The following is a 72089-nucleotide window of genomic DNA, read 5'->3' as shown; positions in this document are numbered from 1 at the left end:
TAAAATCTAAATACCTTGAGTATGGAATGGATTCAATGGTGTTTAGATAGTAAACTTAACCTCAAAAATAATGCAGGTATATGAAGACTGTGTAGGAAAAAAATATATACGTATGATAGGGAATATGTCAATATAGAAAATTTAGCACTTGGGGAAAAAATCATCTAAAAGAAGCACAGATTCTTTCATCCATCCTGTCAACAAAGAGGGAATCAAGAGAGCAAGAAGGAAAGCATTTCCCTCTGCATTTCATTTGTGTGAGTATAAAGAGATTTCAAGTTTGTTATATAAATGAATTTGTTAAAGATTAAAATGATGGCATTTAAAAATAAAAGTGCCAAATATTAGATCCTATTCATCTAATTCAGCAAGTTTAGAATCATAAAAAGAAAAACTTTTAATAGCTATTCATTTGGTAACATTTGCACAAAATAATGTATTGTCACAGATAGTCAGTGAACTGACACTGTGCCAAGTAGCCTTTGATTCAAATTTGTAAAAGAGTAAGATGAACAAAGGATACCAGACTCCACAGGGAGAAAAAAAAAAAGAGACAAGACACAGGATCATAGAACCCATAGAATTTTAAAGCTGGACGGAATGTAAAACCTATCTCATCCTTCTCCTATCTCCTGTGTCTTTTTAGAAAAGCAACTGGAACAAGGAATAATAAGACTTTACTCAAGGGCTGATTACCATGCTCTGAAGTAATAATTATATAAATAAAGAAAATGTAAGATGTTATATATAGCACACAAACCACATTAAATATAAAATTATTCCCTGTATTGTACTTATATAGAGTTGAAATAAATTAGACAGAACTCAAAAGGATAAAAGTACCACTTTTACAATTTTTAAGGTTTAAAGATATACTGAAAGTAGGATTTTCGCTATTTTCCACGATGTACTTTAAAAATAATTTTGAAAAATGCATGCTCATACAATTATGTCTTATGAAACAGGTCACTTTTTCAAAATATTTTCTACACTTTTAATTTGCAATTTAGAAAGATTTTGGTAGTCAGGGTGCACATTCCCAAGTCAAAAAGTGGTGTCACTCCATTTCTACATCGACTAGTATATGATTCATACTAGTATATATATGCATGTTAGTGGTTTGTACCATGCTCTAAAATTTATGACATCAAATGCTGACAGTTCTTTTCCTTTGTTTTTTCCTTTGCCTCTAATATTTATCATATTGTAAAATATCAATAAATCTTAATATCTCCACCATATATCTGCTTTTTAAAGAATTCAATGCCTTGCTATTTACAGACACTGTCAAAATATAGTATTATCTATAAAACATAGTCATTAAACTTAAAAATGTCAAGTATGCCTTTGGGTTGTTAAGGGGACACTACAATTTTCCATTTGATTTGAAAATAAATCAAGCAGCCACAGCATTCTCAAAGTAACACTATTAATTACTTCTGCTAATTACCTCTGAGCCGAATGAACACTTCGTGGGGAAAGAGTAAAGCAGTCTCCTATGTGGTTTGATTTGAGGAACATCACAGAATCTCACCCCATCAGCCTACCTCTAACTCTCCCCCTTCCTGGGGCTAGACTCTAACCTTCCCAGAACAGCAAAATCTGTGAGAGCTTTTGTGCTGAGCTCAACTCTCTGCTCTGGCCCTTCTGCAACATTGTCCTCTCCCAAAATTCATCTTCTAGCAGAAATAAGGGGAGAAAAGTATTTCTAAAAGAAGAGACACTCCTGTGCCAAACATAATTTACTTCCTAGTTTTGGCTAAGTTAGTTCTGTCTATATTGGTGGGTTTTATCATTCAGGAGACATCCTAGAACCAAACTAATAGTGATTTCATTACTATCTTAGCTGCTCAAGCTTCAAAGAAAAATTATATATTGAAAGAATAAGAATTTTTTTGTTCAACAATTTTTTTGAAAAAGGAATTTTGAAAATGTTCCTTCCAAGAGCTAACATAGACCCTTAAATAATTCTTTGTCATAATAACTATAAAGACATGCAGGTCATTTTCACTTAAAGGTAAATGGAAGACAGAAACAATGTTTGAACATAGTCATGTTGTCCATTGGTACACAGATAGACAAAGGGGAGGGCAGAGTTCAAACTATCTTAAGAATACAACAGACTTTTTAACATGAAAACTCATTTTCAATATTTTTTATCAATTTAGTTTCAAAATGTTTGTTTTCTAAGAAAATTAATCTCAATTTCATATATCAAACATATATTTTCTATTTTTGTTGCCTCCTATAGATTATTTAAAAACAAGAAAATACAGGGACGCTTGGGTGGCTCAGTCGGTTGAGTGTCCGACTTTGGCTCAGGTCATGATCACACGATTCGTGGGTTCGGCCCCATGTCGGGCTCTGTGCTGAGAGCTCAGAGCCTGGAGCCTGCTTCGGATTCTGTGTCTCCTTCCCTCTGCTCCTCCCCTGCTCGCACTCTTTCTCTCTCTCTCTCTCCCAAAAATAAATAAACATTAAAAAAAAATTTTTTTTTAAACAAGAAAATACAAGTATAAGAATTTGGTATTCGGGAAGAATTTCACATGAACCTTTGCTAAGGCTGATGCATACAATTTGCCAAAATGAGATGAACACCTGGGTATTTAGCAAATCTGCCTCAATCTTTTTATCTTTATTTTTATTTAAGAATGGAACCATTAAAATGAGACATTGTGTTTTGGTAAGAAAAGCAAGAGATTTGGTGGCTGATCAATATTGAATAAACTTCTCAATCTGCTAATGATCGCTTATAAGAATTGAGGCTATTTTTCTGATTTGTTGGAAAGGAGTCATTTTAGTTTCAGAGGGCACTTGTGTGGATAAAGCTGATTACTGAACATAAAATTTCTGCTACAATGCCTGACACATAGTAGACATTTAACAATTGGCAGTTACCTTTCCATTTCAATTTTTGCTAGAGCTTTATAAAGTAGTATTTTTAACTCTTCATTACAAACCATATGTCTTATAATGCTAATAGAGTTTATATTCTTGTATCAGTCGCTGAAATATCCTGCTTAAGCTATGTACTGAGGTCAAAGTTGAGGCTAGTATGGCTAGTATGAAGACCGCCATCCTGATTATACTGTACAAGAGTAGTCCATTGTTCTGATGACTACTAAATCAAAGCAGTGCTAAGTGTGCTAGGGAATCTGATAGCAGGCTTTGAGAGTTCTAATCCCTGCTATGCAATCCTGGTAAGATTATTCAACTCTCCATGTCTCAGTTTCCTTACCTAAAAAAAAAAAAAAAAAAAAAAAAAATGGTGATAAGGGGAAACTGTTGGAGGATATTCAATTAAGCTACACCTGCAGTTGCTGGGAGGTGGAAGCATTTGAGTAGAGAGAAGGTAGGGTGGACAAACGCAAGAAAGCGTATCACAGCAGTTAGAAGCAAAAGACATAGCAACATGGATGTATCTTTTTATTTTTTTTTTTTTACTGGTTATTTATTCTTGAGATAGAGAGAGAGGGAGCACATGTGGGGGAAGGGCAAAAAGAGAGGGAGACAAAATCCAAAGCAGGCTCCAGGCGTCAGCACAGAGCCCGATGTGGGGCTCAAACTCACAAACCTTGAGATCATGACCTGAGCCAAAGTCATATGCTTAACCGACTGAACCACCCAGGTGCCCCGGATGTATCTTTTTAAAAAGTACAATGCTGGATGAATGGCATTGAGAAACAGATTAATTATTCAAATTAAAATATTTGCATGCAAAATAGCAATCTACATTTTGCAAGTATATATGCACGTGAAATGTTTCACATTACAATGGTTGTATGGGATGTTGAGCATCACAGGACAGTGTAGCAGAAACTCACTAAGCGCTAACTCTCTAGCCCAAATCATAAAAAAATGTAAAGAAAAGCATGTGTGTGAGAGAGTGTGTTGTAATAAAGGAAGGCTCTTTCTGGTAAGAAAAACATTTGCAATCTAAAACAAGAGCTACAAGGAGAGGACTAAAAACTTCATCAGAACATATTTATGATTTACTATATTGTTAATTTAATTTCCTATTGCCACATTAGCAGTTTCAGGAAAAAAAAAATGAGAACAGGAAATAGCAGAAGAAACAAAGCAAATTTAGAATTAGCTAATTGACTAAAATGATTGGAAAAAATCTTTTTCAGCTTGGCTGATTTTAAATTAATTATTTGTATGCTTTCAAATCTGGCTAGCAAAAAAAAATCATAAAGGCTAATTACAACGCTCAAGGATTTGCAAAGATTTTAATCTCTATGTCATTTATAAAGCCTGCAATTAGCATATTTTCAAAGAATAGACTGCATAGAAGGTAATATTATCATGACTCTCTGTCTTTAATTCATTTGATTAAATATCTAGTTTTAAATTGAAGTCTCACATAATGAAAAATCCTAATATTTAAGTTTTAAGCTAAGGATTCATAGCTTTAAAATAGGTATACTAAAGTTGATTAATAAAATCAAGTCAATATTCATAACAAAATTGTTGTATTCTGTTATATTTAGATTTCTATTGAACTCCTTTTTCTACTAAGCACTTATTCAGAAGAAAGAACAATACACCTTGATTTTCCAAAAGAAACTCTTGAAAAATGTCTGTTTTGAAGAATGAGAAACCACCAACTTAATTACTTTTCTCCTCCTCAAGAATATAAAATGATCTAATTTATAACTAGCGTTGTTATGACAAGTACCTAATAAACTTATAATGATTTGACATAAGGGCTGAATTTTCATTGGAACTAGTGGAAAGTTTTATGAGTTGGGGCTTTTCTAATCCCCAAGCATATTGATGAAATCAACTCTAATAAAAAATCATCTTGATCTTTGCAGTTTTCTAATTATAACTTTAGGTGCTAAACACTAAAAGTATAAATAAATAATGAAATTATTGACTTTTTATCAAAAGGAGCAAATTCTTATTGATTTTATTTTTATGCCGTATTACCACTTTTTTATGATTTATTTACATATTCATGTATAATATCAACATAATGATAAATGGAAAGATTTACTATATGGCTGTACAATTAGTATAAATCAAACTGTTTTCTCATTAACCCCACCTACACATGCTGATCTAATAACAGGAACCCCAATCTGTGGATACTAATATGCTTTTTAATGTAAATTCCTCATTTTTAATGCTTGAAACATATCCTTCATTTTGAGTAGCACATTATATTACCCTAGAATGGAAAATTTGATCCCAAAAAGCAACCAAAACACAAACCCACACCCACACTTACAGATTATAGCAAGTAAATCTTTTGCAATGTCTCATTTTTAAAAAGGAATTCAAAGCCGATTTTTCTTACAATGTCCTTGTAATTGCACAGTATGTTCCCAGGAAATTAAAAGTGGAACAGCTAATCCAATATCCTGCCCCTTGCAGGGGTCTACAGCTGACACTTCCAGGGAAGTTGACAATCACAAAGACATTCCCCTCTGATTCCTATGTAGGAAACTTCGCCAGAAAGTTCTATTTGCTTCTTTTAGAACTTGAGGTGATTCATTTGACTATAGAAACATGACATTCAAATACCTAAAATCGATCACAAATTTTTTATCAACTGAAGAAAACCATCTCATGGCAAAAAGAGTAATCAAATTAGCTCCTCCAAACTTTAGAGTATCTTTTCCCATCCCTAAACCAACAGTTTCTTCAAATGACACACAGAACTCTTAAAAAGAAATGGGTAAATTTGCATTTCTAGTCAATAGTACATATGGTTTTAATTCATTTCTCCAAATATTTTCCTATCCTGGGTTTGAATTCATAATGATTCAACCACTGTTTAGGTAAACAATAAATACTATTTTCAAACTTGCAATTGAAATGTTTGTAATGATTTTTTTCGGCTCCTTTATTCATTGTCCCTTGCATTTTACATCTCCTAAAAGCTTTTTTTTTAATGCTTATTTATTTTTGAGAGAAAGAGAGCAAGTGGGGGAGGGGCAGAGAGAGAAGGAGACACAGAATCCAAAGCAAGCTCCGGGTTCTGAGCTGTCAGCACAAAGCCTGGGGCTTTGTGGGGCTCAAACTCAGGGGCTCAAACTCAGGAGCTGTGAGATCACGACCTGAATCAAAGTCAGATACTTAATTTAGTGAGCCAGGCACCCCTGTTTTGCATCTCCTAAATCAAGTGTCCTCAGGGTGTCCCCTGGTGTCCCAGGGTCTCCCACCAGTGCCATACTGTTCCCATCCCAGGCTCCCACACCAGAGCACAGCACTCAAATACCCAGCACACTCTCCAAATTTTGCTGCCTACTGTGCTATTTGTCTTCTCTTCTAGACCTACTGTCCCTCCATTTCTTTAGAGCATAAAGAGTGATTGGCTAAGTAATAAGTTGTCTTAAACTAAGTTTGCAATAGCTGCAATTAATTTTCTTTATCAAAATAAGTGTTGTCTAAATGCACTGTGACATTGTGGATTGTATCCTGGATCAGAAAAAGGCAAGCAGCGTGAAACCAGGTGAAATCTAAATACATTTTGGAGTACAGTTAGCAGTAATATACTAATGTTGCTTCTTTAGTTTTGATAAACATACCATGATAATTTAGTGTATTAAAGGAGAAAGAACAGAATGGTTGAGGAGTCTCTATGAACTCTATTATCTTTGCAACTTCTCTGTAAAACTAAAATTAGTCCAAAATAAATAGTTTCTTTAAAAAACAAATGTTGCTTTTTAAAATAAGGCTTCAGTTTGTGAACGAACATAAAGAATAAAGAAGATGGAAATTTCCGGTATAATGACGGTGCTGCAAACAGAAATGAAGAAAGTCACTCCCTGCTCACTTCACCTCACACAGGCAGCTGCCTCTTTTTGCCTTTGCATAAGGGTTGGCTGTGGAGGAAATTGCCTTCATTTGCATGACATCTGGTCAGGCCGCGGCTTAATCTCAGATTTACTTTTCAGAGAGATGAATCTTGTTGCATATAGAATGTAGCCTTTAGGAAAGCAAAAGAGGGCACAGGTAAACAGTTAAGGAGTTGTTGCAGAAATGTCAGGCAAAAACTCTCCTAGACTAGAGCAAGAACAGAAATGGTGAATCAGCAGATACTAAGAAACTATACTGGATGTGGTGAGAGAGAGGAAAGAGGCAAAAATGATTCCTAGGTTTTTTGGGTTTTGTTTTTTGTGTTGTTTTTTTTTTCCTCAGGTCACTGAACAGATGACAAAAAATAACTGACTGAAAAAGCATTACAGGAGAAGGAGCCATTTTCATAGAAGGAAACAAAGACAATGTGCACGTATTATAAATTTGTGGACATTGTAACTAGAGATGACAGGATACGCTCAGGAGAAGAGTCTGAGATGAGATGAACATTTGGAAATCATCAGCCTTAAGGTGATATGCATGAATTTATTGAAGATTACCCAAATAGTTATTGAGATAACCCAAATAGGATATATATTTAGAAGAGAAAAAAGTCAAATGCCATGTGATGGAAATACATAGCCCAGAGATTATTAACCAAGAGATTCACAACCTTATGCTAAGGAGTTTATACCAAAAAAAAGTAACTTGTAAGGAAAACACTGACTTTTAAAAACTGATTTTGCCTCATGTATTTATACCATGTTTCATTATTTATGCCTAAGAAACACCATAACTGATAAAAATATTCAAATAAACATATAAATACAGATATAAATGATACACAGGTAATACTTATTAACCGTCTCCACAGATACACATATATTTCTGTTTAGTCATAATGTTAAAAAATCAGCAGTGAGGTTTCTTTAATATTAAAAGATCAGTAAGTCTTATGACCAACAATATACATAGTTACATTTGATTAAAATCAAATTGGCAAAAGCTAGGATGATGACAAATTCTACAGGAATATTCTATAATTATTCTACTTAAATAATATTCTTATGAGGAAAGTTATCAGTGCAGTGTAATTATTTGGCTACATTTGGTATTATTCCTTCCTTGTTTAGGTTTCTCTGTAAAAGAGATCTCTTTCACTGAAGGATAAGACATTGGTAGTTGCACTTAACAGAGATTTCATGTTACCCTGGTTGCAAAATTGAACTAAAAGTCAAAAACATGATTTGCTGTTCCCTTTGGAATAGTATTTCATTTTAATGCGAATTTCACATTGGGAAAATGGAACTAATGATTACCTGGCATGTGGATATCTACACATAAAAAACACAAACTTATTCACAGATTATATATATATATATAATATGTATATTAGACCTCCACTTACAGAAAAAAAATATATTGGCTTTATCATATTTAATAAACACTGCTTATCTCTTCTAATTTCAATGTTGAAAAATAAGTTATATTGAATCTCACCAAAAGTAGGCTACAAAGTTTATCCTATACCAACAAATGTATTAGTCACAATGTAATCATTTAGAAGCTGAAGTGAAATAACAGAAAACTGATGTTTCCAAGAGTAGACTGGAAAAGTGAGACTTCTTAAGCTATGAAAAACCATTTCTCAAAAGAAGAAAAAAATAAGTCACAAAGTGGGAGAAAATACTTGCAAAAGACACATCTGGTAAAGGATTGTTATCCAAAATATATAAGGAACTCTTAAATGTTAATAAGTAGTGCCTGGGTGGCTCAGTCAGTTGAGTATCTGACTCTTGATTTCAGCTCAGATCATGATCTCATGGTTCATGAGATTGAGCCCCACATTGGACTCTGCACTGACAGAGAAGAGCCTCCCTGGGATTCTCTCTCCTCTCTCTTTCTGCCCCCCCCCCCCCGCTCATGCTCTCTCTCTTAAAAAAAAAAGTCAATAATAAGAAAACAAACTAATATATAAGTCAAAGGTCTTAACAGGTATTTCACCAAAGAAGATATAAACATGGCAAATGAGCATATGAAAAGATTCCTCACATCATATGTCACCAGGGAAATACAAATTCAAACAATGACATATTACTACACACCTCTTAGAATGGCCAAAACCCAGAATGCTGACAATATCAAATGCTGAGAAGGATGCGGAACAGAAGGAACTCTCATTCATTGCTGGTAGGAATGCAAAGTGGTACAGCTACTTTGGAAGACAGTTTGGTGGTTTCTTACAAAACTGAACATATGCTAACCATTTAATCCAAAAGTTGAACTCTTTGATATTTACCCAAAGGAGTTTAAAACTTATCTGCACACAGAAATCTGCACCAAATATTTATATTAGCTTTCTTCAAAATTGCCAATACTTGGACACAACCATGAAATCCTTCAGTAGGCAAATGGATAAACTGTGGTAAATGGATATTGTCAGTGCTGGAAAAGAACCAAGCTATTAAGTCATGAAAAGAAATATAGGAAACTTAAATACATATTAACTAAGTGGAAGAAGCCAATTTGAAAAGCCTACCTACTATATGATTCCAAATATGTACATTCTGGAAAAGGCAAAACTGTGGAAATAGTGAAAAAATTAGTGGCTGCCAGGGGTTGAGGAGGTTGATGGTGAGGAATGAATAGTCAGAGTGCAGATTTTCAGGGCACTGAAAGTAGTTTGCTACTATAATGATGGATACATGTCATTCATTATACATTTGTCCAAACCCATGGAATACACAGAGTGCACCACCAGGAGTGAACCCCAAGATAAACTGTGAACTTTGAATGATTATGATGTGTCAGTGTAGATTCATCAATTATCATTTGTAACTAATGTAGTACTATGGTGGAATATGTTAATAAAGGGGGAGGCTATGCATATGTGGGACAGGAAGAATATGGGAAAATCTCTTCCTTCTCAATTTTGCTTCTCTATAACAGCTCTTAAAAAAATGAAGTTTAAAAAAAGTTTGTGATAATAGGGACACATTTTGCCTCTTCTCTCTTTCTTTAACTTGCTCTGTCCCTGAGAATGAAGGTATTCTGGCTTGAATATCTTACTATTTTAGTTTTAAATTGCCTTATAATACCAAGAGGAATTCTGCTTTGATTAACTGAAGACAGATCTTGCAGGAAGAATATTGATCTTTTTAGGTTATTTTGTGAAAAAGAAGTAATGTGTCATATGGAAGATTGTAATGAAATTATTGTGTCATAGAGATAAAATATGGTTCTTCCATGGCTAATAATTATTACTCAAAGATAGGAGCCCTGTAACTATTGCAATTTAAGTACAGTGAATATGTTGTCTACATGGACTGACAAATTTGGATAGGACTTTAGGGGACTGGATTTAAAAGAATGCTAGGCATGACTTGAAAATAATGATATTCCTCTTTCTATTATACCATCTGATAGAACAAAAGCTATTTTAAAATCCACTAACACAGCTATGAGATAAACAGTGGTGTTGTACCCAGGACAACTGAACTGGAAATGGAAAGGAAGAGGCCATATTAGATTTCCCAAAAGTGTTTAGGTGAACTTGAAGGATTTAACTCCATAGCTCCAATTTTAACTCTATAGCTTACTAGTTTTATGACCTAAGTGAGTCAATTTCCATACCTAAAAATACATAAATAACATTTACCTAAAGTTATTGTTAATAACATTGAAATTATATGAGACAAAGAATTCTATAAATACTATATGTGTGTGTGCTTATTAGTTTTAAGTTGTATTGCCTAATCAAACATAATCAACCAGAAATGTCATCTTTACATTAATGAGTAAAATCCAGTAATTGGCAATGTGAACTATATCCCATGTGCAAAATGAAATACAACTTTCCCAACTTTAGAAAGTAAAGGTAGGGGCGCCTGGGTGGCTCAGTCGATTGAGCGTCTGACTTCGGCTCAGGTCATGATCTCACGGTTTGTGAGTTCAAGCCCCACATCAGACTCTGTGCTGACAGCTCAGAGCCTGGATGGAGCCTCCTTCAGATTCTGTGTTTCCATCTCTCTCTGCCCCCACCCCTCTACTCTCTGTCTCTGTCTCTGTCTCTGTCTCAAAAATAAATAAACATTAAAAAAAAAGAAAATGAAGGTATACACAATGATATACCCCTGTTGAAATTAGCACTAACATCATATGCAGGTTATATTTATAATATACATAACAGCTGCATTTTCAAATACAGTTTCCTCCTAAGGCTTAGGAGTGGCATCTGGATATGCCTATGCATCATTTAAGTCAAGAAGAACATCAAATGTGCTAACCACTTGTTCATGGCAGATGAATGATGCCAATAAATTGATATACATATCTGCATAATGATAGGCTGTGATACAAAGACAGTATGAGCTCTCCAAAAAGTTCTAGCAGACACAACTCTAGTGCCCTTTGGTTCTGTTTAGAGTATTGTCAAGGATGGGAGAAGAACCAAAACTTGGTTTGTCTTCTGAGGAAATTGTTTTTAAAATAACTCTTTCCAGAAATGTTTTACAATGACTCTTTTCAACAATGATTCTTTCAACCATTTCCTTCAAAAACAATAAGAGAATCTCTGGAAACATAAACTGCCCTTTCAATCTTCATCAAATCATAGAGGTGTTGTTAAACATTTTTAAATAACTGGTCTAAGAAGCTGTTAAGAGTCAGCCAAAAGGCCGGCAGCCTTCATAAGGAGGTGGGTGGACATTACCAAATGGTAAAGGGCAGTGTGTAAAAAGAAACTAAGTGCAATATAAAATAAGCCAAGCTCTGGAAAATGACAGCAGTATTACACAAACAGTTAGGAGAATAACACTCTAGCAATAAGCAGATCATATAAATTCTATAAAGCAGGAAATTTTAAAATAAATAAAAATCCTGAGTCCCAAAAATGTATGAAATGAGGAATATTGTATTTTTTTAAGGGTAAGTGAAAGCATCTTAAAAGGATTTGCTATCTGGAAAACAAAGTCCTATAAAAGTTTTCTGGTGGGTTTGTTTTGTTTTACTTTTCATTTTGAGAGAGATAGTGAGAGCAGGGGAGGGGCAGAGAGAGGAGGGAAGAGAGAAAGAATTCCAAGTAGACTCCACACTGTCAGTGAGGAGCCCAATGCAGGGCTCGAACTCACAAACCAAAGCATGAGATCATGACCTGAGCTGAAATCAAGAGTCAGAGGCTTAACCTACTGAGCCACCAAGACACCTCAACAAAGTCCTATTATATAATTAACTAAGAATTTGTTGAATATAGAAAATCAGTGATATCCTTAAGATGATTACATGAAGAAAAATTATCATGGCAAAAAAATTGAGATTGGCTTCAGCATCTGTAGCAACAGAGTATTTACAATTTCTTATAAAATGCCTATGATTTTTAAGTCATATTGCCCAATCAAATGAAAACTATGAAGATTGTCTTTAATTAGCAAAATCCAAGTAATTGTAATTTGTGACTATATCTCACTTGCAGAATAAAAATGCAATATTCTCAATTTTTTTAATGTTTATTTTTGACAGAGAGAGAGAGACAGAGCATGAGTGGGTTAGGGGCAGAGAGAGAGGGAGACACAGAATCTGAAACAGGCTCCAGGCTCTGAGCTGTCAGCACAGAACCTGACACGGGGCTCAAACTCACTGACAGTGAGATCATGACCTGAGCCGAAGTCAGACGCTCAACCGACTGAACCACCCAGGCGCCCCACAATATTCTCAATTTTCTTTTTTTTTTTAATTTTTTAATGTTTATTTATTTATTTATTTTTGAGAGAGACAGAGACAGAATGCGAGTGGGTTGGGACAGAGAGAAAGGGAGACAAATCTGAAACAGGCTCCAGGCTCTGAGCTGTCAGCACAGAGCCCGACGCAGGGCTCAAACTCACGAGCTGCGAGATCGTGACCTGAGCTGAAGTCGGACGTTCAACCGACTGAGCCACCCAGGCACCCCTCAATTTTCAAAAATAAAGGTGTACACAATGATACAGACCTGCTGAAATTAACACTGATTGTATTATATTAACACTAATGTATTATATACATGTTATATAATTTTATATTATTTATTAACTTAATTTATCAGATTGGAGATATAGAAATTAAAGATAAAAATTAAACATGGATAGTTAACCTTTACCTGAAATCAGTTGGTTTTATTATTAGTAATGTGCTTAGTAAATTCCATTAATAATTTTTCTCTTTTTTTTTTCTAAATCAAATATATTTACAAGTTCCAAATAAGAGTTTCAACAGTTTCATTACCTATGCTATGTCATTTTATCACTTTCTTCCATCAGAAATAGCAAATACTTTTTTAAAAATAAGAAAAACTCATTGTTGAAACGTGTGTGTAAATGCAACTGGTAAAAAGCTTCTTATGGGTAGTTTGACAGTAAGTATGAAAATATAAATTGCACATAAAATTTGACCTAGCAATCTTATTTCTAGGAATTTACACTGAAATAACTACATGGTAAAACATGTAACCACAGAATGTCCACCACAGTATTATTTACAATAGGGAAACAACCCAAACTTTAGTAGAGGATTGACTAAATACATCATGACATAATTTGTAGACACTAGTCATTATGCTCAGGATGTATATTTACTGATACAGAAAGATTAAAGGTTGATACTAATGGGATCTCATACTTATACATTATAAATATGATTAAATTTAATTATTTGTAAAGCATTATATAATTTAGAATGATTTCAAACAGATCAAGTCTCGAAACAATTCCATGAGTCATTTTTTTCCTTTTAAATGACAAAAAGAGGTTCAGAGATATTAATCTCAATCAGAGTGACATAGGTAATAAGTTATTTGATCCAATAAGTCACAAATTTAATATTAACAAGTTTTGTATGTGAATTTAGTGGTTTAGTACTGTTAGGTTTAAATGGAAACAAATTTACAGTACTGCACTAAATTCAGTGAAAAAATTCAGTGCAAAAATACTTATTCTTTTTTTTCCTTTGAATATATGTTAGCATCATGATGAGCACAAACTGTACATCCCATCATTAATTTTGTTTCTCAAAGCCATTACCCTAAGATTAACCAGGTCTCCTGCTTATCATAGTAACATTTTAAATGTTTCTGACTCTGTGCACCTACTTTTGAAAAGAGTGAAATGTGGAAAGGTTTTTTTATTTATCTGCTTGTTTTTATTAAAGGAAACAAGGTATCTATGCAAACTGCAGCTTACATAGGGAAAACAGAATTATATGACCACCTGTTACTCTTACTTAAATATTTGTAACTGAGGAATTAAAGTAGTAAGCCAATTTCATAGACTATAAAGGAGAGAGATGTTTCTCAAATGAGGTGTGTCATGCAATTAATGTAAAACTGTAGCCAAATCTTTGTGCCATAATCTTGCTGCCTGAGGCAATAATACAAATGAGGATTGGAGGTCAGCATAGACAGGAAAGAGTAAAAAATTGAATCATGATCCAAACCCAAAATATCAACATGTACAGAATAGATATTCGTTGCCTTTCCCACATTATGAATAAAATTAGGTATGGGAATTTATTTATTTATACAGCAATATTCTAACTCAAAGATAAATTCCATCTTGCAGATATGCTTATAGCAAGTTAAAGCCATGTTGCCATGAAAAGCTCCCTAGCTATTGAAGGAGGATATAAAATATTAAAGTCATTTTAATTCCATTATATTTAATTATTTTTATACCTAATGCTATTAATATTATATGCCAGTCAATTTTGTTGTTACATATGAAGTAATGTGCTAAGTATTGATAAGGAACTCAAAGCTTAATAAAAACATTTCTTCATGGAAAATAAATCTATAAGGGGAAAGAAGACATGATCATACACCAGCAGTACACAAGTTAGAAAGTGATGAAGCATCCAATAGATGTTATGGAAGTTCAGGGGAATGCAAAATCATTCCCAGTTCTGTGAATCAGAAATGTGAAAACACACAAGCCAAATTTTAATTTATGGGCAGAATTTAGAAAATTTAACATAGTGAGGTTAAAGCAATTCCAGAGGAGCTTTAGAGTATGGACAACAATACAGAGTCAATCAATTAAAGTTAAGTGTGAGCAAAAATAGTTTTCCTAGAGTACAACCTATTTCGAGACAATAAACTTTGGGAGAAAAATCTAGAAACCTGGGTTGGAACCAGATTTTGGAAGATGTTGAAAATCACTTTAAGAGGTTCACACATAATTTAGCAAGTAACACAGGGATACATAAGGTCGTAGGACAGAAAATAATAAGATCATATGTTTTCAGTAAAACTCTTCTACGATATATAGGATGAATTGGAGAGAGAACAATCTGGAGACAGCACAATCAGTTAAAACAACTATGGACTAGGGTAATCTTGGCAGACCCGAGGAACTATAGATAAATGTGAGAACTAGCTAAATGAGACATGGCAATGTATTATCTTTGCCTGAGGTAATATTAATGATAACTGTGAGGTTTACATCCCAGTGGCTGAGAGTATAGTTTAGTAATAAGTGAAATATGACCAATGAATGATAGAGGATGGAAAATGAGGAAATCAGTTTTGACACACTGAATATGATTAGCTGAAGGATGACCAGTTTGAGGTGTTTAACAACTGGTAAAGTGGCACTGAGGCTTATAGGGTAATTACCATACAGTAGATTGTGGTGTTAATGCCTATGTATGTATCATAATACCCCGTACTTATGGTTGATGTATATTGTTTGGCCGTGCTATCTAGATTGCTTTAAGAAAGATTCAGTGATAAAGCACATACAGCTCTGGGTAAATAGGAGCTCTGCATTCTTGTTTAGATCTAGTTCCATACGGCAGTGCAAATTTTGCACAACTTACTTCTTTCTTCCTTTTAACTGGATCAAAAGCTATAGGTGACCTGATGTAAACAACAACAAAAAAGAATATATATATGTATATGTAATGTGGATGTGTATAGTTTAAGCTGATTTTCAGCTTTCTTGAGTTATAATTGATAAATAGGAATTATATACATTTAAGATATATAATTGATGTTTTGATATATGTATATATTGTGAAATAATCACTAAATCAAGCTCATTAGCATAACCACCACCTCACATAATTACCATTTTCTTTCTTAGTGGGTGTGTGCAGTAGGAATCTTTAAGTTCCACCCTCTTTGTAAATTTCAAGTACAAAATACAGACTATAGTCACCATGCTGTACATTAGATCTCCAAACTAATTCATCTTGCATAACTGAAACTTTGTACCTCTTACCTAACAACTCTCCATTTCCCCCTTGCATCCATCCCTGGTAACCACCATTCTACTCTGTTTTTATAAATTTCACTATTTTAGATTCCACATATAAATTAGATCATGCAGTATTTGTCTGTGTCTGAGCATAATGCCTTCGAGGTTCACTCATGTTATCATAAACGGTAGGATTTTCTTGTTTTTTAAGACTAAATAGTATTCCAAGGATGGATATATATATATGCACACACCCCCAACACACACCTATACATACATATATATGTACGTATATACATACATACATACACGTATATACGTGTATATATATACGTATATATGCGTGCGTGTGTGTGTGTGCATGTGGCGCATGTGTGTGTATATTTTCTTTCTCCATTCATCCACCAGTGGACACTTAGGGTGTTTCTACATCTTGACTATTATGAATAATGCTGCAATTACATGAGAGTGCATATATCTCTTTAAGATCAAAATTTCATGCCCTTTGCACATATATCCAGTTACATAATAGTTCTATTTTTTGATATTTTGAGAAACTTCCATACTGTTTCCCATTATGGCTGTACCAGTGTACATTCCTGTCAACAGTGCACAAGTATTCCCTTTCCTCTACATTCTCATTAACACTTATTATTTTTCCTTCTTTTTTTGTTTATAAGAGTCATCTTAACAGGTATAAGTTGATAGCTCACTGTGGTTTTGATTTGCATTCTCTGATGATTTGTATTTCTGAGCACCTTTTCATGTACCTGTTGGCCCAAATATGTAAAACAATTGATAACAAACATAAATGAATAATAATAAAATAATAGCAGGTGACCTTAATACCCCTCTTATTATCAATTGACAGATGATCTAAACAGAAAATAAACACAGAAACAGCAGAATACACATTCTTTTCAAGTGCACATGGAACATTCTCCAGAATGGATCACATATTAAGTCACAAAACAATCCTCAACTAAAACAAAACAAAAAAAAAAATAGACTGAAATCTTACTATGCACCATTTCTGACCACAATGCTATGAAAGTTGAAGTCAACCACAAGAAAAAATTTAGAAAACATGAAGGTTAAACAACATGCCACTAAACAATGAATGGGTCAACTAGGAAATAATATTAAAAGAATAAATATTGCATATATCACAACAGCAAAGATATTTGGATAAGGGTCTTGAGTAAAAAAGAATTTTTTTTAATTTGGAAAACTTCTTTGATGCAAAAAAATTATTAGATGAAGCAGAATCTTAGACTAAAGCTTCACAATGAAGAAAAAACCCCAAATATAAAAGTGAAATTCAGGATGTTCATACTCTAATTGATAAATTGAAGGTCCAGAAAAAGAAGGCAGAATTGAAAAGAAAATATTAAAAAAATAAAGAAAAAATGTATGAAGAATATAAACCTCCATATTGAAAGGATAAGTTGTGTGTCTAATTCAGTGAGTTTAAATACACAGACACACATTATGGAACAGCATCAAACTACTTAATAATGCCAGCAATAAAAAATATAAAGAATTGTGAATTACATAGGATCACTCATCAGCATCATTGGATGAAAGCAGACATTAGAGCAAAACTATCAAAATTATAGGAGAAAATAGTTTTCAACCTAAAGTTCTATCTCAGACAACTATCAATTGTATATCCATAGGCAAAAATGAATAAATAAACCGAGATCTAAACTTCACACTTCATATAAAAATTAACTGTAAATGGATCATATTTTTTAATGTAAAGTATAAAAGTCTAAACTTTTAGAATATAACAGGAGAAAATGAGGATTTGAGAGAGTTCTTAGAAATAATGTGAAAGGTACATCCATAAAACAACAAAAAAACAACAGCAATACATTGAACTTTATCAAAATTAAAGACTTTTGCTCTGTGAAAGACCCTTGTAAGATAAAATATTATTAGGAAATAATATTTATAAGCTGCATATCTGACAAAATACTCATATCTACTATATAGAAAGAATTCTCAAAACTCGACAGTTTAAAAAAATAAATAATGGTCCAGTTAGAAAATGAGCAAAACTCATGAAAAGGCACTTCACCAAGAGGATATATATGACAAAATAAACACATGAAAACATGTTTCCCATCACTAGCCTTAAGGGAACGAAAATAAGACCATGATGAGTTATCACTATATACCTATTAGAACATATAGAATAAAATTTAAAAAAAAAACAGTGACAAAACTAAAAGCTGTTGAGAATGTACAAATTAATACTGGATCTCTCATACACTGCAAGTGGGAATATAAAATGGTAGACTCTCTGGAAATATTTCATCAGTTTCTTAAAATATATATATATATATATTATATATATATATATATATATCTGTGTATGTATATACATATATATACATGAACATATATATGCACTTACCAAATGACCCAGAAATTACAATCCTCACTATATATTCTAGATAAATGAAAACATGTCCACATAAATAATCTGCACACAGTTGTACATGGCAGCTCCTTTTGTAATAGACCAGCAACTCTAAACAACCAAAATGTTCCTCAATAGGTGGACAGTTGAACAAACAGTGGTACATCCATACTATGGAATACTACTCAGCATCAAGAAGGAACAGGCTATTGAAACACACAACCTGGATAGATCTCAAGGACATTACGCTACGTGAAAATAGCCCATCTCTAAAGGTCACATACTGCATGACTTCATTTACATGACACCATCAAAAGACAAAAAATAGAGATCTGAGAACAGGTTAGTAGTTTCCAGGGGTTAGAGGTGATGCAGAGGGGTAGACCATAAAGAAGATGAATCACTGGACATGATGGAATAGTCCTGCATCTTGGTTGAAATGGTGGTTACATCAATCTGCACATGAGGTAAAATAACAGAACTATGTATGATGTGTAAAAACGTCAATTTTCTCATTTTCATATTTTGCTATAAGTTTTTAAGATGCAACCACTGAGAAATACTTTGTGAAGAATACATAGTACCTCTCCATCATATCTTTATAATTTCCTGTGAATCTATAATTGTATCAAAATAGAAAGCTTTAAAAGGTAAGTAAAATATGTTATATGACTTAAAATATAAGTCAAAATTATATCATTAATCCTGTGATAAAAATGAACTACTTTAACATAAGGCTCTTTAAAAAAACATTTTGGTTATAAAAAGATGGACTTCCTGTATATATTACATTGTTTTTGGGTCTGCATGTCCTTTGCTAAGCTAGGCTATATTTTAAGACTCATCAGAAGTGTAGTAGAAAGTATATTTGGATTTAGAGAGATCTCAGCTTCAGTCCAAGGTCTCCAAGTTGTTAATTTAAGAAGTTTACTAGCTATGTAATCATAAGGAAAAATCTTAATGCATTTTCTGAGCTTCAGTTTATCATCTTTAAAGTGAAGATAATAAATAGTGATTGTATAGTTTTGTGGCCAAGATAAAATATAATTTATAAAGTGATTTCTACCAACATTCTCCCATTTTAGTTTTAGAATTGAATTTGTTTATGTTGGAAAGAACTTACATCCCTTCATAGAACAATGAGTATAACCTACTTTTATAGTTATATCATGACAGGCCACCCAACATATGTTTACCTTTAATTTAGAAACTTTATAAAATAAAGAGAACAAGTGGTGTCTAAATTCTGCTAAAATATATGTAGGAAACTGAGGACTCCCCCCCAAAAAATTAGGGAAAAACATGCTGAAGAGGAGATGGAATAAAAACTGAGTTGCAAACAGACACTAGGGAATGATATGTGGTGACTATGTGTGTGTATTTTGCTTACTAAGAGATCCCATGCAATAAGGAGCATAATGTATGTGAAATCATACTGTAAAAATTGCAAAAGAAAAACAATTGCGAAAGAATATGTGCTGTATATCCACCCACCCCCCCTTCACTTCCTTTCCCTTCTCCCACCAAGTTTGGGTTGATGCTATGGTAGCACTTCTTTTATAAAAAGTCATATGCCTATTCCACTTATGTCATTACAAAGCTTGGAAACCTGCCTAATGAGTTTGCACAAAACTTATTTTTAAGTTGCATTTCATATACTCTTACGAATAAATATTTAAGACCATATTAGGACCTATAAATAACAATATTAAGATAGGATCCTGGGGCACCTGGGTGGCTCAGTTGATTAAGCCTAAACTCTTGATTTTGGCTCAGGTCATGATCTTACAGTTCATGAGTTTGAGCTCTGTGTCAGGCTCTGTGCTTACAGCCGGATCCTACTTGGGATTTCTCTTTCCTTCTCTATAAGCCTCACTGGCTTGCACGTGAGTGTGCTCTCTCTCGCTCTCTCTCTCTCTTTCTCTCTCAAAATAAATAAATAAAAATTTTTCAAAGAATCTATTACTTAGATCCTGAATAATTCTATTTATTATATTATTCTCACAGACATGTCTGCTTTAAAAAACTAATTCCTATCAGAATAATGCTTGATGCATTTGTTTTTTTAAAATTATAGCAAATAGGGACGCTGGGGTGGCTCAGTTGGTTAAGCATCTAACTCTTGATTTCAGTTCATGACATGATCTCAAGGTTCATGAGTTCAAGTCCCACACTAGGTTCTACACTGACAGTGTGGAGCCTGCTTGGGATTCCCTCTCCCTCTCTGCCCCTCCTTCACTCTTGCTCGCTCTCTCTCTCTCTCTCTCTCTCTCAAAATAAATAAATAATAAAATAAACTTAAAAAAAAAGAAAGCATCAGTTTCAAAAACTAAATTAATTAATTAAATAAATTATAGCAAACAGAGTAAAACCTTGATTTGTGAGCATAATTTATTCTGGAAACAGACTTGTAATCCAAATCACTTGTATATCAAAGTGAATTTCAAGAACCATTGGCTTACTTGTGATCATCTGATGTTTGGTGCCATATACTACCCATATTGTGAGACATCACTCATTTATCAAGTTAAAATTTATTAGAAATGCTTTCTCGTCTTGTGGAACACTTGCAGAACAAGTTACTCACAATCCACTTACTTTCACACTTACCTTCACACTGAAGGATGCACATAATTTAAAATTTTAAATTATATGTAAGGAAAGAACATAGGTTTCAGAATCAGTTAAGCCTATATTTGAGTCCTTGCTTTATCACTTAAACCAAGTGTCTTTGGGGAAGAAGGAACCTGATTTTTTCAACTGTTTTCCTCACAAGTATAAAAAGAACCTTAGAATTTGTAAAAGAATGAGTTTAAATACTGTATGTAAGCTATATAAAATGTATGGCATACAATAGAGGCTTGCTAATGGTAATCACTTTCATTCATCACTTTACCTATTAGCTTCCTCTCCAAGTTTTTTTTAATACTTCCAGTATGTCTCTTACTTTTACCTATGTTTGTTTGTTTTTTACCATACCCATCTTATTTTAACTGTTCTGCAAATATTCACTGGTAATTCTTATAGTGCAAGGTACTATGCCATGTGCTGTGAGATGTACAAGACTCTACCTCTGTCCTAGACAAGAAAATAAGACCGGGAAACAGTATTGCAGTAGGAAACAAGTGATTAGCAGCACTGCAGTGTTACCCACTAAAGGTTATTGGTAAGATGGTCCTTTGGAGAATACCAAAGACTCCTAAGGAGAAGTAACTTTTAAGCTATGCTTTGGAGGTATTTCAGAAGAAAAAAAATCCAGCAAAATACAGGTAGAAAAGAAAACCAATGAACAAGAGAGTTAGGATAGTTTATACACTGTCATGCTAATGATTTTGGACTCACCAAGTAAACAATGGGAAAGCAGTGAAGATTTTTGTTGTTCAAGGAAAGTATACTCATTGCAATAGTATCTAGATTAATAATTCTGTATAATATCCTTCTGTGTAAAGCATACTGTCTAAAAATCAATTGATTGAAAATTAATGTATATGTGACATTTCTGAATTTCCTGTAGCCAGTCTATAAGTCAAGCCTAAGCACCACTGAGCAGAAGATTAAAGGCTCATGGAGTCAAAGAATGATAAATTCAATGGAAGACATCGCTTCTGTTTGATTCCCGGCAGTACACATATTTGATGACTTCCTGCCTTCTTTTTAATGTTGAAAAGAGTTCTTACAGCAATAATCTACAAATTAAGAGAAACTCATTCAGCCTGTCAAAAAATTAAATGGTTGAATATCCCTAAGTATCTAGCCAGATATTTTACTAATACTTGCCATAAAGAGTGAACAGTTTTTCATCACCTTTTTTCCTTCTTCATTCTAGAAAAATAACTTCACAAGTTTAAAAGATACATATGTATATTCATATATGTATATATGTATATGCATGTATATGAAAACAAAATTATTATGCAAGGGTAAATGCCTTGTTATGAAGAAAAGAAATGAAAATAATCTTGTCATGTGTTGAGGGAGAAAGGTAATTGGCTTAGTGGGAATTTTATTAGACTTTTTCCTTTTCCATTCTGAATAACTAGTAAGTAGGGAGGGCCAAGTTTTTCCTAGTTGGAACCTGGATCTGCTTGAAATAATATAATTAAATATATTTTAATTTATATCATGGCTTAGATCATTGGTTTTAGTAATACCTAATAAAATAAATAGAGCCATTGCTTTATAAAATAGTAAAGAATACTATTTGCTATTCTTAAAATGTATTTGGTTATAACAGATAATTTCAACTTAGATACATATAGTGTGAATTGTGTTTCATCCTTTCTTTTCAGGGATTAGTGTTCTCAAATACCAGGAGCAATTTAGCAGCTTCTCTTTATTGTATGTTTTAAAAAGCTACAATGTACAGAGAGCTAACCAACTCAATATTTCAAAATTCCACTACTCAGACTGTAGTATTTATTCCTTATCAAAATGTCTTGAATATTCTCTTGGGCCACAAAAAGTGAACAAAATATTTTGAGCCAAAGATGTACATAAGATACCAGTTCAAATTGTGTTTTATAAATTATATCACTTAGCTTTATTAATAGCTCTCATGACAAGCTACCTTTCCTTAAATATTTTTGCATTGAATGGTGAGCTCTACCAGACAGGTGAGAAAGAAATTTAGCTCAGGAGAAAAGTGAGTTGCTGTGTGTATAAGATGGGAACACAGAAATTTGAAAGTTGGGGGAGAAAAGTGAGTTAAATGGTTATTTATCTCTATGTTGTCAAAAATCTCAATTAAAGGAAAGAAAAACTTCAAAGAATCAATTAACAAGATATTATGAAGACTATGAGATTATAATGCGGAGTTAAATATTCTTCACTGAAAAAGAAAAAGAGAGAGCAAAGCTGATCTTTTGATTTGGATATTTTTAGCTTTACTCATTTCTATCAAACTGTCCAAACTTAATTCTTTTTTTATTTAAAATTTTTTAAGGTTTATTCATTTTTTAGAAACAGAGAGAGATAGAGCCTGAGGGAGGGAAGGACAGAGAGAGAGGGAGACACAGAATCCAAAGCAGACTCCAGGCTCTGAGCTGTCAGCACAGAGACCTACAAGAGGCTTGAACTCACAGACTGTGAGATAATGACCTGAGCTGAAGTCAGCCGTTCAACCGACTGAGTCACTCAGGAGCCCCTGTCCAAATTTAATTCTAATTAATTAATTTAAGTATATGAAACCATTAAAATGTAGAATGGTATTTAACTTTTAAAACATTTTAAGGCATTTTTGCTTGCATCAGAAAGCTTGTTCTAAACTATTTCACTTTACTGAAGCAGATGTTTCTTTGACTATCAGTGCCTTCGTATTCTAAGATAACACAAAGAAAGTACATTCAGGACATACAACATGAGATGTGACTAGCAAGTAATGTGACTGATTTGCCAAAAAGCATACTAAGGACTAAACATCCAAATGAACATTGTATTTCTAAGCAGCCACTTTGGGAGATCAGACACATTTCAGTGGTGTTGCCATTGCTCAAAACATTTCAAACTTCTCCTTTAAAATGCTCTCAGAAATAATTTATGAACCATACAAAACTCAGGCTCATTGATTTATAAATTGCACCTCATATAGCAGTAACTTGAAGCAGAGCAGAATGGAAAAATATAATTTTTTCTTCTCCTTTGTTTATAAGAAGAAACTTACATTTTAAATTAGTCCCCAAAGAAAGTGTTTTTATACAAATCTAGAAAAACAATCAGAAAACGAATAATAATAGTAATAATTCTTCCTTTTTCCTTATAATTTGAATAAGAAGCATAATATGGACTAAGAATCAGTGGAACTTTGTTGGGAAGTGTCATCCATTTAATCTCAACTTTGTTGGTCCTATTTATTTTTTCAATGACCACCTTGGCAAATTTGCTCTCTCTTCATCCTCCTTAACCCCTCTTAGACATCTGACATTCCTGATCATCCTTTCTGTTTCCAAAAATGCTATGAACAGTGTTCTTAAAAAACTTAAAGGAACCACTCTGTATCCTTAGCCTTTCCTGAACTTACTGTGCTATGTTCTTCCCACATCCATGGAAGCATTACTCTACATATAGATGTTACTAAAGTATTTAAATATTTATTGAATAAATAAATAGACAAGCCTTTGGTTCTTGGCTCTATTTCCTGTGCTATTTCTCTTGTTAAAATAAATCTCATAGGTGTTAACTATCACCACTGCTAAAATAACAAGTCCCACCACACAGCCCCCCTGTATCCCTACCGCTCTCAACTGTGCCAACTTCAGCAAGTTATTTAACTTCTCTGAGTCTTAATTTCCTCCTTTGTAAAATGGGGATAAAAATATAGTCGATCTCATAACATAATGCCCAGCTAGATAATGCTTAAGAAGTTTCTGATACTTTTTAAGTGTTCAATTGTTGTTATTTTATTATTATTTTTTTATTTATTGAGGGAGATATTATTTATTTATTTATTGAGAGAGGTAGAGAGAGAGAGAGAGCACAGGTGGGGAAGGGGCAGGGGGAGAGAGAGAATCCCAAGCAGGCTCCACACTGTCAGAGCAGAGCCCAATGCGGGGCATGATCCCATGAACCGTGAGATCATGACCTGAGCTGAAATCAAGAGTCAGCTGCTTAACCAACTGAGCCACCCAGGTGCCCCTCAATTATTATTTTTTTTAAGTAAGCTCTACACCCAACATGTGACTTGAACTCACAACTCCAAGATCAAGAATTGAGTGCTCTACCAACTGAGCCAGCCAGGCACATCTAAATGTTGAATTATTTTAACTATTATTGTTTTACCCTAAAATCCTTCACAACATCCTCACAATCAATTCAACATCTTTTTTAAAATGTGAATATTGTCTGAAACTTGCACCAAGATAAAATGGTATGTTTTCACCTAGATTAAATTATGCAACTACCATAATTAAATTCCTATTTAATTATCTTTCTCCAACCTTTAGTAGTGTAGATAGCAATGGCTTTCTTAGGCTAAAAAAGAACCTCCATATAGATTCTTTTATTGTCTTTGAGTAGGCTGTCAAAATCCTATGACCTCTGTCTGACAGGAAAAGTTAATCAAACTATATCTAATAATCATTCTGCATGTCTCTAAACTTTCTTTTACCTATCAACTTCCCCAAACCTGCTTTTCTTTTGTTATTACTGTGATCACTTGTGGGAAATCCATTCTTTCAGGCTATGAGGTTTGAAATCTGTTCCTCTCACCCTCCCTATTCTATCCATTCTAGCCAGGCCCCACAGCCTTGATGTTCACTTTTCCATCCCTCTCCAATTGCCCTTGACATCTCACGCATGGACCCCCACACTATACTTCTACTCTCCTGCCTGTCTTTATTCTCACATTCTTCCAATTCATTGCACACACAACCTTATCATTCTAATGTTCCAAAATTACCAACTTTATACTGTCTGATTGAAATTTTGCAGGAGCACCTGGGTGGCTCAGTTGGTTGGGCATCCAACTTCAGCTCAGGTCATGATCTCGCGGTTCGTGAGTTCCAGCCCCACATTGGCTCTGTGCTGACAGCTCAGAGCCTGGAGACTGCTTTGGATTCTGTTTCCTTCTCTCTCTGCCCCTCCCCCACTCACACTCCGTCTCTCTCTCAAAAATAAATAAACGGTATTTTATATATATACATATATATGTATATATATATTTAATAATGAAATTTTGCATCCTTATACCACTTACGATAATTTTTTTACAGAATGCAAAAACAAAAAATTTGTGAATAAATTTCATATCCTTATGATATGATATGGTATGATATCATACCTTGTATGATGGTAGTATTGTCCATAGAGTCACATGCTATATCTTAATAATGGTTCTGTGAATGTCAAATGAGATGAGAAGAAAATTTTAAAACATGTATAAATAGCACTATGTAAGATGCTTTGTCTTAGTATATTACCATTTGGTCTCACACCATAACCTGTGAGAAAGGTACTATATCCATTCTGTAGCAAAAAGTCTCAGAGAAGTCAAGGTTACTATTCAGCAGAAAGGGTTCATACTACATATGAACTCACCGCTCAAGTGTCAGGATGTATGCTCATTTTATTTCATCCTACCTTCTTTTAAGCAGGGTTTTAAGACTAGAGTTCCTTGGATATATTAGTTTTCTTTTGCTGCTATAACAAAATATTACAAACTTAGTGGTTTAGGATAATACAAATTTGTTATCTTAGAGTCTAGGAGCTCCAAAGTCCAAAATCAGTCTCACTGGGTTAAAATGAAGATATTGGCAGGGCTGGTTGCTTCCGGAAGCTCTGAGGGGAGAATGTGCTTCCTGGCCTTTTCCCCTCCTAGATGACACCTGCACTGCTTGGTTCTTGCACCTTTCTCATACATCACTCCAACCCCTTGCTTCTGGCTTCCCATATCCTACTACAGGCTTCACCCCTCCTGCCCCCTCTTGTAAGGATCTTGTAATTATACAAGACCTATCTGGATAATCTAGGCTAACAAACAAACCCTTGCCATGAAGGGTAATATATTCACAGTTTCCAGGCACTAAGACATGGACATCTTTGGGGCCATTTTTTCACCTGCATCACTAGGCATGAGCTCTGACTATGGAGCCTGAATCCCCTGGGACTAAGAGGTGGCGATCATTAGCTGTTTCAACAATACTATCTATGCATTATGATCTTTGGTCAAAATGTATTGAACACCATAGGGAATCATTCAGCCTAAGAAGACAGTTCACTTACCTGTTCATTTATTATGACCTTTCGTTTTGATAAATAACATCCAATTCTTAGTTTTTCCTGAAAAATTAAAAGAAGATTGTAAGAAATGAGCAGTGTATATTAGACAAATAATAAGTGTGAGTTGGGGAAGGATGTACGAGAAAGAGCATTCTTGCAACTACACTGAAATCAAAATAGAAATTTCAATTTTTTTTCAATGCAAAATAAGCCTACTCCTGCTTGTGTGTCTCACAGACTTAGCATGGCTTTTACCAAGAGGGTCTTTACATTTTGACAGTTTATTTTTTCCAAAGTCTGCATGTTCGAGTATATATTATGAAGTTAGTACTTCATTATACCCCTTCAGCAAAACAAAAAGTCTAAATATGTTTAATGATTTAGTTTTTGCATAAGAACATTACTTAATGGTGCTTGAATTAACAAAATGAATTGAGCTAATTGATGACAACCCTTCTTAATGATACACTGACTTTCTGGGTCATCTCTCCTACTTCTGTCAATCTCATTAGCCCAGGGCCACTTGCATACTGGGCGCCCTCAGGCATTTCTATAGATCAACTAAATGGGGATGCTTCAATGCTAAGTCAGGGAGAAGCAGATTTTCTGCTGTCTTCTGACTCCTTTCTTTCTCCCACCCTGAAAATCATCAATCTTTCAGGAGTGTTAAATTTACTTTGAAGGTCATAAATATATACTGGTGCAATTTTTTACTGAAGAACTTTGTTATATTGAGATAAAGCCTTGATGAAGCACCAGGTTACATGTAAAAAACTTTGACTACAAACAAAAATACAATATATGGTCTGTATTTTAATAAATATATTCAAACATTATGAACTTAAATATCAGCGTCCATAAAGAAACATTGGCAGAACATACCAAGAGATTCATGGTTAAAAGAAATAGAGATACATGTGTTTAGGTAAAAAAAAAAAAAAAGTGAAAGTGAATACGTTTTGAAAAAAACATAATGCCTCATACTAGAACATTTTAGTCCATGAGTAAAATTGTAAAAATACTTAAACCTACATAGCTGTTGAAGATAAGCGTATTAAAAGTACAGTCTTCCTAAGACTCTCTGAAAATCAAAGAACAGAGGGAAAAATTGATCGATGAAATACCTAAAGACAAATATTAAATTTTATATACTTTTTTTCTGCGTTGATTTAACCTCCTATGAACAATAGTTGTCTTGTAAATGGATGTATATGAATTTTAGGAACCAAACTTTCAAATGGAATTTATTTCAGTTATGCCACAGACTCAGAGAAATGTCACATTTATTCAATGAGTTATTTGTTACTTAGAAGTTTAAGTGTTTTGACCAGTGAAAAGTTAACAACAAAATGAAAAGAGCTGAGCATAGCATGATTTAAAGAATGCCAATTTGTAACCCAGGGGATAGGTATTTGCATACTAATTGTAATGTTCCTGCTGTCACATTACCTTCAGCTTGAAGATCAGTCAGAAAGAGAAATTCGACATCATCTGTGACAGTCAGACAGTGGAACGAAAAATGCCAGTGAAGTGAGTTGCCTTTTAAAGCTATTTTTATCTCAGAAGAGGTACAAATGAAACACTTGAGCCTTCATTAGTCTCGATGTTTTGTTTCCTTCATTTCTGATAAATATGCTAATTGTTGTCTTTCTTACTGATTTATTTTCTTCCCCTTTCTCTATTGATTTCTTCTTCTTTTCTAAAATATGTCAACAGCTCATGACTTGCTTTTGCAGTTAGTTCTTTATATTTGCTAATATAAAGCAAGGTTATAAAGGGAGAAAAACCGGTGAGCTTTCTTTATGTGAAGCTTTTCAAAATAATGAAATGTTAAGAGTTCGAGACATAGATATGTCTGATCCTTGCAAAAATTATTCATTATTGCAATATTTATTGAGAAATTTGAAAACAGATATTAAGTGCTGGGTAAGGAAGCAGCTGTCACTTCCTGGAGCACATGGACCCCTTGCTTGAATTTCCCATTCTCCAGCACACTGCTAATTGAGTGTGAACAGCTAAGTTGTTGGATTCCACATTTTTTAATGCAATACAACTGGTTCTAGCTGGCACAATTAGCAAGATAACTGGTAGCTTTCACGCAGTTCCCATCTGGCCTGGCTCTTCTCCGGACACATAATATGGGGACTGCTGGCCTTGATGGTGTTCGCTTAATGAAGGAAACAGAAAGGAAATCAGCCAAAACCCCATGAAACACTAAGTGCAATTTTGGCTCCAGATACATGGTGAATTTTCATGGCAAATCATACACATACAAAAAGTTACTCTGATTATGCATCACAGTTATTCAGGAAATGCACACACTCAGACAGTCAGACAAAAGCTCTGTTCGAGTTAAAACTAAAATCAAAACAAAATTTAAAAAGAGAGAGAAATAGCAGAGAGGCACATTGTCCATTTTTTCAAGGTAACACGTGTCAGGTAAAATTTAACCAAGTTAGTACATTTTTAAATTAGCCACCTTCTTTTTTTCACCAATTTGAATTCGCTAGTTTCTTTCTTAACATTTATATAGTTGCATTTTTTAAAACATAAAACATAATTCTCAAGTCTAACATGAGAAATGTCCTATTTTCATTTGATAACGTGTGACATTTAAGAATCTGTCTTCTGAAAAGTTTCTATTGAGTCCTCAATTACTGCAATTCAGCTATTATTTAGAGGAAATATTTGCGTGAAATGCAATAAACTCTATCAGAGAAAATGCAATTTCAAATTATTTATTATAAATGTTTCAAAACATGAACAAAGTACAAGCATATGCATATTGACGTATTCATTCAAGGAAGAAGTGTAAAAAGAGTTTGGGTCATAAGGAGATATACCTGTGCTTGAATTCTAACTGCCTATTAGTATATGCAAGGTATTGCGCCAGTCATTAGCATCTCTGAGGCTCTTTATTCATTTGTAACATAGGATTAAAACACGTTGTCATTTATAAGATTAAATAAGGTAAAGTATATGACATGCTGAACACCATGTGGTATAGATTGCAAACATTCAATACATTGTTGTACATTTTGATGCTACTAAAAATATTGTCTTTCAGCTTATTCATATATAACAATAACTTACTCTTCCAGAGAATTGTAAATATACAATCAACCCAGAAGTTAAAATTTTAAACAGCAAATTAAGAACATTATTTCTTTAAATAGTTGCATTTCACCTAGCTTCTGAAAAGTAAATACTGTGTTACCACCAACCCTCCCATCATATCAGGTAGTCAAAATTGAACCTTTCAAGTCAAACTTGAAATAGGTTAGAAAATTGTTAGCTGAGAGCATTCCAGGAATTATCACACACCTGCAGAGGTATTCTTTCAGAGAGCTGAAAGGCAAATTTACCTTCTATAATAATGCAGCATTTGGTGGACCATAAATAATACTAGAATATCCCAGTATCTCTAATTCCGTTACCTATAATATTCTCTATCTGTAGAAAATTATATTCTAGTATATCTCTTTAACTCAAAACATTACATTTTTTCTCTTGTCCTTGGTATCACACCATTTTCAGACTTTGTTTTCTTCCTTTGTTTTTACTGTTTTCCTACACTAATGAAGATAACTAGAATAGCTACCATTTACTTCAATACTTCCATTCCTAAGACTCCTTTACTTCTGATAAGGTCTTCACTGAATATTCCTTTTGCTTTCAGTGTATGCAAAATCTGGCTCTCCCTAAATGACATGACTTGCCTTGATGACTTCAGAATGGATTTTGTCCATTTTCTCCAATTTCACATCTCTTAGGGATGGGAGTGAGGTCTGTAGTCTGTCGCTTCCCAATGATGCTTTCGCATCATGTCTCCTCTTCCTTCCACCATTACACGCTTTGATGCTAATGCCATTCAACTATAGCTTTCAATAATCATCTTACCACTGTCATCTACCAGCATCTTGAAAGCCATTGCGCTGCCTCCACTGAAGGTTTTAATACCCGTCACTATTCGGGGTTTGGTCATTCCTTCATTATTTGTTTCTACGTTCAACAAACATTTTTTTGACCAGACATACTGTTCTTGGTAGTGGAAAATAACAATATTTCATCAGAGAACCTACACAATGGGGGAAGTGTATTTTCATCCCTGAATGCTTTTTGCCTAGATTGTTTCTCAGTGGTTTTTCTTTGTTTGTTTGTTTGTTTTTGTGTGTGTGTATGTGTGTGTGTGTATTTTGTTGTGTTTTTTTTTTTTTTTTTTTTTGGTGGCTGTTCCTCATTCAAAGTGGGTGTACTGTGCAGCCAGGCTTTGTCTCAAAACTCCTCACTGCCCTGTTCACTAACATGTATTCCACTCATGGAAAGTAGGCTTTTTAAAAATAATCTGTTAACCACTAAATATCAGTCTTCAAATAGAGATATTTTTAGACATGTGCACATTAGGAGACCATGTGATGATTTTAGCACTATTTGGTAGAATTCTTACAAGATCTAATATTTGAGTCATATGAATTATCACATAAGCTTGTTAGAGTAACAGGTTTTATAGTGCACAAAAGCTCTTCAATGTAGATTTAAATCTAAGTTTCAGTCCCATTCTCCATTAATGAAAAATAGAAATTGAACAACTAAATTTTTTAAGAGTCCATTTAAATGAAAACCCACAATTTCAAAATGGTTTCACAGAAAATCTTGTGTCCCTAAGATTTAATAAATCAAGGGAGAAAGAAAAATCATCTGTCTACCACCAGCAAAGAAATCTCAGACAGGAAATATAAGTAATGGAAGATAGTAAAATGAATTCCCAGTCACAGAGCCCTCTCTGTGCACCCTCTAATGAGGACAGCCATTATTATCTGAAAATAGAACCAAATCTGCAACCACAGAAGAAAGCACACTCAATCCCAACAAAAATAATAAAAATGGCAGCAAATTATAGGAAGTAATAGATATAAAAGCATAGAGATCACTTCACAAAGCGTATTCAAGATTAGTCACCTTAACATGCAAATGTAAAATTTATAAGAATTACTAGATATGAGACTCTATTTTATTATCAATTGTTTTAATAAAAACTTTCAAAAATTAGCCCATGCATTTCCATAAGTAGGTCATTTGCACATCACAGCTACATGATCTAAGTTTTTTTTCTGGGTAGCAGATGCTTTCTATGGTTGGGAGCTTATCTCATCAGGATCTTAGTTTATTAAGGGGAATAATGCATGATATATTTGCATCTCAGAAAATTTATATCTTAAACCTGATTTACTATTTCTACATCATATCCCCAAAAGTATACCTTCTTCAGAAGACTTAAGTCTATAAATTTTTTGACTTCCTTGGAAAAGATATTACTCTGTCCTGACAGATACCTAGATTTAAATAAATCATCCCAGAATGGGAAGCATACCAGTCTTAGGAGAAATAAGGTCTGTCTCAGAGTGGGGTAAAATCTTCTCAAAATACTATAAATAAATACTTTCAAGATCATCACGTGTTAGAAATTCTTAACTGAAATTTTCTTTTACTTTTTTTTGATATACACAATTATGACATGGATAATTTTATATATTGTGAAAACTCAGAAAATAGTTCACTCATCACTACTGCTATCATGAAAACTTTTCAGAAATAGACTAGAGTAATGCCATGTAAATTAACAATTAATATATTTATAGTTGAGAAAAACTCAATATACTTCATAGAACCATGAGCAATATCTCCTTTGCACCTTTATTAGAATATAAGAATTTACAAATATTAATAACATTTAAGCATTAATAACATTTAGGCATTAATAAGTAATTTGCTGATATCAAATTATATACCACTTTATGTTGCTATTGCTGTCCACTATGAAAAACATTAAATAATTTTTGCTTACCTTTTGCAGTTTGATTAATGGTGCTTTTAAATTACATAACTCAACAAATACACATATCTCAAATATTACTGTAGGTTATAGAAGAAAAAGATCACAATGCTATTGTCAAGGGTAGATGTTGTTTCTACAGGTCACCAACAACAGAAACAATGGCGTGGTCTGAAAATATGGACACACTTTTAACCAATCAAGGTAAGATCCAACTAAGTTTAAAAATATAATGATTAAAAGTAAATCATTAAATTCTGAACGTTGTAGTCATCATAAAATATGAGTTTGATCAATATTTGAAGTGTAAGATTTCCAACAGTCTCACAAATTTAGGTCTCAAACCTAAATGGAATTAGGTTGGACTTAAAATAAGACAAGATTATAGAAACTCAAAACGTTAACACAAAAAGAAAATCCCAAATAGGAAGTGAGAAATTTGTCATTTTTTTTGTACTCATTATCATTTGATGTATGTATAATGACTGTTCTTGCTACAAGTTGAAAAAAATTCACAAACTATTGAAAAGTTGAAAATTGAAATAAATGACTTGTTTTTTCATGTCTTGGAAGCTAAAAAAACTTTTTAAAGTATTTATTTCAACTGATATTCTAATTTCTACTGAAAACAAAAACATATTTAAATGTATTAATATGTACCTGTGTGGATGTTTATATTTATATTTAATATGGCTCAATAAGGCAATTTGGGCCAATTATAAATAAATAAAATACCCTAGAATTTGATTCAAAGTAATCATATGGAACTTCTGTTTCTGTTATAGATAATTTTGCTTTCTATTGCATACAGGAAAAAGAAATGGCACTACAGAGACATATATTTTGAAATATTTAAAATTTAGGGGCGCCTGGGTGGCGCAGTCGGTTAAGCGTCCGACTTCAGCCAGGTCACGATCTCACGGTCCGTGAGTTCGAGCCCCGCGTCAGGCTCTGGGCTGATGGCTCGGAGCCTGGAGCCTGTTTCCGATTCTGTGTCTCCCTCTCTCTCTGCCCCTCCCCCGTTCATGCTCTGTCTCTGTCCCAAAAATAAATAAAAAACGTTGAAAAAAAATTTTTTTAAATATTTAAAATTTAGTATTGTTGGTACTAATCAAATGGAATTTCCACTTTAAATTTGTAAAGTAAATATCAGAATATTAGAAAAGTTTTTTTTAACGTTTATTCGTTTTTGGGAGACATAGAGAGACAGACCATGAATGGGGGAAGGGCAGAAACAGAGGGAGACAGAATCCAAAGCAGGATCCAGGCTCTGAGCTGTCAGCACAGAGCCCCGACAGTGGACTCGAACTCACCAATTGTGAGATCATGACCTGAGCCGAAGTCAGATGCTTAACCGACTGAGTCACCTAGCCGTCGCTAGAAAAGTTTAAAACATAATAAAGTTGGGTGAATTTTTCATAGTTGCTTATTCATATATAAAATTGGATTGGATTAAACAAAATTATTCTGATTTTATGATTCTTAAACAACGAATTCCTAAAGCATAGACATAAAAGAATCCACGTTGCTCCTAGAATCCAATTAAGAACATGTACCAAAGACATCAAAGATATGGAATTGCATTTTTATAAGTTTTGAATGGCGTTTCTTTTCTACTTAAGTGTATAATCAGTGGGACAGATCAGGTTTACAAAAAGCCTTAAGAAAGTATCTCTGCAGGTGGTGATCCGGCTGGCTCCAGAGTAGGGGAGATCCAGGGGCCAACACTACAGACCAGAGGCATAGAAGATGTTGAGCTGAAGGCAAATGCTTTCCTCAACATATCTCCTGATCTTTTTTATTTCGTGCCCACATAGAGTAGAAGACACACAGATTCATTTGAGTAGCTGTTGGTTTTTGCTTTTTATAATACCAAAAACAGCTTACAAAAAGGAAATGCTTCGTAATGCTTTAAACAGCTAAATGATTTCACCAAATTATCTAGTTATTTTGTCATCTTGGGGATATGTCTTACAGGTACCACACATAGGCTCTCAGATAGGTTTCAACACCTATTGTTTATTCCATTTGTCTAACCAGGAGCCATTCCAATTTGTAGAGAGTGCTCTCAGATTATATCATTTTAATCATATGTAGCATATTATTCCAAAGTCACATGACATTTTTTGATCATTCATATTGTATATATAGAATAGAAGCAGAGTTCAGTAAAATAGTGTGTTCAAGACAAGGATCGCTAACTCATTTTAGCTGTTTATTCTGTTCCATTGTGCCCTAAAGCTAGTGATGGCAGGGGGAGAGAAGCCGATAATTGCTCTCAGAGTGGTCCTTCGTTAAAATGGTAGGATGTGAGAAAATAGTAAGTTTCTTGATCTCTAACTTCCCATCTAAGATGCATTTAGATAATCCTCACTGGGAGGAAGCCTCATATACCTTAACGACACACATATAAAATATTGCCAGACAGGAATCTACATTCTTCCCGTATCCTTAAAGTATACTTCATTCTCTATATAAAATAGATTTTAGCATCAATTCTGTTTTGACCCCTCAAATTCATCAGTTTGGATAAAACTCATGGAAATTTTAATTGAGTGTTACTAAGAGGATTTTTATAACCTAAATTTGTGTCACAGAAGCTTCTTGGATGTATTTTTAAATGCAATAAATGTGCAGTTAATTGAATTTTTTATAGTGATCACATATTAACGACATCCACACTCTCCAATATTTCTACTGAGAATTTTAATTGGTACCTGATAACCTTTTGCCATGACTTGTTATTTCAACGCTATTTCGAATAATAAAAAAAATGGTTATATCTATTTTTAATCCAGTGTTTTTAGACATTTTAATCTTGCTCCCTTGAAGCCTTTCCCATTTTCTTTCACTAAACCATTTTGCTTCGTACCTGCAGCAACCTACAAACAACTGACTTTGGCTTCTGTTTCATAAACTATCTCTAACATTTTCTTTTTCACTAGTTAATTTTCCTTTTCCCCTGATTCTCCACAAGCTTATTAGTCCCAGCTTTGGAACTTGAAGGATCAGGTCTCTAAGCACACAGTCAGGAAAGAGCTGCTTTGAGGACATGCTAAGGGACTCTCGTGGCAGATGGAAGAGAAAGCCACCAACGTACCCTCCCAGAGGCAAGATCCCTCCCAGAGGCAAAAGCACTGATGTATATTTTCCTCCTCAGAGAGATCCATAGTCTCATTTATAAACAAATACCAACCTCAGAAGTGTACAATCTATGAAACCGTATAATGTGAACTCAAGGTACTGGCTTAGTCCATCAACTGCAGGAATCTGATAATGATTTTTCTTACCTGCTAACTAGAAGCACACTCCTAACCATACTCATCCCTAAACAATTTAGCAAGAATTACCTTCATGAATGAGCTCTATATATGCCAAAGAAGAATATTTCAGGGCACATTTTGATGAAAAAATAAAGAAAAGAACAGTCTAAACAAGTGGTCATAAACTCAAATATCTATGAGAGCAAGGAATAACACATGTGTAAATTTGACTGAAAGTAAAATAATGGGGAGAGATAAGACATATGGGAATCATAGGCTGCAAGCACTAGCTGTTGTTATTAAATTCAAAGGAAATAGCATATACTAATCGAGGCAAAGTAAACAGCCTGCAAGTATGTGGGCCTATTTGCAGTCCCTGGTCTAAAGTTTCTGAACAAATCCATGCTCAGGAGAATACATGGGAGCAGGAGAAAAACACCATGAACAGGCAATGTTACAGTAGGTGCCATGAGGGAGATTGGAGGGACATCAGTGTTTTGTTTAAGGTAACATTGGGGAAAAGCCCATTTATTTGCCTCATTGACTTATAATTGCCTATCGCCACATCAAGAAGAAAAGCATTCACTCCAAGTATTTTGCCCATTATTTTCCTGGGTTAGAGATTAGAATTGGCCAATATATTCATCCAAAATTAATAAGTGCCAGTCCTTCCTTCTTTGCTTTGAGCCCAAACCCACACAATCTAATCCCTTAGCATCAAATTGTGCTTCCTCACTGACTCAAGGTAACAAAGATATTCTTACTTGGAATTGCTTTTAACATCATTAGCTTGATTTGGGCTTAGTGCATTGGGTGTAGAAAGCTAAAGCCTATGCAGTTTCCCATAAAGTAACTGCTATCAAGACTTTACCCTACAGGTGCCTGGGTGGCTCTGTCAGTTGAGCGTCCAACTTTGGTTCAGGTTATGATCTCATGGTTTGTGAGTCAAGCCCCGTGTTGGGTTCTGTGCTGACAGCTTGGAGCCTGGAGCCTGCTTTGGATTCTTTGTCTCCCTCTCTCTCTGTCCTCCCCTGCGTTCTCTCTCTCTCTCTCTCTCTCAAAAATGAATAAACATTTAAAAAAAAAGACTTTCCCCTAAACGCAACTCCTAGACATTTCAGATCTAGAAAGAAAAGTACAGGTTTTCTTTGTTAGTGGAGCTAATTGGATACATAGAGACAAGACTATTTTATGTTTATGATTACTGATCAAAAATAAGGTTTCTACACTTAAAGACAAAAACATAAGTATATATAGAAGGATGATAAATATTTGCCACTGAATACTAAGTAAATACTCATATCATACAACGTATTCATATTGGTTATGTATACTGCACTGAATGTTTCTTAAATTTTTCTCTTTTATATTTTACAGCTGGTCTAGATGCTTTTCGAACATTTCTAAAATCAGAGTTTAGTGAAGAAAATGTTGAGTTCTGGCTTGCCTGTGAAGACTTCAAAAAAACAGAAAGTGCAGAAAAGATGGCTTCTAAAGCCAAGATGATTTATTCTGAATTCATTGAAGCTGATGCCCCTAAAGAGGTGAGTAGAATATTCTAGAATAGTGAATATTCATCTCCTAGCAAACCTGCTCCCAATTATAAGACACTAAATCCATCTAAAGGGAAATCAAATTGTCGCTATGTATTCAAATAGAAAATGTCTGTAAACTCCAATAGAAGTGTCTTAAGATGATCCTATCTTTTACTGATTCAGCAAATATTTTTCAACACCTGTTATGTGCCAGGTTTTGTTTCTTTGACCAAAACTTTGACCAGAAGTTTTGTTTCTTTAGCACGACATTCATACTCTTGAAAAATAGTATTTATTGTCTTAAGTTAAATTGCTCTAAAGTTAACCCTACAGAAATGCTATTTAAATGTGTTGCTGCATTTCAAGCTCACTTTGGTTTTTCCTGTTGTAAATCATGGTAGTCAACATGGAATAGAATTCTAGAGTAGATTAATTTATTTAACAAATTAAGAATAATATGTGGGGGGAATACAGCTACTAACCAACATTATGAATTCTTCACTTTTAGTAGTTTGGATGTCCACATTATGGCATGTAATGTCTTATTTTTCAAAAGACAGATTTGCTTACCTTTATTTCTTTAATGGCAAAAATGAGCCAATGTGTGAGCCACATTGTTTTATGTGATCAGGACCCACCTGCACTGCTTTAAGGTCAGGAAAGTAGAAAACGCCTTAGAAAGAAACCTGGAAAGACTGATAATAGCTCCCCAAAAAGTGTTTAATGTGTGTGACATCTCATTTATATTTGATTTCATTTTCAGAACCAAAACTGTGATCATCTTCACATACCCCTTTAACATTTCACTTTAAAGTTTAAGCAATTTATAATTTAAAACCACTTCCGTTCCCCACTGATGATATCCTGTAAGCAAAGAGTTTTAATGCATAAATAGCAAACAGAAAGCTACACTGCATTACTAGTACCAAATAGAAACTTTTGGTACAAGTCATTTTTCTAATAGAGGTATAATATCAGTTTCCTCCAAAGGGACAGTTATCATATTTTCTGATCCAAAATTAGGATTCATGGTGTAAGAAGGGTTATTGTACTTACGGGGACAAAGAACAGAATAGGTGAAATGAAAACACTTTTGGGAAGTCCAGGACATAAAGTTGCTGTAGCAGTAGTTCAAGTTTTAATTGGACATTAATTACTACAGCATACACTGGCTAGTATAACTTTACAGGCATATATATGAGCCACTAAAGCACAGCCTTGAATTCATGGGGTGGTGAAGGCAGGGGGTGGATTTTTAACTGCTGTGGAGCTATTTTAACATTCATTTCCCAGTCATCATCTAAGAATCAATAAATAATTCTGGAAAATTGAAAATATAGTGTATGAGATTTGTCAAGTTGATTAATGTGTCATTCCCTAAAAGGCTTTGAAATCAGCTCTAAAGATATCCTATTTATTGTGATATTGATTTGAAAGCCAGATTTTTTTTCTTCTTTATGAATTCATCTAATTAACAGTGATTGTTTTAGAATATCATTCTCAAACATTTGCATGAAAAGTCTTCTAATAAGAAATGCCACCTTTTCATTCAATCTTACAATATATAATAAATTATCAATTTTGACAAAACAGTTTTGTTTTCCTAGTCTTGTCTTCTAAAATAAATTTACACAGTAATAATTTAAACAAACAGCACAGTCATTATTTTAGGATATAAGAATTTTACAGCTTTTTATAATTTGTCCATCTAATTAAATTGGCTAAATAAATATAACTAAATTTATGACTGCTTTTCAAGTAGTAGATTATGTTTTCTCCTTGAAGTGTCTAAAAATGTTTTTATTGAATATGATAAAATTCACTGAAAACAAAGAAATATATATATATTTGAAATAGTCATTATCTTTCCTATTATTTGCCATTAGTTGTTTCTAAACAAATTATTATTTTTCAATTCCCAAATTACTGAAGGGCATTTGCCTCTTATATTATATACCAATCACAGTCTTCAAGATATTTCCCTGTAGTCCATCAGCTTTAGTTTAATTTTATTACAACTGTGAGTATGTTGAGTCATTAAATCTATTTTTTGAATACCTGTCCACACAGTGAAGTGATGAAACAGAAGATAGTGACTTGTAATAAAACCAGCCAAATATACAAAAAGCAATATAATAATAAAGCCACATTTAAAATTCATTTTAGCACACTGGAAAAGTGATCAAATCTGGAGAGTTAAGGGATGTTTTTTCAGGGTAATTCACACATGAAAAATGTATGTCATGAAAAGAGTAATATCAAGTCAGCATTTGAAGAAAGAATATTTCAGACTGAGGACATGGTGATACAACATGGAGGTACAAAGCTTCCCGGTGTTTTCTAGAAACTGCAACCATTTGGATATTGCTAATGAGAAGTGGGGGGTGAAGTTGGATAGACAGCAGTAAAGATAAAGAAAAGATGGGAAGTATTCTAGATTTATCTAGTAGGCAGACTTAACAAGATGAGGTGATATATTTGATATGGAAGCTGGAAGACATGATTTTCATAAGTAAAAACAGTTACTTAAGAATGAGATTTATATGAAAATATTCTCCATTTTGTTATACAGTTGTAGTTGTATAAGTGACTCTTACAGAGAATCAAAATTATAACCAATTTCCTTGGTAGCAAACCCTAAAGTAAAGGACAATGGCAAAGTCATCTTATCCGAATGTCTATTAATTCCTGTTTATTTTCTTTTCCACTTCTTGTGTCTTTATTTCCTCATTTATAAAGTTGTTATCATAACTTAACAATTTTTAATTTATGCACTTAGACAATTTACAATTAGATTATACTAAATTTACGATAAACAATCCCTGTCTATAAATTGGCATTACTAATGGTTCTCAGTTTCCCAGGCAAAGACAGCACATTGAACAAAACAACAAAAAAAAATGAACTTCTAGGTCTCTCAGAGAAATGATAATAATTGTAACTGGCCTTTATGCCCTCTCACTTACAGTGTTACAGTTCCTGTGGTTTCTACACTAATAGAGAGTTAGTGTGATGTAATGGAAAATTGGAAATTTAGAGATACCTAGATCTAATTCAAATCCTGTAATTTTGTGGTAAGCTGCTTTATCTCTCTGAGCCTCAGTTTCCTCATCTAAGAAAGCATTTATAAAACAAGCATGTAACAACCACAGAACACACGTGAGAATGATGAATGAGACCACATGTCAATGGTTTACATTATGCAGAACAGCTTTTAAGAAATTGTAATCCCTTTCTTTTTTAAAAAAAAACAAGTCACATTATAGCCTTATGGGCTATAGTTTCAACCTGAAAACAACCATTATACAAACATGTTAGCAAATCACTAGTTTCCAATAAAAAGTGCTATTCATTGAATGGACTATACCTAAATAATTTTAGAAGAAAATACTGAGAAAAAAAAAGTATGACCCAAGTATTTTAAGTAAGCGATTTGAAAATGAGAAAATTATTAGACAAGCAATATTTTTAAATTATTTTTAATAACGTTAAAATATTTTCAAGCAATATTTTCTACTTAACACACATTAGGTACCTTTAGGTGGTAACGGAAAAGTTCTTAAACTTGTATTCATTCTTCCTTTAATTTGGAAAGAATTTCATAATATTTCATAATATTGGGAAATTTTAAGAAAATAATACTTCATCTCAAAAGAATGGAAATCTTCAAAAAAATTCAAATAATATTTTTGTATTAGCTAAGACACTGACATATTTTAAATATTCATGTTATATCTATGTCACTTATATATATTATATTTATATCATTCCTTTATATTGAAAAGAAAATTGGTCAGGATGGAAAAATATGTGATTAGAGAGAGAAATATTTATGTCATCATTCTGTGATATTAGAAAATGTTCTAAATCATACAACAGTGGGATGTTTAAAATTATATAAATTCAAAATCCAACTGCATATTATCCTGGATTATTCAATCCAGGAACAAATACATTGGCAGTTTTTTAAGTCAAAGGATATTGGTGTGAAGTACTTAATTGTTAAATGTATTTATTAAATGTGAAGACACCATAATTCATAAGACAAAGCAGTAACTATAGTCATAAAGAAGAAGGTATCTTAATGAGTAGTGTGCAGGACACTTTTTTAAATATCTGTGTCTGGTTTTTTGCTTTTATTTTTAAGGCAGTATAATGTTATTTATTGGCATATTTTATTTCACAACAGTAAATGCTTATTCTGTGCCTACTATTCACCCTCATATATGATAAAGTACCTCCATGGAAGGGAAGTTCAGTCTAGGCTGGAGAACAGAATTCACACACACACACACACACACACACACACACATAAGTATAAAGCAATATGTTGTGTGAAGCAGGCAGCTTGATAAGGAAATGCAAGAAAATAAAATAGGCTGAAACTATGGTTTGACTCAAAAAAACTTTGAATCTAGTTGGGTTTTTAAAAATGAAATTTATAGAACTAGGAAAAAATAGCAAGGCAACAAATGATTAAGTGCAAAAACAAAAAAAGTTACAGAGGAAACTCTTTGCATTAAACCTAGAAGGATATAATGATTGAATAGTAGTGAGACAAGATATTGAGATAAGGCCTTTAAGATTAGCTTTAAATGGAGTCATGAGCTAAGGAAACAGATACATGAATTATTGGTAGAGAGAAGCCCATGAAAATGGGCATTTAGAAGCACTTCTGGATATAACTGTCTTGCCAATTTTGTATTCCCCATCTTATATTCAAAACTTTTCTTTGCATTTTTAAGTGCCATTTCCCCAGTGTGTTGATGTTTTTGTCCTACCCCACAAGTTGCTGCTTATCAACAGTGCCCCCCCAACTCTAGAATCATCTCCAGATATAATGAGTTTGCGTATTTATTAATTTCCTAACTTTGGTGCACTAATCACTAAGTGTCTAATACATGTCAGGGATCATGCTGGTGCAGATAAGAAAAAGGAAAGAATCCCTGAACAGGTAAAGCTAACCATTTTGATGGGAGGACTCCAGTTAAAAAATAATTACAATAAGCTTTCATGAGAGTTGCAGTAGGGAAATACAGGTAATGTGGTAGCATGCATCAGGAAAATCCGATTCTAGGGGGTGATAAAATATATCTCAAAAGAAGTAATTCATGAGCTTTGACCAGTGATGGGAATGTAGAGGGAAATAAGACACAATAGGAGGGAAGACCGGAAAGGAAGAACAGTGGAGAAAAGGATCAGCCAGTGCCTAGAAGCTAGTCCAGTAGGGAAGGAAGCCTAGTACTGTATGTCGCAGTGCAAACTGGGGTAATTCACCTCCTGGAGCCCAATAATTTCTGCCTCTGAAAATAAAGAGTCTATGAAAAAGAAAGAGAGAGACAGGAGAAAAAGGAGCAAACTGAGGAGGAGGTGGGGTAGGAGGAAGGGAGGAAAACACAGCTAAAGAAACCCATGAGTAACATGTGCACAATGCTTCTACGTGGACTCATCCGATCATCGTTGTCACTATCTTACAGAGGTATCACAATCATCCACATTGTATGGATGAAAATGAACTGAGCCCTAGAGAAAAAGTAATGAGCCCTGCATCATCAAGATACAACAGACCACGAGGAGAGAGGTCTACAGCCCATGCTTTTAGGTTTCAAATTCCTTTCTTCAGATCTATTTATCTTATATGTTTGCAAAATAGCCCAGAAACCTTGATGTTTATGCTAAAGGCAAAAGTATAAAACTATCTTGGCACATAGAGTCTATCTTCCTTTCTAACAAAAGCTTTATTTCTCTTCTCATATTCTCTTTAATTTGTATAACTTCTTAAACTATGAAGCTTAGATTCAAATATGACATTAAGAGAAAAAAGAGTTGTGGGAGTATTTCTTCCAAATAATTTGCAGTATCATTTTGGGCCTCTGAAAAATTGGTTGCTACATTTCAACTCAAAAAGAAAACAGGAGTACCTGGGTGACTCAGTAGGTTAAGGATCCAATTCTTGATTTCGGCTCAGGTCATGATCTCACGGTTAGTGGGATCGAGCCCACACATGTGGCTGTGCACTAGGTGTGGAGCCTGCTTGAGATTCTCTCTCTTCCTCTCCCTCTGCTCCTCCCCTACTCACACATGCACGCAAAAGCTCTCTCACTCTCACTCTGTCTTAAAAAAAAAAAGGAAAACAGAAACACTCAGGTGTTTTTTGAACTTCCATGGATCCCTGTGCTACTGAAATTAATCTTGGATTCGTATGTTTGTGTTGTTGAATGAAGCCAGTCGTTCTGACTCCCCTGCAGCTGTTCCAGATAGCTTTGCTTATGTACGTCTATTTTTAGCAATCCTTATACATTATCCATACATATTAAGTACATTATTTTTAGCAATTTGTGTGATTTCATATGTTATGATTTCTTTTGTTTCTTTGCCCAATTTGAGATGTTAGCATTACCTCCCGATTCGTGTCACTTATTTCTGTCTCTAAAGCCAATAAGAACAAAAGGATAAAGTCTTGTGCAGGGATGAATTCCTTCTAGATGTTACAAACTTGGCTATTTTCAACTTTAATAGCCCCTTGAGAATATATTTCAGAATATTCGTGTGCCTTTAATGATGCCAAAAATGAAGTAATAGAAGAGGTGTTAGTGGTGATTAAATAGAATTATGTAACCAAAAACATGATTATAGGCGGCTTTAATTTGAATAGTAATTTTTAAGCTCTGTTGTGAATGAGGTCTGAGATGCTGCCTGCTCCATTTTAGTAAGGTGTTTTACATATGCATGCACACACCCTTTGCATAATGACAGTCTCCTGCTACACTATACATTCTAAATGAGGACAAGGCCATCTAATTTGAATGTGAGAACACAATTGAAAACTTTTCATTCAAATTATGTAAAATTATATAAAGCACAGTTTAGGGTCACAGGAAAGCCAAATGGTACACTTTAAAATGTATTCTTCCTGATAAAATAATTTGTTGAAAACCAAAAGAATTTAAAAACCACTGGTGTAGCAAAGAGGAATTTGGCTGGCATGCCTCGTAGTTAACAAAATCACATGGGTACTAAAATATTCTGGATCTTTAGAATAAAATTGTTTTTAAACAACTACCACAAACATCATTCAGAAGGCAGTCATTTTAATGCAATGGATTGCTGTCAATGTCACCAGTGTCAAGGCCTTTTCAAAACTGACAGAATTTAAAAGCCTCTAAATGGTTGTGATGACATCTCAGCTGTCATTCTGGAAGAACCACAATTCTTGTTTTCTGAGATTGACAGTGCAGTGGTCTCAGATATCTAAGATAATTTATAATCTTTTGAAAAATAAGCATATTAAATATTGTATTTCTCGGAGTCCTTGAAACTAAAGAGTATCTTGACAAACACAATGCAAGTAACTATCATATTAGGAAATAATATATCTCTGTTTATTTCCTCAACTGACACACTGCTCAGCCCAGGCTCTGTACCTATTAGTTTGACTGCTCAGCGAAGTCTAAGCTGCCCTGTAACTCCCAAGCAATTCAGGAGCCCCTCAATACCATACAATTGGAAAGTGTGCATCTTTAGAAGTCCACTTCCTGATGGATCTCACTTTCGGTCTACTCTGAGCTCAACATCTTTTCTGTCTTACTTTTTGAGATAGAAATCCATCCATGTATTTTCTGGTAGAACTCAGCCAAAAATCATAGTTGAAATGAATGCAAAGTTGAGGGTATGGTTGACAGACATGCCCCAGAAGTGATTCTTTTAAAGAATTTTATGTCAGAATATATGTATTAGGCCCAACATTTTTCACTTCTTCCCCCAGTTACTGAAAATTCAAGGCATTTTGAGAAGAAAAGACGTGACAATTTTGATAGCTTAATTCTCACATCTCACCCAAATTGACTTTTCAGGGGGCATTTAACAAAATTGATCACTCTCTCTTAATTGAAATATTATCTTTAATTGACTTCTAAGACTTGATCTCTTCCCTCCTTACTGACTGCTCTTTATCAATTGCTTTTGCTGTGCAGACCCATAACCCAACATACACTGTAATGAGGGAAGGCAATCCTCATTTCTTTTCTTTTTTTAATATAATTTATTGCCAAGTTAACTAACATACAGTTTATACAGTGTGCTCTTGGCTTCAGGGGTAGATTCCCATGTTTCACTGCTTATATACCACACCCAGTGCTCATCCCAACAAGTGCCCACCTCAATGCCCATCAGCCATTTCTCCTTCTGCCCCCCCACCCCCGCACCTCCATCGACACTCAGTTTGTTCTCTGTATTTAAGTCTCTTATGGTTGCCTCCCTCTTTGTCTGAAACTACTTTTTTCCAATTCCCTTCCCCCATGGTCTTCTGTTAAGTTTCTCAAATTCCACATATGAGTGAAAACATATGATATCTGTCTTTCTCTGACTGACTTACTTTCTGCTTACATTCACTCTGCCAGGAATTTCCTCTAGTTCTATTTCTTTAAAAGATCAGCTCAAGGGGGCACCTGGTGGTTCAGTCAGTTAAGGGTCCGACTTGGGCTCAGGTCATGATCCCATGGTTCATGAGTTCAAGCCATACGCCGGGCTCTGTGCTGACAGCTCAGAGCCTGGAGTCTTTTTCATATTCTGTGTCTCCCTCTCGCTCGGTGCCCCTCCCCCCACCTCATGTTCTGTCTCTCTCCCTCTCAAAAATAAAAAAAAATAAAATAAACATTAAAAAATGTTTAAAGGGCAGCTCAAACTTAACAAATTCAAGTCTGAGTCTTGATTTTGTGTTCAAAACTATCTTCTACTTGAGTCTCCCAATCTTAGTTAATAGCAACTCTGTTCTTCTGTTTGCTCTGGTGAAATAATTGGTAGTCATCCTTGATTCTTCTCTTCCACTCACACCCCATGTCCAATCCATCAACACTTTCTGTCACCTCATTCTTCAGAATATTGTTAAAATCCAGCCATTCTTAAAGATTTTGTCCCTCATCCCAGCTCACTATTCAATCACAAGCTCCACCCATTCTACCTTCTAGATATCTTTAAAATATGTGCATGTCCCACCAATTACATAGTTGAATTCACCATCACCGACCACCTGAACTTCTGATATTTTTTTTTCATTTTTCTTCCTTTTAAACACACCCAGCTATCACACCACATGGCAACCAGTGACATGTTTTTTTGTTGTTGTTGTTGTTTTCCAAACATGTTTGTACATCACCCCTTTACTTAAAATTCTCCTCCTTGCTCTCAGGTTAAGTAAGAATTCTTTAATGAGAACTACAAGGTCCCACATAATCTGGTGCCTTCATGCCTCTCCAGGTTCTTGTCTTTCCTCCTCTCAAACCCCACCAGGCTTCTTCTGGCTTACCCACCCATCTGCAATTACCTTTCTTAATCTCTATTCATGACAGTACTTCAAAGATTTGCTTAAAATCTCATTTCCTTTGAACTGCCTTTTCAAAATCTGTCTTCTTGATGGACTTTTCACTTTAATCACCTCTTCAGATCCTTCACACAACTTCTAAGCACTCAATAAAATATTTCAAATAAATAAGTTCTAGGAAAGATTACAAATGAAATGCCTACTTTTTCAGATATATATTAGTTTTTACCCTCAGAAAAATGGGGGTAATAATAGTGTATATCTTATAGTTGTGTGCATGTGACATAAGACAGCCATATAAAGACTTAGTATATCGGTACTAATATTTAATAAATAGCAACAATTATTATTTACAGTTAAAATAATCATATTTAAATATCATTATGATTATTTTAGAGATAATGCCAGTGTCCAAATATTTTGCCAGGGATGAAAACAGAGTAATCAAGGAAACCATCTAGGGAGAGAAGACTTTGTATAGATGAAAGAATGCATATTTTCAGAGGCATGCAAAGAAAAAGGGAATTAGCAAAATAAATAGGGAAAAGACAACAGATACAAAAAGAGTTAGTTCCATATCATGAACTATTGAATTCTCTTTGTAGTGACAAATCTGTTTTCTCTGATAATCAGATTGAATACTTAATATTAACAGAAGCCTTTGTATCTAAATCTGTTTAATTTTTTTTTCAACGTTTATTTATTTTTGGGACAGAGAGAGACAGAGCATGAACGGGGGAGGGGCAGAGAGAGAGGGAGACACAGAATCGGAAACAGGCTCCAGGCTCCGAGCCATCAGCCCAGAGCCCGACGCGGGGCTCGAACTCACGGACTGCGAGATCGTGACCTGGCTGAAGTCGGACGCTTAACCGACTGCGCCACCCAGGCGCCCCATGTTTAATTTTTTTTTTTTAACGTTTATTTATTTTTGAGACAGAGACAGAGCATGAACGGGGGAGGGGCAGAGAGAGAGGGAGACACAGAATCGGAAGCAGACTCCAGGCTCTGAGCCATCAGCCCAGAGCCCGACGCGGGGCTCGAACTCACGGACCGTGAGATCGTGACCTGAGCCAAAGTCGGACGCTTTACCGACTGAGCCACCCAGGCGCCCCTAAATCTGTTTAATCAAGAAATCAAATATCTTAAAAACTTTACATCAAAATAGTGTGTAATGATAAGGAAATTATAGTGACTTTCCTTCTGTGGGTAAGGAAGGCTTCCCAGAGGACATTCAACTTAAGCTAAATCATAAAAGATAAGGAAAATCTATATAGAATAAAATCGTGGGGGTGAAAGGGATCTTAGATGCTGAAAACAGCACAAATAAGAGCTTTAGGTACAAGAGTTCCTTCAGGAACAGAAAGTAGACCAGTTTTATAGATATTGCTAAGGACAAGTAGGAGATTTTGAAACAGCGCATTGGACTCTGGGTGTGAGGAAGTTCAAATGCCAAGGTAAGATATGTAAAGCTTATGTTACTAAAAATAATGGGTTTTCAGCTGAATATTCGTACAATGAAAGTGATATTTTGGTGAAACTGGTGTAGTTATGCTTTCACATGTTCAGGAGGGAAAGAAAAGACATTATAAGAAGAGGTATCAGACTAGAGGTAAATTTCATAATTTAGGAAAGAAATTCCATTATAAAAGACTAAACTGGAGAAATATGAGTGAAAAGGACCATTACAAAATTACAAATGAGGGGGAAAAAAAGAGAGAGATCAGAGAAAAAAGAAATGTCAGAGATGATTCCTATGTTTTGAGCTTGAAGAACTTGGAGGAAAATAATGACATTTATACAAACATGTGGGTGTGATGTTTTGTCACTGACATTAAGCTGAATTGCCGAGACACAGTCTCTTAAGACTACTAATTATCTCCTGGGATTAGTATATCTGCTCATCACTCAGCTATCATAGCTGATGTTGGCAGCTCCTTGGTAGGAAAACAGACAAGTCAGAAAAATAAGAGAGATAAGTCAGAAGAACAATTTTAACCTATTTTAATAAATAACATTAATTATTGGTATTAGGCTGAAGTGGAATAGTTTTCTTCAAAATTTAAACATGATTTTTAACAGATATAGAAGCTTTTTTTTTTTACTTTATTTATTCAGTACATATTTATTGAGTCCTTACATGGCTCAAGGCATAGAGAGGGATGCACAAAATGTAAATATAGCCTAAGTGACATAGGGTGGATATTACTTGAATGTAGCCTTACAGACATAGAAGATGGTGAAAGGAGTGACTTTCAGCTAGACTACGATGGTATGAAAGAAAATGTTTGTAGGTGGGAAAATAAAAGGAATTTGAAAGGAAGTGTCCAGCTTGGTAGAAATACAGGGCACACCTAGAAGAGAAAAAATTGTATCAGGTAGGACTATGTTGTAAAGTCCATGAATGCCGAAATCAAGGCTTTGGAGTTTTCAAATAGGAAATGGGGAGTTACTGCAAGTGTTCAGTTCTGATGAAAATAATAAGCCAGCACTGTGTACCAGGCATGCACCAGCCCTGCTGTCAGTGAAAACTCACCCAATGAATGAATGCCTCAGTGAGCCGAATTGCTATATTTACTATTATGGGGGATACAAAGTTAAACAAATTGCAGATGATGCCATTAAACAATTAACAGCATGGCTAAGGGAGGGAACAGGCAATATTTATCCTCATATCCCCACAACACAAGATAGGATTGATGAAACAGAATACCCTAGATGTTTAAAAACCACTGCAAGAGCTTGACGTCGGCCACTATTTACTGATCCCCACTATGAGGCAGGCGGTATACTAGGTTCACGACATGGCATCATGCCACTTCCCTCCTCAGAACTCTTCAGGGTCTTCCTAGTGCTTCTAGCAGAAAAATAAGAACTCTTTACACTTCACGTAAGCCCTACAAGACTCGTAGGCAACTCTCATTACAGGAACTTTCTTTGTCACACTCTATACTCCAGCCATCCAGGCATAGCAGCTTTTCAGAACATAACAAATTCTTGCATCAGGGACTTTGCTTTCATTGTTTTTTTTTCTGCCAGAAATGTTTTGCCCCAGATCCTTAGAAGACTCGCTTCTTCTCATCATTCAAGTTTAAATCTAAAATAATGCTATTTATTTAGTTGTTGGTTATCTTTTCCCGAGTATAGAAAGCATTTTTACATAATAGATACTCATAAATATTTGTGAAATCAGTGAATATATGGATCATTTCGTTTTATTCCTTTTAACAACTCAGTTAAGAACTATCTAGCTTAGGGGCGCCTGGGTGGCGCAGTCGGTTAAGCGTCCGACTTCAGCCAGGTCACAATCTCGCGGTCCGTGAGTTCGAGCCCCGCGTCGGGCTCTGGGCTGATGGCTCGGAGCCTGGAGCCTGTTTCCGATACTGTGTCTCCCTCTCTCTCTGCCCCTCCCCCGTTCATGCTCTGTCTCTCTCTGTCCCAAAAATAAATAAACGTTGAAAAAAAAATTTTTAAAAAGAACTATCTAGCTTAAACATGAGAAAGTAGAGCTCAGAAATACTAAAATAACTCCCCTCTGGTCACCAAGGTCCTAAGTGTTAGAACACAGATGAGAAAATTATCCCAAAGTCTTTCCACTGTCCTGTACCATCTTCCTGCATAACGAAGAAGAAATTGATTCCAGGTTTTGAGGTCTTCAGGAAGTTGCAGCATTGAACCTGAGACTTTGATGGATGATGGAAAAGGATGATCAGAGAAATAAAAGTGCAGATGTGGGATCACTGAGTAGCTGAAGTCTCTCAACAAAGAACATCTGTGAACAAATAGTGGCCTTTTCATGATTCTTTTCAAGTTAAAAGTTTTTCTTCTTTTTTTCTTCCTGGAACAACAATATTAAAATATTTTGATATTACTTATCTCATTTAGTCCTTGAAACAGTTTAAGATAGATGCTATTCCTATTCCCTTTTATACCATGGAAATCGAAGATTAAAAGAAATGATAGAACTTACTTCATTCATATGAATAGCAAGTAAGTAGCTGAGGAAAGGTTTGATTATAGGTATGTCCTCCTCTTTTAACCTCCATTTAATAAGCAAAAATTATCATTCATAGTCTTTCTTTTACCAGACCCCCAAATTATGGCATTTTTGTAATCTCTTCCATTTTGCCAAGAAACACTTTAACTCTATTCAACTAATATTTATTGATTTCTTATTACATGGTAGATATTCTGCTAAAGACCAGAAAATAGAAAGATGAATAAGACAGATACAGCACCTGCCTTTCATGTTTTTAAATCTATGATTCAAATCTCTTTTGCACTTCATGAATATTTTCCATTTAAATTAGAAAACTTGGATATGAAATTTTCTGCTTCACAGAATATACCCTGGAATTTGTGTAGAGTTGGACAAGTATCTTGACAAGAAGGTTTGGGGCATTTTACAAATTTTCAGATGAATGGTGTGTCTACTATAATAGATCTCTATTAGATCTTGCTGGGAATACTCATGTATAGTAATAGTATGGGGACAGGGATATACACACACACACACACACACACACACGCATACACATATAGATCTATTCTGTGGAAGGCATGGGAGTCAGTGAAGAGGGGGATATTATTTGCTTTATTTTGGCAAACAAAAAGAAACACAAATCAGAATGAAAAGCAATGATGTGTGGGAAAACAACAAGGGGAAGTATGAAAATGAGGATGGGTTGGCAGAAGCCAATCTAGTAAGTTCTATTTATTGTTCTGTCTATGGAGAGTACATTGTAAGTATTAGGGTCAAAGTACTAAGGGAAAAGGATTTGCGGGAAAAGAAATTTAAAAACATGAAATATCTTGTTTGATCTCAAAATAAGGCTTTATCTGTGTTCTCTGTCAATGCCAACCCTCTCAACCTAGGAAATATAATTAAACCAAACATGTGTTCTACACTACAAAAAATAAATGTATGACCTTTCTGCTGTTTTGCATCAGATTAACTTTGTGTTTAGAAAAGAAATTATATAATATGTGTATCTACCATCTGTATAAACCATGTATTCCTTGATTAAACTAATGTAATTATATGCAAACTTATTTCCACAGATCAACATTGACTTCAGTACCAGGGACCTCATCTCAAAGAATATTGCAGAACCAACTCTCAAATGTTTTGATGAGGCTCAGAAGTTAATCTACAGTCTTATGGCCAAGGATTCTTTTCCTCGATTTCTAAAGTCAGAGATTTATAAGAAACTGGTAAATGGCAAGCAAGTTGGAAATCATAAAAAATGGTTTCCTTTTTTGTAAAAAAGGTTAATGATAAACCAGTAATGAAGTTAAAATTTGGGGAGAAACAAATGACAGGAGAGATCAACCTTTAATCGCTATACTCAAGGCTAAAATGTTTTAAATACACAAAAACAACATAAGTTTCTGTTAGGGTTTAGAAAACCTTTTTTTTTTTACTCCAGAAGAATACTTTTTTTAATATGTAAAGCTTGAATTTTTAGGTCATTTGTTTAGAATTATTCATTTTATCAGGTACTTAAAAATCTCCTACCGGGAGAATAAAAATGAGTTAATAGAGATGTAATATACTCTTAAATCATAAGTGAATATTCTCATGACATTATGAATTCAAGAACTATATATCTTTGTGTTGCTGAGTGTGAGCTTGTTTAGCACCATATATGTGATTTTAAATTCCATTTACATTATTCAAAACCTTCTGTAAAAAGAGAAATTCTGAACCAAAACACAACCCTCCATTTAGTGCATTCAACTATTTCCTTTCAATCAAGATTTGCCACATAACAATGTGTGTTATGGCTGTTAGATTAATTAAAAAGAAAACTGCAAGAATGTGTGCATATATAGATAATAACACCATGGATCTAACTTTGTCAAAATATATCAATTGGTTCAATTCAATGGCAGCATATAGGCATATGTGTAGAAAAGGTCTTGAGGGCACAGAGGACTGATTTTCTTAGATTTGTATGGACATAAGGAAAGAGGAGAAATAAAATGGATGAATGGACAGATAAGTCCTTATAGAATGAACTGCATAGTAGTAACTGTACCACAAAATAAAATATGTATATATATATATATATATATATATATTGCAACATTATCTACCCAAATTAGGGACTTAAGCATCTATTCACTCATTCAGTACTGGAACTTGTTTATGGAACTCAAAGAAATTTTCAAAATGCATTTTTTGAGATATTCCTAAAACTGTTTCTTTCTATACATAAATATGAATAAGTATGAATAATTTTATGTCAAGACAAGAAGCTATAAAGATTCAAGAAAAATCTTCTGTTTCCATTTTATTTGCAAAGATTTATTTATTTTTGTTAATAACTCCAATTTGGAGATTATTTGAACATTTAAAAATGGAGGGCAAATAGCATGACTAACTTCGTGTTTCCACAAAGTATTCATTTGACAGACAAAATTTTGTCTTCTATTTGTCATGAAAAGTAAACATTTAAGCACATGCGAATGGAATATTCCCTGTACATTTGCAAATTCTTTAAAGGAAAGCATAATAACTACTGATTGTAAAGTATTCAGTGCATCTTAAAGGTGCACTTAGTGGAACATGGTTACACACTTTTCATCATTTATTCTGAAAGTTCCAACCTTAATCTATTCTCTATTTAAATAGGAAACTTAAAAATTATTTCCAGGGAGAAAAAAAAATTATTCCCAGAGATGAAAAACATTTTAAAAATTAGAAGGAAACTTAGAAACTAAAATCACATCCTTCCTCTTAGACACACAAAAAAACACGAGATCTCAGTTATTTCCTCTAATAACAGCTGGTAAGTGGCAGAACCCGTGAGAACAGTGCTTCTCTCCCACAGCGCCATATTGGCTCTTGTCCCTGCAGAAGCAGTGTAGACTCCTTCCCTGTTAGAACTGTGCTGAGGCCAGGGAATCTAAATTACTACAAATCCTCAAATACCCAGGCACTCTTCCTTCCACTGAATATTCAAATTGCTTTTTTATACTGTTTGCAACTTTTCTTGTTATCACAGAGTAAGATTTCATGTTGAATGACTGCCTCTTAGGTTTTCTCTAACAATGCATAGGAAGCCACAAATCAAACTTATAGAACTAGAGAAGTAGAAGATGATTGGTAATGAGCAAAAATACACTAGGTGTCAAAACAATTTGTTGAAAAATTGGGAGCTGCAGGACCAGTATTATATCTCAACCAAAGGCCTTAAATAGCCGTGCTTTCCTCTCATTTCCCCCACTCATTCTCCATCCCAAGCTATAATTGTAGGTTTTCTGAATTAATAGGACAGAAAAAGGAACAATTGCATATGTTTGGAATAAAAAAATCAGGTTTTTGGAACAGTCGGTAGTGACAATTTTCAGTAAAATATCAGATGTATAACTTCCACATGTGGCTCTATTTATGTCTCTTTCACTCCATATGTTATTTGATTTCATCAGTTACCATTGATGAGTGATTTTATGACTGGAATTTTTAAATAAAAAAGATTAACTTGCAAAAAATGATAACAACATTCACATTCCTGGTAAAATATTTAAATATTCAATGATTGTGTAATGTCGTTTTCTAAAAATATGTCATTGGCTTTAAGAAATGAAGTGCTTCTATTAAAAACTAAGCTGAGCAGTAGAATAGTAATAAAATTACAAGATATTGATATAGATGTAACCTTCAAATTTAAGAGTTTTCTCAGGCACAATGTTTTCTACTTTCTGACAGTTCCTACAGAATATATTTTAAAACAATTATGTTTGACCTCCATTAGATCAGATGTAAACAAACTAAATTATATATTCCTAAAAAAATCCTAGCTCCTTTAACAACCCATTGTGGATCTAAAATCCATGAATTTATTCAAAATCCTTTCAAATTTATTTGAGTATCAAATAGCAAGAATTCGTTAATAATGATTACTTAATCTTATAATTTTATGCAAATATGGTTTCTTGTATTTGCCTAAAAAGGATCTATTTCAGCCTAAAAATAAAATCAACAGATTTTTTTATTAATACTATATTGTAAAAATCTAAAACTTTTAGGGCATTGCAAAAATGAGCTAGTGTCAAACTTTATCTTCCCTAGCCTTTTTTTTAGTTTATCTATATACAGAATTCACTCTACTCACCTTCATTGCTTTACTTTTCTCTAGAGTTTTCCTAATTTTTTGTGGTGCAGTAACTAGTGTGTGTGTCTGTAGTATTTCCGATGAGACTACTCTTGGTATAATAAAGGCAGAGAAAAAAAATTTTCTGTTTCCTTTTATGATATCCTTTCTTATAAACTTAGTATCATCTCGGCTTTTAAACAATAGTAGCACTCTGGCTCATAAATCTGGAGAAAAGACTAGATTTCTTAATTGAAAATTCAAGAAACTTTCAAGTCTATTTCTTTAGACTTGAAATTTAGATTGATTTGACTTCCTTTTGTTTAAGTGGATGCTGGTCAGCTAATCTTCCCAATTATGTATGTCCTAACATAAGCAATCAATATGAATCATTGTTGAAAAACTGAAACTGAACTAAACCAAACCAAAAAACCTCTGCATTCTAAACAAAAGAAAGAAGAAGGAGAAGAGAAGAAGGAAAAGGAGAAGGAGAAGGAGAAGGAGAAGGAGAAGGAGAAGGAGAAGGAGAAGGAGAAGAAAATTCTGTTTAAAAATAAAAACAATTTGGTCTCAGTATCATTAGCCTTTCTCACATTTTTTTTCCTATGGAAAAATTCCATCTCCAGCCTTCACCCACACAACTCCTATATAACAGTTTCACCTCAATTATATCTAATGTGGGCCTGATTTGCTTCCCAACGACACAGTCAAGTAATTTATTTCACGGTGATGCCAATTAATTTAAAGTGAAACCTTTTCACAACCATGTGAAGAAGGTGGGATGTTGTCACAATAGTAATCAATTATTACATGAATAAAGAGTCACTCATTTTATGTTCCTCTTATTGTTTTGTCAGATTTGCCATTTCATTTTAATAAGAAATCATCAGGAATGAATATCAAATGACAACTATTTACTTCAGCTTTGCCATTTCAGAAGAATTTTTATAGTTTCATACAATTACTACTTATAGTGTGTGTTTGAACATAAAATGTATACGTGTAATTCACTCTAACAATAAATGAATAGACATTTGTGTGCTTCCAAGTATAACAAGAAAATAACACTTTTTAAATGACCTCATTTCTTTAAGAAACCACATTGTTTTTTCTCCTTATTTTATTTAAGATGCAAAAACAGGATTGAATGTCTGGTAGAGGAAGAAAAAAAACCAACAAAGTTTAATCAGGTTATTGTTTAGTCGTTAAATATTTATGCCTTGTGTTATGTGTTATATCTAGATTAAAACCGGCTATGAATATTTCTGAGAAAAGAAAACTGTCTTATTCAATTCACATTCTTTTCTTGAGTAATGATTGTATAATTATCTATTCCTGGATATCTCACATAAAACATCATTGTGCTGACATGTTTTTACAGATAACGAATTTTAAAGCAGTTAGTTTCTTAAAAATATGATGTATTTTTTGTTTTAATACTTTTAACTTTTTGTGCATTTAGGAAATAAATTGTAATATTTGGATTGTTAATTTTGTGAATAATGATGGCTCAGATATAGAATATAATAAATATCTGACTCTTTTTAAAACTGATTTTAAAAAGTCAAAGTTTTCATAATGTAGATATATTAAATATTATTGCATTTATTTCATATAGATTTTAATTTTTAATGTTTATTTTTGAGATAGAGACAGAGTGTGAGTGGGAGAGGGGCAGAGAGAGGGGGAGACACAGAATCTGAAGCAGGCTTCAGGCTCTAAGCTGTCAGCACAGAGCCCAATGTGAGGTTCGAACTCAAAAACCATGAGATCATGACCTGAGCCGAAGTCAGACTCTTAACCAACAGAGCCACCCGGATGCCCCCAGATTTTAAATAAAATATCTTATTTTTAAAGTGGTCTTTTAGGCCTCTAAAAAGTAAATATTTTTGTGCATGATGCCTTTGGAGTATTGTTTTTGTTCTACTTTCCAAATATGCCATGTTTACCACAAAGACATAATCATGAATTCAAAATCATAAGACTGGTTCTCCTTCTTACAAACAGAAAACACAGGGGGAATTCCTATTATCTAGTAGGAAAACTAGATTTTAAAATTAATCGTTCAAAGCAGTGTTTGTTTCATATCTGGACATAAATCTTTCATGGGATCATACCAAAGATCCATTATTAAAAACCAAGAGCACTTCAAGGGAGATTTTAAATGTTGAATTTATGATTGATCTATTACAAGTTTTTTAGTATTATTTACTGTCCAACAATTCTATAGATTCTTTTATAGGCTCTTCTTTTTGCTAGAAGCGGTCTTAAAATGAGTAAATAAACCCTAACACTAGAAAGTTAAAGATTGATTGGAAACTTCAAATCATGAGCCCTGTTTTAAATCAGATAAAAAGCCATTTTCCCAAATGTTATTTTTATGTTAAGGGGTAGACCAATGGAGAGTAAAAAGTATCATTAGGTAGTGATTTTAAGTATATTTAGAACTTCATTGAAAATCTAAGGTTATCTGTATATGTGAATGCACGCACACATCCACTGCAGGAACTCTGTTTCTGCTTAAGTTTCTGTCTTTTGAAATGAATTGCTTATTTCAATTGGTTATTTTTAAGTCCATACAAATTGTGTTTCATAATACCTCCATTTCAGATAGGAGTAAAGACTCAGAAAAAAAGAACATGAAAGCAAGTGTTAATCAATTTAGAAGATTTATTTTTGAAATCAATAACCTTGAAAAAAGTCTAAATATAAGCAAAAAACATTTACTCTCTCATTCTGTAATTAAGTAAAATGAAATCATTAGCTCTGAAACATGAAGGAACATTTAAGTCCATGTGGAAACACTATAATTGTATATTCATAAGTGTTGAATAACTATCATCTGATCAGTTGAGTTTTAAGAATTTCTCACTGAGTTAACAATCCTGAAGTAAGCAGTGTAGAAAACACAAAAAAATTTAAGTCTTCAGAAAGTGTGCCATAAACTGGAAAGACAGCAGTTTTCTACAGCAGCTCATAAAGTATTTTCACAGAGAAAATAATTTTTATCTTGTGTAAACTACGCAATTAAAAGAACTATAGCATATAAATTGCTGATAATTAATATTACTGCATACTATATATAATATAAAATACAAAATAAAATACATATAAAATATCACTATATGTAAAATAGACAAGACTTGCTAAAATGGGGCCAGCTGAAACTTAGAAACTGAGAACCAATGTGTGAGAAATGCAGTGGCCAGGTCCCAGGGAAGAGAGCTGGAGAAATCATGCAGCAGCAGGTGAGAACCATAGGTAGAGAGGTGCCTGGGTGGCTCAGTCGGTTAAACACCCGACTTCGGCTCAGGTCATGATCTCATGGTTGTGTGTTGACAGCTCAGAGCCTGGAACCTGCTTTGGATTTTGTGTTTCCCTCTCTGCCCCTCCCTCACTCACGCTCTGTGTCTCTCCCTCTCTCTCAAAAATAAACATAATAAAATAAAATAAAATAAAAACAGGTAAAGGGCACAGTCTGACAGGGAAAGAAAAGTGCCAAAGGACACCTTGTAGTGGTTCTTTGGGCCTCGGAAGAAAGGAAGAATAATGCTAAAACTAACAGAAAGATCTTGTTAAAATCAGAAAGACTGAAGCAAGATCATGACTTAGGTTTATGTTAAAGGTATTCAGTGTAACAAGTAAAATTGTAGGGCTGCCTATGTCTGGCCTGGAGTTCATGCTCCTCCTGAGGTAAGTAAAGCCCCTTCCTGTCAGCTTTCATGGACAGTTACAAATGCTCACGTCCTCCACTTCTGAATGAAAAGGCTGTCTCCACACTTAGTCCTGCTCCATTTCTACCCTGTGGCATCCTCCTCACAACCACACATCGGGAAAATTTTGTCTGCACTTTATCTTCACCCATCCGAAATCCATTATTTAGCTTAGTGCAAGTGGGGCTTTTCTCTTTGGCCCTCACGTTTCACTGCAACGGCCAGGGCTGTTTGAGATTAAACCTAGTGACCCATTGTCAGTACTCCCATTATGGCCATGCTGCGGCATCGAACACTGTTAGCGACTTCCTTCATAAAACTTGACTCATGTGGTCTCTGCGATACCCCTTTTCACTACGGTCTTCATTCCCCAGCTGCTTCTTTTCCATCAGCTTCATGGGCTCCTTTCCTCCGCCTGCTCCTTAGTTTCCCAAAATTAGATTTCTGTTCTTGTTCTCATTCTCCTGTCCCTCAGTACACTCTCCTGAGGGCATCCACACCCCCAGTCTCCACCACCATGTATATTTTGACTCCTGGAGTGATTCAGGTCCTGTGGAATCTGAAACTTAAAGAAAAGGAATACAGAAATCTAAATACAAAATTATGTTTAAAAAACTGAACACATACTTAAAACAAACAAAAAATCATACTCTTTGAGAAGCTGAAAAATACCACAGCATTATAGAAACCAAAAAAGTTAACACAGTGTCATTAATCGTCTGGCACAACTCTATAATTTACTCCATTTCTACTATTTTGTAATATTATAATGGAAAAATAAATCAGGCTTTCATCTAACATGGTTCATCAGATATAATTTTTATTACTGATATACGGAACACAAAAAAACATGAGACTTCTTACACAGATAAACTTGCTGTACGTAGTATTGCTATAAATTTGTGTCTGAAAAAGGAATTCAGACAAAATTTACCTCTTACAATTCCCTTCAAAAAAATGAGACATTTGTAATTCTGTGTTTCATTATTAAACACAACCGTGAAAGAAGAGAACTTGTGTCTGACCAAGCACTAGTAAAAGCAAAATTATCCACCGGAAGTTTTACACATCTGAATGATTAGGAGAATTTCCCACAGAGCAACTTGCAATTCCACATATTCAGACTTCGTTTCTCCTCCATGACCCATGTTTTTCTCTACAAGTACCTTGGGACACTTGGCCTTGTCTCTTCGCGTTATTATGTCGGGTGAGTCAGCACATGGGAAGTAGACATGTTCTTAAAAGCCTTTCCTGAATCAGGATGGCTAGCAGCTGCTCAACTGTGCAGGGACATTCTAAGTACGTCATCCTCAACCTTTATCTTCAATCCTAAAATTCTGTATCATCATCACGTCTCTGTTGGATCCCCAAAACTCACCCAACTATTGTCGAGAGGGAGAGTGTGGAGGAGGGATGTCAGAGTGGAAAGGGATATCAGTCTTAGAAAATTGTGGTTAAAATACCTTATTTCTGCAAATTTTACAAAAACATACAGCCATGTGAGCACGGTGTTAAGGTCCCTCCCAGAGTCATGCTAGTGAGGTGGCCTAAAGTTTACCTAATCCAGATGGACGTCCCCACCTAGCTGTTACACAAACATCTCAAGTTGTACACACTCAAAAACGATTTGGCAATCTTACCTCCATATAGCACTCTGATATCCTCTAGTCCTCCTTCAGTTATCAGTCACCTATCCCCGAGTTGCCTAAGTCTAAATGACGGAGAATGTCTAATTCTCCTTCAATCTCAAATCTCAGTAATCGCTACCTGATATTGATTTCACTTATTTCCATAAACACTGCCACAACCATAGTGGAGAGCCTCATCATTTCTTCCATCCTTCTAACAGTCACCTAATTGGCACCCTCTGTGCCAGTCTTACCACGATGCAATTCATTTTTACATTTTGCCAGAGAGAGAAAGCTTTCTGAGCTGAAAACTATATTAAGTCATCCTCTTAAGGACTTAAGACAAAGAGAAAGCACGAGTGGGGGTGGAGCAGAGAGAGAGGGAGAGAGAATCCTAAGCAGGCTTTGAACTCGCAGTGCAGAGCCCAACGTGGGGCTCGAACCCATGAACCGTGAGATCATGACCTGAGCCAAAGCTGGATGACTAACTGACCGAGCCACCCAGGCGCCCGAGTTTCTGCTTTTTTGTTGAGCCACACCTCTCATCTATTCAGTGTTCCTCATCTCTATACCATCCTACATTCTAATAATATTAAAATATTATAGCTGGCCACACCATTGCCAAGCATTTATACCCATTGCTCCTTCCGCCCAAAACATCACCAACTGAATAACTGGCTCCAATTCCTCTGGTGTTTTGGAACTCTTCCCAGCATGACTGCTTGGACCACTGCCACTACCCTTTATCCCTCTAACCTGGCTCAAGGCTTCCCAGATAAACCCATTCTGTGCCCTTATTAGAGTATGAAACATGTATTACAACTGGTCTCGTGTTCATATTAAAAAAAAATGCATGAATTTGGTGAACAAAGCTCTGACACCTGGAGGGTACTGCAGTGGTTTTAGGTTTGCCATATTTGTATACGATGGCCTGTTGAGATCCTGTTAAATGTTCCATGAGAGTTGATAATAATGTAAATTTCCCACTGAGGCAGAAGCTATAACTGACAGGAAAGCTGAGACTTTTTTACTCTCAAAATCATGAGAATATCTACTGTATCTTTACAGGCTTTAAATATCATCCTTCCTGGGGCGCCTGGGTGGCGCAGTCGGTTAAGCGTCCGACTTCAGGTCACGATCTCGCGGTCCGTGAGTTCGAGCCCCGCGTCGGGCTCTGGGCTGATGGCTCAGAGCCTGGAGCCTGTTTCCCGTTCTGTGTCTCCCTCTCTCTCTGGCCCTCCCCCGTTCATGCTCTGTCTCTCTCTCTGTCCCAAAAATAAATAAACATTGAAAAAAAAAAATTTAAATATCATCCTTCTTATTTGATCACAAATCATCTTGTTCCACATGGTTAAGACCGGTTAGAGTGAAGAATAATAAAAATAAGTAAATATATACGTAAATAAGGATGACCTAAAATATCTGACAATGAGTCAGAGAAGCAAATTATTTTGCTTACAGCTTTTTCACCTTTATCTTTTGATTTCATACCGACAATCAAAATTCTTCAATTTATAGTTCCAGTTTCTTTAAAGTGAATGAGAACCTAAGGACATAATCTGAATGCAGAAATTCTTCCAGATTTTTATTTTCCAAATGTGGGAGCCCAGTCCAGTTGTGGAGTCAGCAGTCAGACTATTTATGGAAGTTGCCCACATTTTCATAACTTGGGTAAGGGGAAGAGTTCAACTATTTAGAACAAAAGCTATACCTGGTCCCCCGTGCTTTCCAAATGCCTCACCAAGTGCACTCTGGGTTATAAGAGAAGAGAGATTCTCAGAGACTGGGTTTTTAAACCCAATCAGCCCCAATCCACACCTAAGAAGGAAATGTAACTACACTGCTATTACCATATCATATAAAAGGTAACAAACTTGCTAGTTGTGACTGTGCCACAAGGCATAAAGATAATATAGAGGGACTTTACATATAGCATAGATACTTTCAAAACTAGGCCCTTCCAGAGGCCTGATTATAGTCTAGCACACCAAACTTTTGCTGCTGTTTTACTCACACTTAACTGAATAACAAAATTTAGCAATTCACCTTTGTTGAGTCTTTTCAAAACATTGGTCTGCATTGAATAAACTCTCTCTTCCTGCACTAATTTTATGTGTATTATTTAATTGAATCATGTATTAACAACAATAAGTAAAGTTTAGATAAAGAAATGCGGGGGGGAAACTTCCCTTTCAATAAACATTCAATTCTACCAGTATGAGGAAATGAGCACTGGCTATAAGAATTCAATATTGCAGAAAGCAAAGAGTATATTTAAAAAATGGAGAGCGGAACAACTCTATGAGGCCCTTCATTGGAGTTCTGTTAAGAGAATATCTAGACTGACTTTTAAGATTAGCAATGTAGGAAAATCCATACTTAGTTGTCCAACTAAGTTGTCCGCCTAAGTTGTTGATGGTGTATTAAGAAAACCAAAGCTTGAGGCATCACAATCCTGGACTTTAGCTTCTACCACAAAGCTTCAATCATCAAGATAGTATGGTATTGGCACAAAAACAGACACATAGGCCAATGGAATAGAATAGAGAACCCAGAATTGGACCCACAAGTGTATGACTAATTAATCTTTGACAAGGCAGGAAAGAGTATCCAATGGAAAAAAAGACAGTCTCTGTAGCAAATGGTGTTGGGAGAGCTGGACAGCAACATGCAGAAGAATGAAACTGGACCACTTTCTTATACCATATACAAAAATACACTCAAAATGGATGAAAGACCTAAATGTGAGACAGGAAGCCATCAAAACCCTAGAGGAGAAAACAGGCAACAACCTCTTTGACCTCAGACTCAGCCATGTCTTACTCGACACGTCTCTGGAAGCAAGGGAAATAAAAGCAAAAATGGGCTATTGGGACCTCATCAAGATAAAAAGTTTCTGCACTGCAAAGGAAACAATCAACAAAACTAAAAGGCAACTGACGGAATGGGAGAAGATATTTGCAAATGATATATCAGATAAAGGGTTAGTAGCCAAAATCTATAAAGCACTGACCAAACTCAACACCTGAAAAACAAATAATCCAGTGAAGAAACGGGCAGAAGACATGAATAGACACTTTTCCAAAGACATACAGATGGCCAACAGACACATGAAAAGATGCTCAACATTGCTCATCATCAGGGAAATACAAATCAAAACCACACGGAGATACCACCTCATACCAATTAGAGTGGCTAAAATTAACAACTCAGGAAACAACAGATGTGGAGAAACAGGAACCCTCTTGCACTATTGGTGGGAATGAAAACTGGTGTAGCTGCTCTGGAAAGCTGTGGAGGTTCCTTAAAAAATTAAAAATAGATCTACCCTACAACCCAGTAATAGCACCACTAGGAATTTATTCAAAGGACACAGGAGTGTTGATTCATAGGGGCACATGTACCCCAATGTTTATAGCAGCACTTTCAACAATAGCCAAATTATGGAAAGAGCCGAAATGCCCATCAACTGATGAATGGATAAAGAAGATGTGGTTTATATATACAATGGAATACTACTTGGCAATGAGAAATGAAATCTTGTCATTTGCAACATGTGGATGGAACTGGAGAGTATTATGCTAAGTGAAATAAGTCAGAGAAATACAGATATATGTTTTCACTTATATGTCGAATTTGAGACACTTAACAGAAGACCACAGGGGAAGGAAATAGGAAAAGAAAATAGTTTCAAACAGAGAGGGAGGCAAACCACAAGAGACTTTTAAATACAGAGAACAGGGGCGCCTGGGTGGCGCAGTCGGTTAAGCGTCCGACTTCAGCCAGGTCACGATCTCGCGGTCCGTGAGTTCGAGCCCCGAGTCAGGCTCTGGGCTGATGGCTCAGAGCCTGGAGCCTGTTTCCGATTCTGTGTCTCCCTCTCTCTCTGCCCCTCCCCTGTTCATGCTCTGTCTCTCTCTGTCCCAAAAATAAATAAACGTTGAAAAAAATTTAAAAAAAAAATAAATACAGAGAACAAACTGAAGGTTGATGGTGGTGGGGAGAGAGGAAAATGGGTGATGGGCACTGAGGAGGGCACTTGTTGGGATAAGCACTGGGTGTTGTATGTAAGCGATGAATCATAGGAATCTACTCCCAAAACCAAGAGAACACTGTATACACTGTATGTTAGCTAACTTGACAATAAATTATATTTTGAAGAAAAAAAATGAAAAACGAATAGGGAAGAGAAAATTGGTCCATTTATTGTGAGAGCTTAAATTTCTGTGAGTTAAAAATATGATTCAAATGCAATATAAAAATAAATACACACTGACAAAACTATTTTACTTAATATAAAAGAACCAGCAAGATAGTAAGCTTGTTTCAAAGCAGATGAGTGAGATTGAACTACTTATAGCCAATTGAAGATACTAAAATATAATTACAAAGCTGTATATGAAACCAGCTAATAGCCTAGAGAGTAATACAGCCATGATCTTAGGATACCTTTTCTACCAGACACAAATCTATTGTTCCTCCAATGGGCAAAGGTCACTTGCAACTTATCAATCCAAAAGTTATCATCTACCTTCATGGAGTCTGAATCCTGATCAGTTGTAAATAGTAAATCAAACAATGGTTCATTCCCATAGAGCAGGAGTTGGCAAATATTTTCTGTAAAGCACCAGGTAGTAAATATTTTAGTATTTATGGGCCACATAGTCTCTGTCACATACTAATATTTGTTTCATTTTTTAATAACTCTTTAGAAATGTAAAATCCATACTTAGCTCAAGGGCTGAACAAACACAGGTCCTGTGCCAGATGTCACCTGTGGGCCATAATTTGTCAAACCACTGCCCTAGGCAATAAAATAATCCTTGGAGGAGCCTGTTGCACAAGGCTCTAGCATGACACTGAAAAACTGTGGTCTTCATTTGCCTTATCCCCAGATTTTGGGTAATTTTTTAACCATACAAATAAGGAAGCAGAAGCAGAGAGTAAATTGGCTCAAAATTCTAAAGGAAGATGCATAACTGGGACTTGAGTTTGACTTCAATGCCTCGTTCTCTCATCTCTTTTAATCACATATATGCATACAGACACACACACACGCAGTTGTTACACAATTTTTGTGAATTTTTTTAAAAGATTTTATTTTACTTATTCCTTTTATATTGTGATACATAAGATATGTCACAAGAAATCCAGTCAACACTGTTTTCCATATTGCTATGTTGGGTAATTGTAATCATAGCCCGTTCTACCTGCAAAAAAGTCAGTGAGAGTTGAGAAGTAAAAGAGAGAGAAGAACCTAGAAGGAAGGAGTGAAAGAAAATGAGGGAACTCTGACTAGTAAGGGCAATAAAGGTGTTTATCACTTCAAGAGAGTTGTCAGGGTCCAGTAGGGAAAATAAAAACCATTCTGGGTATGTTAAAGAGAGGACATTTAATACATGGAATTAGTGATAGAAGTTATGGGTGAGGGCACCTGAGCGGCTCAGTTAAGCATCCAACTTTGGCTCAGGTCATGGTCTCGCAGTTCATGAGTTCGAGCCCCATGTTGGGTGAGATCAAGCCCACTTCAGGTGGGCTCAAGTCTTGCTTTGGGATTCTCTCTCTCCTTCTCTCTCTGCCCTCGGTTTGTTCTCTCTCTCTCTCTCTCTGTTTTAAAAATAATAAAAAAACAGAAGTTATGGGTGAGCTGAATAGCTAAAAAACGGGGGGGGGGGGGGCGGGCTGGTGATGAAATGCAGAGATTAACACCAGCAGAAAGCCACTGTCACTTTTAGGGCTAACAGTACACCAAGAGGAGGGGGGTGTTAATGGACCTCAAAAGCCAGAAGTGTCTGTTGTGGCCAGAAGACCATGGTGAGAGTTGACTGGGAGAAGTTGGAAACACAGAAGGAAGGCTAAGTTTAGAGGTGTGGAGAAGACACAGTCCCTGTTGGGGATAACACCCAGGACAGAGAGGAGGGAAAAACACCATGGATTCTCTCTTCCCAACTCCATTCATCAATACTTGTCTACAGTTCCCTTGAATCAACCCACTAAGCTTAAAAAAAAATGTAAGGAAAAGAGGAAAGGAAAAGTAAATATGGAAATAGAAGTAGGGAAGAAACAAGAACCAAAGAGAAATCAAGACAGAAGGAAGTACAGTGCACAATACAGCATATTGATTATCAAGACTAAGCTTTCATTTCTGCACAATGATAGTCGCCATTTCCTGATAAAGCACCCAAGTTAATTTATGAAAGGGAATGTTTAAAAAGCGGGAACAACTATGAAATATACATAACTCCCTAACCTCAAGCATATTTATCACTATTAACATTATAATTGTCAGACACCAACTATTTTAAAAATCTGTTAAATTTACATAATGAAGAAGAACACTCTTACCTCACTGAATTTGCACTTTTCTGATAATTTTAAATCCTAAATATAACAACATATTATTATGCTGAATTACTTTTATTAAATCTGCATTATGAAATAAAAAAATATTTAAATCTTTAAGTGCTTAATGAAAATTTCTATTTTATGAAATATATGTATTATTTGAAACTCTATTTGATTTATTTAAACCTGCTGTTTCAGGGTGCCCAGATGGTTCAATCGGTTTAGCATCTGATTCTTGATTTCAGCTCAGGTCATGATCTCAAGGTTCATGGGAATGAGTCGTGTGCCAGGCCCTGTGCTGACAGCTCAGAGCCTGGAGCCAGCTTGGGATCGTCTCTCCCCCTCTCTCTCTGCCCCTGCCCCATTCATGCTTCATGCTCATTCTCTCTCTCTCTCTCTCTTTCTCTTTCTCCCCCCCTTCAAAATAAATATTTATAAAAATAAATAAAACTTGTTTAAATTAGGCTGCTTACAATTTTTTAGAATGCTACCAAAATTATAAACAATTGTAATGTTCCATGAATTTAAAGTAGTATTTATTAGCAATTAGACATTTACAGGTTTTAAAATACAACCATATTTAAATATGAACAAGTTGTAAACATTTGTATTAAGCCTGAATATTTCAGAAACTTGCCTTGAGAAAAATACGATTTCCTGGGGACACGAAATATCAGAAAATAATTAAGGAACATTATGAAAAAGTTTTTCTTCTAAATTTCAACAGTTCTTATTTTTTAATGTGGTTACTTTGAAATGTCAATTACATTATATTTCTGTTGGTCAGCGACCGTGAGTATTTCTCAGAAAGCTGGCAATTTTCCAGCCTTGCTAATTCTTCAGTGTTCCATGGCAGCTAGTTCAGATCTGTCTTGTTCTTCGCAAATATCATCTCCTGTCACTTCCCACATTAGTCTTTCATGGCTGAGGCGCCTGGATGGCTCAGTTTAAATGTCCGACTTCAGCTCAGGTAATGATCTCTCAGCTCATGGGTTCAAGCCCTGCATCTGCCTCTGTGCTGGCAAGGCGGAGCCTGCTTGGAATTCTCTCTCTCCCCAGCTCTCTCTGCCCTTCCCGCACTTGTGCTTTCTCTCTCAAAATGAATAAATAAAACTTTAAAAAAAAAAAAAAGAGTCTCTTTTATGGTTTGCTTCCCTCTCTCTCTTTTTTTTTTCTTTCTCCTATGTTCATCTGATTTGTTTCTTAAATTCCACATATGAGTGAAATCATAGGGTATTTGTCTTTCTCTGACTGACTTATGTCACTTAGCATAATACTCTCTGGCTCCATCCACTTCATTGTGAATGGCTGAAAAAATTTAATGTGAAACTTTTAAGATTACTTTTCTCCCAAGAATAAAATGTTAAGCTTAGAAAAGTTGTAACTGTTCCACAAAACATGCAGTGCACTGGCTGTCAAGAGCGACACAATACATTATGCAAATGTAATTTTACCCTCACCGTAACACTGAATAAATGCACATACCATATCATAATGAAACATGTCTTCTTAGTATTATTCTAAACTTACCATACAACAACTCAGCTATCAGTAAAGGGTTAGTCAGTATATGCTACAAGTATTTGTCAAAACTGAATCTATAATTAATTCTATATCATAAATCTTAAAATAATACCTTACTCTTCTCACTTTGTTATTTTTTATTAAGATTTTTAATGTCTATTTTTGAGAGAGAGAGACAGACAGAGACAGAAACAGAGCTTGAGCAGGAGAGGAGCAGGGAGAGACAGACACAGAATCTGAAGGAGGCTCCAGGCTCTGAGCTGTCAGCAGAGCTGGACATGGGGCTCAAACCCACAAGCCACAGGATCATGATCTGAGCCAAAGTCAGATGCTTAATTGACTGAGCCACCAACAGGTGCCCCTGTTATTTTTTGAAAGCTTATTTGTTTATTTTGAGAAAGGGAGAGAATATGAGATACCATCTCCTATCTTCCGAAGTAAGCGAGAATAGGGGCACCTGGGTGGCTCAATCAGTTAAGCGTCTACTCTTGATTTCCGCTCAAGTTCATGGGATCAAGCCCCACATTGGGCTCTGTGCTGACAGCGAGGAGCCTGCTTGGAATTCTCTTTCTCCCTCTCTCTCTCTGCCCCTCCCTGGCTCATGCTCACCTGTTCTCTCTCAAAATAAATACATAAAAATTTTTAAAAAGATATGAGATGTTATATTACTTTTATTTAACAAGTCAGCCTACTAAAATTTCATAGATGCTAGCAGAAGACACAAGACTCATGAACCTGAGACCATAAATGTTATTATTCATAGCCATAGCAGTAAGCTGGATTATCAGCATTCTTGTGTCCCACCTCCCACAGGGCAATGTGCAAAGGGACATGTGACACCTGCCTGCTCAGTGGTTTGTTACAATAGAGAAATCCTGAGTATAGGGAATCTGAATCTTTTATAGAAGGCGGTAACTATGCCTATCCTTTGTTCTGAAGAGACACTATTTTCCAAGGCTGTTTGCTGCACAAACATCTTTGAAAAACTATACCAGAGCAAAAGTCTTGGTCAGTGCCTCTGCTTTTAACTTGGGCAGAAATGTGAGAAGATCATGGAGAACTGTCTCCCAACAACCACCCAAAGATCAGAAAATAATGAGTCTTGTTATAAGGAATATGGGGGAAATGCTCAGACATTTTCATTCTATTGACTGTGAGGATAGAGATGCAATTGAACTTTCAGGAAGCCATTCCCTGAGGGCAGGAGATAATAATCAACAGAGAAAAGGTAACAGTCATCTTTTGCTAGAGAAAAAAATACATCAAAGTACATTACTTTGTATGAGATGAGATTTTTCTCTCCTTGGAAGCTCTTCAACAAGCTGCCTACAAATGGATAAGAGATATGCCTAGAAAAAGAGGCCTATATTTTTTAAAGATGGTAATACTTTGAGTTAACAGATTGCATTTAAAATAAGTGTCACAAGTGAGATGACTCAACTGAAACTTCACTGCTCCCAGATCTGCTGTTTGCTGTCTTCTAAAAAGAAGTCATCATTTCAAATCCTAAATTAACCATATATAGATTTAGTTGTGTCACACCTTGTGGCTCCATATTGTGGTTATGCAATATTGCAGCTGAGCAATGTTGCCCGCTCGGAAGTCAGCTTCGTTTACTGTGTCGCTTTAGTCCTGAAAGCCCTGTGCAGTAGACACCAATCCATTTCCATTTCTGTTGAAATCAATTTGTGTAAATTGGGAGTCATACTAAATTCTGGTGTTACACACATTTTAAAAATAATTAAACACAGTTCCCACCATGAGTGGCACAGGACAGCTCCTTACCAATTCACTTTTTGTCAAATACAAAGATATAACTTAGGCATGCATTAAATCAACTACAGTAAAACATTTTAAGGAAAAACGGCATTAAAACAATGAGTGAAAATCATCGAGTTTTCTTTTTTTGAGGGCTGGTGATCTAATCTTTAAAATTTATGATCTATTTATGCCAATTCCGTCAAAAAATCTCTACAAAATAGGGAAATGTCTTAAGTAACTTGATATCCTGTGTTACACAGTATAGGTGTCTAAGACTGTGCACCATATTGCTCACAATACTTTTTTTTAATCTATTTAATTTTGCCTATTATTTTGTTCTTAATTTCTTCCTGCAGAGTTTTTACTTTCACCTACCTAATCTGTTGTTGGAAGTAAGAATAATCCAAGTTGACCAGATAATGGAAAAAGCAGTTACTGTCCCAATCCCTCGTTGCCTCACCCATCCAATCTATCCGTCTGTCCATCTACCCTTTTATCCAGTCATCTATGTAATCCTTTAATTAATACAGCAAATAATTAACTGTTGAGTTGCTTCATAACCGTGGCTGATAGAAAAATGAATGAGAAGCAAAGACTTCTCTCAATGGGTTAAATAACATGTTACTTCCACTGATCAAGTTATAGGACAATTACAACAAGAACACAATGATAGAAGGTCCTGTATATGAGTCAGACGAGATGAAGCAGAGACTTTAAGGAAGAAAAAGAGTGTATGTGTATGAATGTGTGTCTGTTTGCCAGTTTGGAACAGAGCCTCAGAAGAAATCTAAGGAATAAGTTAGGTTTAAACCAATCCTCAAATCTTACCAGAGAGGGTGATAACATATGTAATGTCATTGGAGAAAAAGAGGGGGGGGGGGTAGAGAGAGATAGAGACAGACAGAGAGAGAGAGAGAGAGAGAGAGAACTACAACTTTAGAAAACTTCAATGCCCACCCAGCTTCATTCTGGTCCTGTATCTATTAGAATTCATTGGTCTCCTCATTTCTGTAGCCGATTGTAAAAGTCGATATATACAGCATCCCTAGAAATTCTACCACTCCTCTCCCCAGTCAACACCTAAAAAGCTAAGATTGTAGGTGTCCACACAAAAGAGGAATAGAACTTTTCCTCTTGGCTTGGCTTTGTTGCCTGATGATGTGCCACAAGTTAGAGGCGTTGATTCTCTCATTACAGAAATCTTTGTTGAACACTTACCATGAGGTATGTAATGCACCAGTTTCTAGAGATACAAAAATGAATAGATTAGATACCTCCCTCTTTGGAAAATACAATTCAGCATCAAAGAGAAAACAAAGTAAATCCAGTAATAGTTTTTGTTCAAGGGAAAGGACAGTGTTCATGAAAGAATATATCAAAGTCTGACAGGGACAAAAGCTCAGATAAAGCTTTCCAAAAGGTGTCTTATATTCCGTACGTTGGAGTGAGAACTAAGCTATGGAAGAAGTTTAACGAAGTAACAAAATCAAAACTTTGTTTTAGAAAGATAAATGTCTGTAGTGTCGAAATGCCTTGGAAATGAGCAAAATTTCTGCTTCGAAATGTTAAATGTTTATGTATAATCTTGTAAATTCAGAAATGTTTATCAAAATAGTCTATTTATTCCGCCTCCTTTCCACATGCAAGTTATCAGCAACTTCAGGTCAAGAAGCTTTCTTTTCACAAAGCAGTGGGACAGTGCTTCATACACAGTAAACACTTTTTAAATACTCTTATAATGTCTAATTTAGAACCAGAAAATACAACGAACTGAAGCTGGAAGTGTCTGTGTGCTCCCTGTAAAGTATAGAGAAGCTGATCCAAACCCTGAAAGTGGTTACAAATGTGGTAGGCATGATTATAAACACCTCCATTGCATAAACCTTTCTTGCTCTGCATGC

At 34.9% G+C, this 72089-nt stretch overlaps 1 protein-coding gene across 1 annotated transcript; it reads left to right on the top strand.

The window, feature by feature from the left end:
* Positions 1-28690: 28690 nt before the first annotated feature.
* Positions 28691-52383, top strand: RGS21 (regulator of G protein signaling 21). The gene is made up of 4 exons (XM_030303468.1): positions 28691-28701; positions 33132-33208; positions 37645-37811; positions 52180-52383. The coding sequence occupies exons 1-4, from the start codon at positions 28691-28693 to the stop codon at positions 52381-52383; spliced, it is 459 nt and encodes a 152-aa protein (XP_030159328.1).
* The last annotated feature ends 19706 nt before the right edge of the window (positions 52384-72089 follow it).

This window comes from Lynx canadensis, chromosome F1, assembly GCF_007474595.2.
Source record: "Lynx canadensis isolate LIC74 chromosome F1, mLynCan4.pri.v2, whole genome shotgun sequence".
NCBI lineage: Eukaryota > Metazoa > Chordata > Mammalia > Carnivora > Felidae > Lynx > Lynx canadensis.
This window is presented reverse-complemented; position numbering and strand designations above follow the sequence as displayed.

Coding starts and splice junctions, on each gene's coding strand:
- RGS21 (XM_030303468.1), top strand. Junction 33,209..37,644: donor CACACTTTTAACCAATCAAG/GTAAGATCCAAC, acceptor TATATTTTACAG/CTGGTCTAGATGCTTTTCGA. Junction 37,812..52,179: donor AAGCTGATGCCCCTAAAGAG/GTGAGTAGAATA, acceptor TTATTTCCACAG/ATCAACATTGACTTCAGTAC.